The sequence below is a fragment of the Camellia sinensis genome, chromosome 5 (assembly GCF_055761805.1).
Source record: "Camellia sinensis isolate YWXY chromosome 5, ASM5576180v1, whole genome shotgun sequence".
Lineage (NCBI taxonomy): Eukaryota > Viridiplantae > Streptophyta > Magnoliopsida > Ericales > Theaceae > Camellia > Camellia sinensis.
In genome coordinates this window covers 186,397,080-186,469,168 of record NC_138965.1, presented here as the reverse complement: position 1 = coordinate 186,469,168, position 72,089 = coordinate 186,397,080, and the positions used below count along the sequence as shown (strand labels likewise).

Sequence of the window (72,089 nt, the reverse complement as noted above, 5' to 3'; positions counted from 1 at the left end):
AACATTTGTGAAGAGTAAACACAAATTCATAAACATGCAAGACTAATTCAAACAACGGAAAATATTTAAACACGTAAGAAGAAAAATCAGTAACTAAACCATCTAATCCATACTTGCAAGAATGATAGAAATCATATAATCATAAGATTATCATTCTATCAAAATGTAGATATGCATTGAGCCTTTGTGTATTATTAGAGCACACTCTTGCATTTTTTTTTTATTTTTTATAGATTTAGTTAAGAAAAAATATCTAAGGAATGATAGAAGTTGAGTATTCTTACTTCAATGAAGTTTTAAAAAAAAATCTCAAATGTTGAGCCATTTTTCTACACTCTTCTCTCCTTTCCCGCTTGCTTTCTCTCCCTCTCTTTCTCTTTTGTTCCAGCCGAAATTTGCAAGTTCTGTGCTGGAGGATTTTGTGTTTCTTATATAGACTAAAATGGGAGGGAAAACTTGGACAGGGGATTGGTAAGAGAAAGCATGCATGCATGGTCATTGGTGGGTTGCCAATCCCATATGGCACACTTATGATAACCCACCCCTACACTCAAAGGTGAGAAAAATTCTGATCGAGCATGCAACATCTCCATATAAGACAAAATTTATCCTTTCCCATAAGGGTTGGCTCATGGCCGGCCTCCTCCTTTATTTTTTTTGCTAGTCTATGTGTGTGTGTAAAGAATAAAATCAATGAATATATACAATCTAGTCGCTAGATATTTTGCTCCCTACTATCTTTTGATTAATTCAGTTACTATTTATTTAACTCATTTAGTTTCCACAACTGTATTTAGATATTGAAATTTCATAACAGCGAGATAAATAATTTTATTTAAAAGAATTTAATATTGCTATTAATTATGGTGCTATTAACATTATAATTTAATAGTTTAATAATCACTATCGATTGACTTAATATTATTATTAACAAACTAATTAATTGTCTAAAAAGTCAGGTTCTTACATTTGACTTTTGGAAAAATAGAAACTAATTTAATGAAAAAAAAAAATCACCCATTACACGATCATCATCCAAACACATAATAAAAATTAATTTGGTAAAATAAATAAATAAATAAATATGTAAAAGATTTGTCAATTTTACATAATTTTATTTTTAATGAGTAAAAATAATTTTTTTAAATTTAAAAATATATTTTTGACATTTATTTTTATCAAATTAATTTATATTTTATCAAATTGATGATTTTACCATTGAAATTGATTAATAGTATCTTCAATTATCCTTATTTGGAATAAGATTCAAAATTTAAGGTCAAATGTGTTACAATTAAAAAGTTAGGAATCAAAATAACACGATTTCAAACTATAGAGAGTGTTAGTATAATTCACTTTAAAAAATTTCAAAATGAGTTAAATCTGACCAAGTTGCACTGCAAGCTCAAATCCTGAATTTTGTGTGTAATTGTCCCAATCTTAAATTTCTTAAGTGATAAAAATGAAAGAAAAATAAATATACTTAACAGTCATTTTTTTTCTTTAAATAAAAAAATCGTTTTTATAACACTAGCCTTTAGAGACGACCATTAGAGTGGTGGAAAAAGAGTTTTTACTCTTTAGTCTATTTTTTACTTTTTTACTCTTTTTTTTTTTTCATATCCTTTTAGGGGAAAGCAAGACTTGTTTTTGCCATTAAAAATGTTATAAAAAAGAGGCTCTACAAAATGTCATGTAAAGAAATTTTCTTCAAGAGCAACTGTGCACAATGTACACATATTACAAAGAAATTTCACTAATAAACTTCTTTTTCCCTGGGATAATTCTGCCCAGACCCAAAAACAACAAAAACACTGCTAGTGCTCTCTCTCTACACTTCTCCGCAACAATTATCTTCCTTTTTCTTTATTAATCAACAGACACTATGCTTGTAAAAACTTGAAGAATGTAATGATTGATGCATTAGTAGTTCATCATCTACCATGACCATTGATCAGGTACTGTAAGAAAATAGGATGTCATTGCTTTCCGGAATCTTTTCTTGTATTGTTTGGGAGAAATAATGGTTGGGGAAGCATTCCTGGGGCCTCCAAGTATGCCAGATGCCTTAACCCATGTCTCCAAATGCTTGTCCCATGTATATTGTCTGATGAAATCAATGATCCCTACAACCAGCTCCTTCCGCTCCTCATCCACCCCAACCAGCAAAGAATAGTCCATCACATCAACAGACTGAACCAAAAAAATTTAGAAAAAAATAATCAATGGCAATCATCAAAATTCAATGGACTTCAACTATCAACTTTAGAAGATGAAGGTGAAAATGGCCAACAGCTGATAGAAATATTCCACGATAATTTTACCCTCAACAACTTTTGAATGAAGTTAACGAAGATGTTAAAATTGATCAAAATGAGGTTAGCAATGATTATTTCGGTCGACTAATAAAAGACTAATTTTCAGCAAAATTATAATAGCACGTTATTATACACGTCTAGTTTATTAATATCAAACGTTATTAATGTTGGACTCTGTGTTATATACATAAATGTACAGAGGGAGAACTAGAAGATAAAATGTTTCCATACTTGGAAGTTAAACAAAAGGAACCATCAGCCTAAAGGACAAGTTGTACCCTGGATTCTAGACTCAAGTCCCCACCTTGTATGGCAAATTCAGAAAGTCAAAAGAGAGGCACTTTAAGAAGTACGAACACAGACATGGACATGGACATGGACATGGACATGGAACACACCAACACGTAAATTTGCAAAATGCAGAAGACAACAAGTGGGGGACATGAGCAAAATATTTAGCTTTATATATTAAATATATGAAATATTTCATTAAAAGAGAATACAAAAATGAAACATAACACTTATTCCTAAAATTTTAAAGAGATTAATAGATACAAATCTATATTGCTTTTAATTTATCATCGTATCCTATCCTCTAAGTTATCTTGTTCAAACTTATAATATGTTTTATGTATGTCTAAGCTATAAACATGTGTGTTCTCAAGTATCTAAAGCATGTCTGGTTCTAAAAATGTTTAAAAATAAGACACATGTTAGGAAGTGTACAAAGAGTGTCGGTGTCCCATAGAGACACACCACTCTCTTAGAAGTGTCCATGCTTCTTAGGAGGCACTTTTACTAAAAACTAATGAGACATTCATCAATGGAAAAGAGCCAATGGTTCTTAGTACCCTATGGTCCTGGGACATCTCTACCTCAATCTGGTCTTATCCGGTGTATGGTGCCTTTATATGGCAACAAAAGATGAGATGATTGGGACATAAATTTGAAAGGCCTGTAAGAATATTACAGCCAACAAATGCTTCAAAGTATGAGTTCAAATTTCAACAACACTTCAAATTTATGTCAAAAACACCTTGAAATCAAAGTCAGGACCATGATGCAATCATGACAATGTGATGCTAAAACCACTTGCTTACCGCTAGAAAAGATGTATCATTCCAAATAGCTCGCTCTAAGATTCTTTTGGCCTTGCTCTCAAGAAAAATGGGTTGTGTACGAAGTGTTTCTAGAAGATTCATATCTAGCAGTACTTTGTTTGTCCCTGTTGTATCCGCATTGTAACGAGACCGCTCAGAGCCCTTAAGATCATAGACCCTCGAGATACTTCTTTTGAAAAATACGTTTTCCATAACCATCAGATCCATTTTTGTTTCCTTGCCACCTTTTGAGTGTTTGACAGTGACCTGCAATTTATACTACCATTTAGAATCATAACAACTGAACCAAGAACAAAAGAACACACACATAACCACACTGGCCTGCCAGAAAAGGAATGATGAACTAACCCGATAAATACCAAGAATTTTAGCAAGGCAGGTAGGACTTCTCGAGCTGAGAGAACCTGTCAAATACTTAAAGTACTCCGGTGCAAATTCCTCGAAAGAATCCAACTCAGTCTTCTGGACTTGTTTAATTATAAATCTTTCATCCAAAGACTTCGCAAAGTACACATAGCTCTTTCCCCCTTGAGCACTCCATCTCTTGCAGCGGCTCAAGGAACGTATAAAATCCACTTCACTGGGGCAGCATTGCTTTCTAAGAGCATCAAACTGCTTTGCAAAATAACAGGTGATTGAAAACTTCACTTTGCCCCCACCAATTAAAGACTCGTCTTTGAAAGAAATTTTCAGATGGGAAGAATTCTTAGGATCTGTAGATGAGACAGTAATTATCAATGAAGCATCTTCAGATCCATAACTTCCATTGATGTCACTGGCATTCCTGCTTCTTTCATGCCCACTCGGCCTGTCAGCAATCCAATCCTCATATTTGTTGGAACTGAGGGCATAGGATATTATGCTAGTAGGTTCATCATCATAAACAACAACTAGATTATTTTGGCCAGTTTGTGGAAGCAGCAATCGTTCCCCATCAGACATAAGGGATGCAGAAGAGATAAATGTGGATGTGGAATTGAGTGAGAGATTTAACTTCTGGGCCTCCATGGGTAAAACTTGAGAGTAAGTCCTCTGTACATTAGAAACTGGATCTCTAACCATACACCTGTACTCTCCAGAAGCATGAAAAGATCCAAGTGTTGACAAATGCAATGAAGATGGGGGAAATCCTTTCCTAATTCTTTCTTGAAGTCTCACAGCAGAGTCAAAAGAATACCCTCTTGCCGGAGTCGTTAGCTTTCTAAGAGTTGGATTGCCTGTTTGATTTATCACCTGAGGTCCATCTGCCCGTCGGGTATCTGTTCCCAACATAAGTTGATCATTTCCAGTCCATGCAGAATCTATTTTATGAGACAGATTGGTGGAAGGTGAGGGGATTGTATCTGAGGAGGTCGTACCAACCATAATTTCCCCATTAGAGTGTAATTCTTCATGTTTGTAATACTGACCTGAGGTTGACATGGATTCTTCTGGAACACCAGGCTCAGATGGCAAGTTAGGCTCACACTTCTGATTTGGCTGTATACCATTCTTGCAGAACTCTTGTGATTGTGAAGACTCCAGCACACTTTCTTCAAGACCACGTTCCGGACTGCCATCCTTAGAACACGACTCACTTCTCCAGTCTTTCAGCTCAGCATAAGATGTAGTATCCTTTGCATCCTTGGAACTAAAACTCCTTGTTGTAAGAAGGGAATCCAAAGAATAGAACCGGCGATCCCAAACATGTGAACTAATTACAAGGGAATGCCTCAAGCGATTAAGCTCAAGAATGTCCACAGATGTCTGATCAAATGGTGAAGTCTCTTCACCAGCTGGTAGAAGCAAATCCTGTTCATGAGAATGGAGATTAGGTCATGCACAGTTGGAAGCATTTCTTCTAAGAAAAGTTAAAAACTAAGATAGATAAATTTATACCTAAACCCACAAATAAATAAATAAATAAATTTAGTGTTCATATTGAGATATAGCCTCAATCACTAGTGGTATTTACCTTGTAATCATTCCTCTCTTTTATTAGAAGGCTTTTTAACTCCATGATGTGGTTATCTAGCTCACTTGCATCAGATTTTTCATGTTCCAAGGACATATTTTTCTGTTCAATGCTGTCAAGTACAACCGATAACTCTGCATACAGGGCTTCCATTTTACTCAGAAACTGTGAAGGACAAAAGAGAAAGGGTTATATTATCATTATTTCTTTGAAAGAAGAAAAAATTATTTATTAAATTATATATATTTATAAATATATATATATATATATATAAATTTAACATCAGATTCAAAGAAAACCAGAATATAGCAAAGTTAGGTTCAAAATGGCACCTCTGCTGCCTCTTTTCTTATCCAATTCTGTTGAACATGGCCATTGAACTCCAGCATTAATAGTGGCAAGCGGACAGAAAGAACATCAACAGGAGAATAACGAAAGAACGCAACCCTACTCCCAAACCTGTTGAAGCAAAACAAAACATGTCACTAGTTACAATCATCACACTCTGCAATTCAACAAATTTCTCAACCATCACCATTATCACACATAACAATTGACAATCCCAATTTGACAAATTTCTCAACAATCACCATTATCACACATAAAAGTTGCAAACTGAAGCAGATTCTGAAAAACGTACCCATAGTAACGGAGGCAGTCCTTTTGCAGAGAATGACCACAGCTTGCAACACGATTAGCAGTCGCATGGTTTGAAAAACTAAGTTCTAAAAACTTTCCGAAGGAAAGTCCCCAAGCAGCATGTGACATAATCACTCTCCGGGTTGCTGGTGGAACTCCATCTATCTGTGCGCACTTAAGGCATCGGTGCCACATCCATATCTTCCCGTCACGCTCCCCAGGTAGCTTCACAGAGGGAAGGCATCTAACATTTATTGTCAGGTTTCCCTGCTGCTGAGTATAGCATAAGACATGGGCTTCAGTTGGTTCTTTACAAGATCGGCAGCTAGATGTCTGGCAACACAGAGCAATTAATTTGTAATTTTTAGTTTATAACCAGGCATCACAAAGATTAGAAGAAATGAACCTAAACTTGTTACCTGACCAAACAGATCATCGCGAAGATACTTCCCAAGTGGCTTATCAAAACAGCCATAGAACTTGATGCGAAGGAGTCGAGAGCGCTCACACACAGTTCCATTTAGCACACAACGGCTAGAAAAGGATACCAATATGCTCTGGTGACTGTCTGTTGCTGAATAGTATTTACTCGAGGCTTCATTATCATCAACCCTGTCGGGCCGTTTAAGTTCATAAGCTTCCCTTGGTGGCCTCTCATCTTGACCTGTGATCTCCAATTCCTGACGGGTATAATTTACAATCCCAGAAGGAAGCACGCTGGGGTCCTTTATATCCTCCAAAGCCACATTAGATACTATATTATCATTGCATGTACCAGAAGGTACATATCCAACTCTACACTCCATCGAGGTGGTAAATGAATCATGACCAGGATTACAATGCTCATACGATAATTCCTGCAATCCAGAATCCGAATTGAGACCAACAAATTCTTCATTAATATCTTGGTCAGAATTAGGGATAACTGAAATGGCATTATTAGCTGTTGTCCTCCCTGGTATGGAAATTGAAGGCTTCGTTGTCATTATGGGAAGACTAGCACCCTCATCAGAAAGGAAGGAACTTTCCAAGGATAAATGATAAGCTGCAAAAATTGCATATTGAACAACATGCTTGACCTTCTTCAGTTCTTCATAACACGAGCCCTTCAGCAGTACCTGCAAGAAGTTATACATAAAAGGTTAAGCAAGAAACATCTTCTAGGTGTTACTCGGAGACAACAATAAGAACAGAAATTATGTTTAAAAGTACAAAGGCTACACCGTATCTGTTGGAGATAATAATATATTATTATCTCCAACAATATCCACAAATATGACAAGAAATAATATATATATATATATATATATATATATATATATATATGGAGAGAGAAGGAAAGAAAAAAGAGAGCAAATTTAAGTACAAAAATTGCTAATTTTTAGCCAGACGATACTATGTACTACTGATGAAGATGTTTTTAACTCTCAAATTCTCAAGTATCTAGCTTTTTGACAAGCTGTTCCCAGAATCTGGAAAACCATTCCCCTTGGTAAAGAGCACTAAATTCTGTAATAAAAAGAAAACGACAATCTTTTCAATTTAAAACAATTTGACTAAACAGAACGGACAGATACATAGGGAGGAGGACTAGAGATTCTTCACGGATAATAGTAACCGAACATAAAAGCCAACGAAGTGAGGAGAGAAGCAGAACAACAATATTTGCACAACCCAACACCATCAAATAAGAAGATAGAAATGCTTGAATGTTGGAGAACAGACTTTCTTTTCATTTACTTCTTGTGATAGCATTGCAAAACATGTAGGTACTAATCCTAACAAGACATAAAATTGCAAAAAAACAATAACATTGTGGGCCACTTCTAAATCCATGTGAAAGAACATGAAGATCATATTAACGAGTACAAAGGTATACTAGATGGGAGTGTACACACTATGCATGTGGACATCAGATCTTGAAAATGTAAAACAGAGGCACCATCATTGAAAAGAAACATGGGAGTGAATGGGATAGTAGACAGAGATGCGGGCTTAATCACTCGAGTAGTAAAGAGCAGGTGTGGGCACCACATCACACCACACATCGGATTTGACTTTCCGTGTTTGATTGTGAATCATTGGTCTATAATTTGGCAGTAAACCCTTTTTCCCACAAGTCATTGAATTCTATTTTATCTTTATTGAGGGACTATGGAAAATTTAAATGACCAAATCTGAATAACCCACATGTTGCCAAATATAGACCAATTCACTAAACTTGGAGCTGCCACCTAATTTTTAGGGAAAACTATAAAACCCTAACTCCATGTTAACTTAAGCCAATGATCCATCACAACCAAAAATCTTGGGAAAGATCATTGATTGAGCACCTCTTTTGCCCAATCTAACAGATTAGACTCTACTAGTTTCTTTTCATAAGATTTATTTCAATTTTTAATTCCACATACTCATTTTATTTCATCTAATCCTTTTAATCTAACCTACCATCTAAGTGAGATGCGCAATATAGACTATGTTACCTAAACTAGAGTGTTTCCATTGTTGCAAAACTCTTTTTGATTCTAAGATAAGAAGCTTTCCAAAGATGGGGTGGAAAGTTTCCTAACATATTTTTCTAAAATTAGGTAGAAGAACTCTGGTTAAGGATGAATTTCTAAATATCTATACATTGCAGTGTGACCTCTTTTCAGTAAGTTTTTTAAAAGAAAAATTGCAAGTGATCGCAGTATGATCCATTTCCTAGTAGCAGGAAACTCCTACTGGGGTGACGCATCTTGCTCAAAAACTTCATTTCACTCTCTTATGTAAGATGATTGTAAGAAACTTGAGCCTGTCGAAGAAAACTCACTCCCAACTAAGATAGAACCTCTCAAACATACAACTCGTAAAGAAACAAAAGAAAAACAACTCAAACTTATTCTAGTACTTTGTATTTACCTAACATTTATCTATACTTAACAAAGACAATTTGTAGTTGACATCAATCTCCACTAATAATTCATATTTTAACAAATATATTACAACTAATTCAGAAAAAATATTTGTTAAAATATATTTATATGTTCAATATATAAAATATATACACTATGCTCCCGGCCTTAGAAACTTATATATTCCCTCACTCCCCGGCTCTGGCCCCTCTTCGTGCAACTAAGCTCAGAACCTCCCCATGAAGAAGGCATGATCCCCAATTCATGATGCGTAAAGCCCCAACATCCCTTTCTAAGAGTCCTTCAAAAAGAATCTTTTAATCTCCTATGTCAAAAATGTAGGTCGTGAGGTTCCTAACGACCTCGTATACATATGACCAATATAATAATGACATCAGACTGGGTATAAACTGCATCTCCAAAGAATTTGAAGGCATCACTTCAAACAAAAAACTAGAATAGCTTTCATCCAACAAGTCCAGGGAAAGTGGTACGTAGTTAATCTATAATTTTAGCCCCAATATCATGGCAGACTGTAATGAAAATGTCAGCTTTATCAACATCCTGCTCTATGTCTGCAAGGGCTCCAAATGAATAAAATGTGCACTGACTCACCCATGTTTAAAATAAAATAAAGTGCAGTGCTAGAAAGAATCAGAGAACTTCATTTCACAAGAGGAATGCATACAAGCCACGTGCTTAGTTACATCATATGTAACGAAACAAACTCATACAGAACTTAATATCTTCCAAGTATCAAATGCAATTGAAATTAATAAGAAATATTACCGTGCAACCTAAACGCCTAGGACAACCTTCAAAAAACATCAAGGTTTTTGAGGGCTTCTTGAATTGATTGGCTTTCTCAAGCGCTTTAGATACCTTTTCCAACCGAAAGATTTCACAACGTCCCAACCGTGTCGCAGAAATAGCATCAATTGACGGAGTTATAAGAGCACCAGTGCACCTCGCTATGCGCTCCAATAATGGCCTTTTAACATTCAACACTAAAGAGATCTCCTTTTCCAACAGATACTGTTGGGCATATGAAGATACACTTTTTTCTACAAGCAGCACATTTGGACTGTGTGCCTCTATCTTTGACACAATCATCTTCAGATGATCAATTTCCTGCTTAAAGAACAGAGTTCAAATTCCATTATAATTGCTCCAATCTCACTAGAAAGATGAATAAACAAGCCAATGAAGAAAAAAAAGAAACCTGTTGCAGTAATGTATCAAAAGAAGAGAGCTGATTAGGAACCCTATGGTACTCGAGTGCTCCTCCTAAAAGAAGTAATCTGGGGTTTTTGTATTGTGAAGTCATGCGCTTGTGTTTAATATTCTTTGTACAAACTATTCCTTTAACAAGTGTGCTGCATGCACAAAAAATAAATAATTTCAATACTAGTGATGCACACTGGAGAAATACAAGTAGATAAAATATCTGAAACATGGTGATACAAAAACGATTAAATAAACAAAAGAAGATAAAAATAAAAATCTTACCTCTCATGAGGACTTCCTGATGCTATACACTTAACCTTTACATAATCTCCGGGATCCATACTGCCCCCTCTGCTAGTATCTGGTCTGACAAAATTTGCAGCTTGCCATGCTATTGCGGTAACAATGTCAAGCCAGTCTTCTGTGCTGCTTTCTTTGCCCACCTTGAAACCCTCCCCCTGTAACAATTGTAACACAAGAGCCCTAAAATGCCCCTGTACCACAGCTCTCAGAGATTCCTCATGGCCCCCATTTTGTCTATCCTTTGCCGCAATGCTAGCAAGGCTACTACTGGATGAAAACGCCACACCTGATTCTCCAATCTCATCATCCTCATCATCATAAGCAAATAAATTACTTTCTGATTCATCATTGTCGTCATCAGGTGGTGGAGGGAACCAAATTAGACCATTGTTTTTGAAATCCAATGGCTTTTGCAACGTGTCACATTCGTCCCGAAATATTGACAAATCATCAGTAATTTCTGTATCCTCAGTCCCTCTCATTGGCCTGCTTATAACAGCCATTTTGTCTTGATCAAAGGGAACATCATTATGAGACCTCGGAGTTCCCACTTCTTTCTGCTGTACAGAATGGCCAACTCTATTGGAAATCCTAGAGGGGCTGTCAGAAGGACTTGATCCCACTGACTTATAACTGTAAAATTCATGTCTAGCACTAATGCTACTTGCATCTATATCCGAAGTGTCATTATAGTATTCACTGGATGGGCTGCAAAAGTATCCTGCAGAATCCTCAGCCTTTTCTTCATCACTCCTACATTCATAAACACATTATTGACTAATCATTCACCCAATGAGAATCATATTCTAATCTGAGACTCGGAGAAAAACTAAAAGCTCTTATAAGAATTTGGAAGGCATCACTTGGCCAGCATGATATAATTTCTTCAAAAATAATCATAACTAGGGCCGATTGGTGCAACTTATATAAGCTGCTTATAGCTTTTTTTAATTTGAGAGTTAGTGCCCAACTATTTGGCACATCTTTTGCTTACAGCTTATTAGGTAGAGAAATAAGCTAAAAAAAGGGAATTATCTAAAAGCTAGAGGAGGGGCGTTTTGGCTTCTTCTCTGTGATTACCAGCTTTTAAATCAATAAGTTGTGCCACGCTGGATAATTGTAAAGAGCATGAAATTAGGTCACCCAATTAAATCACTAAGTCTTAACTTGAGTTTATTATACTCGCACCAAGAAATCAAAAAAATAAAAAATAAAACAACATAAACAGAATTCGATCCACATGTATGTAAAATAAAACCATTAAATTTTAAGCTTGCAGGTTCGTGAACTAAGAAAACATAAATTATTTAAGCATTTTGGCATAAGAACTAAGAAAACCGAAACTTCATACCATCGAATTTTCTAAAAAAATAAAGATAATCTGAAAAGGTATTTCTTTGTACCTGCTTGACGAGCGACGAACAGAGACTGAAGAGGAATGATCAGTAAATGAAGTAAAACTGCTTCTGGTCAAAGCATGGGGGGAATAACCATCCAACCTTTCACCACTAAAACTCGGCGATGGAGGTTCAGGGCTCTGTCTGGGAGACTCAGAAGGATAGATTTTATCACTATACTTTCGTTCCCCTTCATTCCTAATACTAATCTCTGAACAAAACTTGCAAGACTTAATAACAACCTGAGTACCCACGTTGCTTTTTGCATCACCTGACACAACATCCAAAGAACCATAGGCACGTACACAATCCACACACAACATCCTACCACATCCTTGGCAATGGAACTTATAGCAAGTGTCTGCAAAGTTCAATTCACACTTGCAACACATTCCGCAATTGTTATCAGGCATCTCAAATTCGCTGGATAAAGAAGTCAAATCACTTGTTCCCCAAGAAATCCTAGACCTAACGTTCTCTATCAAATCTAGTAGAGAACTATCAGGTATTCCCATAGAAAAAACCAACTCCTCCTCAATACAAAAACTGAATCCCTCTTCTTCTAATATAAAATTGAAATTAACAAAAAAAAAATTACAACTACTAAACCAAATTTATCTGATTCCTCTGGTATAAAAAACAACCCTGATTAACAGAATAGAAAATTATGAAACCCAACAAGAAAAAAAAGGTGGGTCATGATTACAAATGATTTTGATTTTTTTTTTTTTTTTGTGGCTATTTTAGGTAAGGACAGTGAAAGGATCTAAACTCCCCCTGGAATCACAAATTCTCAAAGGAGGGAATTGATGGGTACAATTAAATTCACAAAAGATTGGATTTTGCGTTTACACCAAAAAGTAATCCAAACAACAACAATGACCCGTTAATTTTTCTCTTATTTATTTGGTTTTATGATCTGCGTGAGACTACCAAACCCTAAACCCCACTACCCGATCCCAAAAACATCAAGACTACAGAAACAAGATCCTCTATAAGCGACATGATAGATAAAATTGCAACTATAATCCTCTAAAGTCGAGAATTTAATCGATATGACAGAAAATAAACCCTACCCACCAACACCAAGTACAACAACAACAACTACTACAACTAACTGCTGAATTCAGTGAATTTGAAATGGAAAAAGGGTCAGAAAAAAAAACCCTTGAAATCAAGTGAAAAAAGGGGAACAAATTGATGCGATTACTGATATTACATGTGTATAACAAGAGATTTAGCAAGTAGAATTCAATACAGAAAAGGGGTTAGAGCTATAGAGAGAGAGAGAGAGAGAGAGAGAGATTTATTAAAGGATGAATAGGATGAGAAGGAAAAGTAGGAGAAGGAAGAGTACGGAAGAGGAGGTTGCGTTTGTGGCTCTAATCTCGAAAAACAGGTCCTGTTCTCTCTTGTTCTGCTTCTTCTTCGAACCCAACAACACCACCATTTCACTTTTCATACCCAACCTTCCCGGCAAGGCTTTCATTTTCATTCCCCACAGACAAAACAACTATTATAAAACTCTCTCTCTCTTTCTCTCTCTCTCTCTGACTTTATCTTATGCTTTTTCCTTTCTCTCTCCATATCTCTTTCGCCCATGGAGGAGCAACCCCCGGTCCAAATTTGGACCGAAGGGCTGTTTGGGCCGTCAATTCATAATAATTTTAACGGTTTATTTTATTAGATATTTTAGATATTTTATTTATTTAAAAAAATTTATTAATAAATTAATTTGATAATTATAACTTATTTAATTTATTATATTTTTAATTAAAAAAATTGTATCTTTAAAAATAGATTATATATTTTTTTGGGTTAAAAATGTAATAAATTAAGTTATAAATCGAATCAATTTAATTTTTTGTGTAATAAAATATACAAAGTATTTAACAAAATGAACAATTTAAACTCGTAATAAGTTTCACAAGTTTAAATAACGTCATTCAATCCAAAATCTAAACTAGAGGGATCGTCCTCCTTCCTTTTGATGTTTTGATTTTGATTTTGATTCGATGATTTAAGAATAGTTTGCTCATTCACTTTTTAATTAAAAAAGTTAAAATTTATTAAAAAATTAGTATGTCATATTACACATGTCAATCAATTATTTATTTTTCCTATAACTACCTATAATCTATTTAATTAAAGAGTCATTTCAAAGACTATAACTTTTTTTCATTTTATAAAAAAGTTAAGCTGTGTTTGGAAAAACTCTCCAAATACATTTTCATCCCTTATTTTTAGTGTATTATTTGTTTAGAATTTTCAAAAATTAATTTCATACTTACTTTTGAAAACTTTTTCCAAAGCGAAAAAATTTAGGCTAACCGATCGTCCTCCCAGACATGCGGCGAGTTGACCAGAACAATACTATTTTTTTTTTTTTTTTTACAATTGGCTCTTGTTATTTTTTATATTTTAAATAAAAAAAATCAAAATATTTTAAAATTCTTTATGAGTTTTGAATAGAATTTTGAATTATGTGTTTGGTTATGAGTTATAAGTTTTTGTATCAAATATCATATATATATCACATCAAAAATTTCCCATTCAATTTAAAACTCATTTCAAAACTCATTCACTAAATAAATTTTCTACACTCAAATCATAATTCTAAAACTCACAAACTCAAAATACAACTCTATTCTCAAATCACATTTACAAAACTCTACCAAACACTACCTTAATAAGTCAAAAAATTATTGAAAGATAATTATTTGGAAATAAACTTATTTAGTAATTTTTTATTTTTTTTAATTAAAAAACGTGTTAAAAATTAGTTGGTTGATTTTTTATATTAAATTTTTAGTTATTTTATTATTTAATATGTGTTTAGTGATGCGGAATAAAACTAATTTTTTAGGTAGCTTATAAGATTAACGGTTCGAATTATCATTATAAATTCAAATGGAATTTAAAAAATAAAGGGTGAAACACCAATAAATCTCAAAATGTAATCTTGTGAATTGTTTAGTCTTTTTTTTTTTTTTATGAACCCAAAGGTCTCATTAAAGTAGAAATTACACAAAAGAATAGTTACTTACATATTTGGATTTAATTTTTTAAGGATAAAAGTGAGTTTCTCCAAATGTAAAATTACATATTTGGGCAATCCGCATTATAGAAGATTTGCATTTTCGCTTCTTTTGAAACAAATCTCACATTACGAACAAAAACGTAACAACTCCAATGTAACACATTAAAAAACTCTTCAGTATATTTTTCTCAAATGTAACAAATATTAATAAAAAAAAAATTCTTACTGTATTTTTTCTAAACATAACACTCCAATCAATGTAATCTTAAACGTAACACTCTAATGTAACATATTCCAATGTAACACATACAAAAACACTACAAACTTCTTAATGTACTTTTTTCAAACATAACACTCACAGTTGAAATTATATTTGCTCAAATTTATTAAGGAATTTTTGTACTTCTTTTGGAATGGTTTAAAGAATCCCTCATTATTTTGGAACAGTTTGAAGAATCTCACATCCTTATCTGGAGTGTTATATTAAAGTGTTACATTTTATAAAAGTACACTAAGAAGTTTTTTTTGTGTATTATATTAAAATGTTACACTAAGGAGTATTTTTTATAGTGTTATATTGGGGTGTTACATCAGAGAAAAGTACATTAAGAAATTTTTTTGGGTGTTACATTAGAGTGTTACACTAATGAGTTGTTTTGAAGTGTTATAATGAAGTGTTACGTTTGAAAAAGTACACTAAGGAGTTTTCGTGTGTTACTAGAGTGTTATACTAAGAAATTTTTTTGGAGTGTTATGTTTAAGAAAAATACATTAAGATTTTTTTTTTAGATTGTTATATTAGAGTGTTATATTGGAGTGTTGCAATTTAAAATTATACATTTGTCCAAAACTTATTAAGGAGTTTTTGTACACTTTTTGAAATGTTTGAAGAATCTTACATCCTTTTAAAATATTTGAAAAATCTCATACTTCAAGTCATTTTTGTATTTCTTTTGATAATTTTTTTATAATAAAAAAGATTCTCATACAAAAATTCATCTCAAATTTAATTATCATAAATTGTGTACCTTACCTTTCTAACACACACACACACACACACACACACACACACACACACACACACACAAAAAAAAAAGAAGAAGAAGAAAAAGAAGAAAAAGAAAAAGAGAGAGAAAGAAACATAATAGAAATAAGGGTATAACTGTAAATCCAATTTTCAAATAATATATTAAATTTATCTTTCCAAAATCAATGGAACTAATTGGTATATAAGAAAATTCTTGGCACTAAATAGATTACCATTGCTCAAAATAGAATTATAGGTAAATTTTCCAAAAATAAAATATGAGAAGCTATAGAAAATAATAATGTAGAGGGTAATGTTATATGATTAATGAACTATGTTATTTTTTGTCACGCCCCCAAAATAATACAAATAATTCAACTCATAAGAGAAATGAATATAATAGAATTAGTATACTTTCACATATCAGAGTCCATATTACAAAAGATGTTACATGCATTATATATTCATAAATGTTCATTCTGAATCTACAGTATGTAACATAAGTTAATAACAACAAAATGAATATTCTACGGGCTTACATCTTTCCAAGACATTACTTGGTTACAACAAAAGAGAGTCATAAGCTCTATACATATAAAGCCATCAGCTTAAATAAATATTTAAACACAAAATAACAAAATAGAGCCTCCAGCTCCTAAGTCCTTCCAAGTTACGTCATTGGAGGAAGCATGTTACCGGTACCTGAAAATGATTTCCCAAGTAGGGTGAGCCAAAACCCAGTAGAAACAGTCTATCACAATATATGAGGTTTAACTAAGATATAATTGTCAGCTAGACATCCAACATTTATGACCAACGCACAATTTCTCCCTGACCATTCAATACTGATGTTTACATCCTAATCCATTTCCATTGATTCATTCCAAGTTAATTCGTATCATTTCGATTCATATGCCTAAGTGTATAATTTTCAAAATAACCCAACCAAGATTATAACTCAGTGGTTCTCAATCAATACAACTATCACACAAGCACTTCAATCTTGCCATTTTACGAAAATTTCGTTCGCGGGATCGACACCCATGTACATACATAAATTTCGGGACTTTTACCTTGGACACTCTGGCCAACTTAATTTTCAATGGAGTCTATTCCCTATTTCCTCCCAAACAATGGAGTATATCCCCTTTCTCCTTCCAAAATGTTATACATATACAATGTATTTAAAAACGTCGTCATATTTAATGACCATCAACTATGCATATTCAATGCCTTATCATTCTGTCGTATTCAATGACATAATTTAAGTGATTAGTTTCATTTCACTTAATCCTCATGCAATTTCTACAACAATCATAGTTATCCTCCACTGATAGCCCAATATAAATATTTCTAAACAGATATACAATCTTTATAACAGATAATTCATCAAATTTCCATTGGTGAGTAATTTAAACAAATCCAACTACACCATTCATTTATACCTTTTCCCAATTTCACATTTCTCACGCCAATTTCATTATTTATACAAAAAATAATTATTCCAACATTTTAGGGCAAACTCCCTATTTTTCCAAATATTAATCCCAAGACTAAAATCAACTATTTTAACACAAGATAACTTCAAAACCAAACCCCATGATCAATTATACAACATCACATAAAAATCTCTCTTTTTAGACTTGAACCCAACCCTAGGTTTCTTCCAAAACACCCCAAATCTCACCATTTACCCATAACAACAAATAACTAGGTTAAACATCATAACAAAGTGTAAAATATCCCTACCTCAAAGAAAGAAGTCGAGCCAAGCAAGGATGGAACTTCAAAAGTGACGAAACCAACTTTTATTTGGATCAAAAGTGAAGAGCTTGAGGAGTTCTACCTTTTTCATTAAGGCACAAGGGTTGAGAAACCACGAAAACTAGGTGGAAATCTAGAGAGAGAGATTATTTTAGAGAGAGAGGGTCTCACTTTAGGGTTTTGAGATGAATAGATCTGAAAAAGTGATGTAAAAAGTGCTTTTCGCGATCTAATATACGTGCAGTCCGCTCAAGCGGAGAAGTTGATGCTCAAGTATCAGACACAAAGTTTTGTTCCGCTTTAGCGCAAAAGTGGCCCGCTCGAGCGTAGAATACACACATCCAATACCTTGGTAGACAACAGACAAACCGCTCAAGCGCAATAAAAGCCGCTCGAGCGCCCACCCACTCGAGCGTAGGAAATGCCACTCGAGCGTGGGAAACACCCCTCTAATATTTTGCAGACGTGTAAAATACTGAGTGATTGCAAACCCCGCTCGAGCGGAAGACCAAAATTCTGGGCAACAACAATCAAGACTAACTAGCAACCAATCTATTCCAAACACACCCAAGACATTCCAAAACTCAAATTCAAAGAAGAAAAGAAGGAAAAGACATCAATAACAATATTAAACCACAAGACCCAAGTCCAGAATATAACGAGTGACGGGTCAAAACCTGAATCGCTATATTTTTATTTATTTATTAAAAATTAAAAAGTAATCAATATAATTTAGAACTAAAACAACGTCATTGTCATGTCATTTGTATACTTTTTTGGGTGATTTATAGACTGTTTAGTCCTAAAAGTTTTCTTGTAGGCTAAAAGGTCCCATTATAGGGAAATTGACCATTGAGGGCATATACATTGCGTGCGGGAGTTGTAACATTAGTGGGCAACCTTCGTCATTTAACACTGTGTGAAATTAGTGAACTAGGACATCATTTCCCTATGGTGTTGCATTATTATTTCCTTCCTGGGCAGTGGTGAAGTTGCATAGAAGGAAAGATTTGGGGTGTCAATCTCAGGATGACTAACATTGGGGTAATTTCGAAAGGAAACCTATATTCGAAAGCAAAAAGGGCAGAAATATTTGGGGGAAGGTAACCCTAATTTATAGAAACCCTAATGTAAATGTTCCCCAATGTTGTCGTGGTACCGTTCATTTGTAAACACATTGTCGCTAAAGCGAAAAAGGATCGTTGACATTGACGTCGGACTGTGTATGAGTTAGGAATGGCAATGGGGCGGGGTGGGGCCGGGGATCACCCTCTCTATCCCCGATGGTGGAAACTCCCCCGTCCCCGGCCTCGATCCCCAACGGGGAACCCACTACCACCCCCACCCCCGCCCTTTAACGGGGATCGGGTTTCCCCAACCCCGAAAATCCCCGACCAAAAAAAAAAAAAAAACAGCTCCAAAAAATAAATTCATCAACAACAACAACAACATCAACATCAACAAATCTAACAGATCAAAAAACATTTTCATCATTTTCATCACCAACAGATCTTCATCAACATCTTCATCTTCATCTCCACCATTTTCCAGATCTGAAGAACAAAAGCAAAAAAGAAAGAGAGAGAGAGAGAAGTAAATCCGTGAGAGATAGAAAGAGAGAAGGAGATCCGTGAGAGAGAGAGAGAGAGAGAGAGAGAGAGAGAGAGAGACGGAGATACCTACTGTGAGAGGGAGATGAGTCAGCGGTGAGGGAGCTCTGTGGTTGTGTGTTAAGAGAGTGAGAGTGAGAGAGAAAGGGGCCAGACCAGATGATGCCTCTGTGTTGTTTGTTGTGCCAACTCACACACCACACACATATATATCATGTGTTATGTTTGTACCAAACGCGCACATCACACACACACGTATATATATATATATATATATAATAATATATATATAACCACACAACACACATATATATTTATACATACATGAACAGAATCGGGGGGCTGAACGGGGCAGAGGCGGGGGCGGGACCGGGCCGGGGTTAGAAAATGTATCCCCGTCCCCGGCCTGAACATCATCGGGGATTTATTTTTAAATACCATCCCCGGCCCGTCGGGGGTATTTTTCACAGAAAAACCGCTCAATTCGGGATCAGGGGGTCGGGTCCCCGTCGGGCTAGGTTCAAATTGCCATCCCCAGTATGCATTAAGGTTTCTTGTGGATTGAACGTCAGTATTACTTGTGGAAATGTCTAAATATGACCGTAAGGAATGGAGGTATGTACTGTGTTATAGTCATTTTTTGATTTGTAAAGTTGTTTGTTTGATAGTAATAACAATAGTGTGGGGATGTAATGTTGTTGTTTTTGAACTGAATGTCGAAAGGAAGAAAGGTTTCCGTGTAATGAGAATGATGTTACTATGTCTAAGTGGGCAATGGATTAGTGTTTGAGTTTGTTGTTGTTGTTGTTGAAAATTGATAGTGTGTTTGTGTTTGTGGAATGTTAAGATCTATGTTAAAACATTATTGGGTACGATATGGGGAATGATTAACGTATGTAAATTCGTGTTTTGAAATGTTTTGAAATCTGTGTTGGGCAATTTTATTTGAATAAAATTGTTGTTTAATGTACTAGTTAGCGTTCGTGGGGTTGAATCGTTGATGTTTAATATATTAATTAGCTAAACACTTAACTAACTAATTACAAAGCAATTATCCTAATTAATTACAACATGAATTAACTAGCTAATCAACTTGAATAATTACATCACTTGTAAGAATTAGCTACAACTATCTAAGCAAAACAACTAAATAGCCTCGGGAAACGAGGGATGCATGCGTGCTCGATTTCGCTACCCGAAAAAGCCACTGCCTTGCTGTTGCGAGCCTCTGTTTATACATTTGAACACTGAAAAGGCTACCCACTTCCAGAACACCTCCACTTCAACGTACCAACACACTGTGCAATTTTCATTGGTGGCCGATAGGGGGCAAGTCGGCTACCAATGGTGGCCGGTCGACTACCACTGGTGGGCGGTCAGCCACTGATGACATGAACTCCTCTTTTTGCTGCAACAGAGAGTAGACAGAGCAAAACAGTGTATTCACATAGGTTTGTGTGCACTGTTTACACTCCTTATCATCAAACAAGCTCAAACGAGAGAAACTCTTAGCCCTCAAACCATCAATCAAGAAATTTCCATGCATGATGGCTAAGGAACCAAGTTTGTACAAGTTCAATAAATGCACAAACAAGACCAAAATTACTACCACCCTATCATGCATGATCAAGGGTAATGGTGAACTAGGAAAATAACACATTTCATCACTATTGAGTATGAAATGTCCCATTTGCCTTGTGTTCAAATTAACGTCCGATTTGAATACATGCAATGCAACACAAAAAGATGCTTATCTTGCCTCTTTTACTTGTTCATTTTGTTTACTCATTTTACATTACCGATTCATTCTTTAATCGATTTGTCCAAAAGTGAGTGTCCTCTAATGGAAAGATGGCTCAAACCATGAGTTGTTCTGGACATGAAAGAGGCATTACACTGTTGGTAATGAACCCCCTAAGGGATTAAACCATTAGGTGCAACATCTCAATTTCACACTTAAGCAAACAAGTGGTTTGAAACCATTTTCAAAGCAAACAAAAGAGTGAAGAATGGAGGGAGATTGTAGAGATTTTAAGTGCTAGAATGAAGTACAAAACAATACTAAAACATGTTTTCAACTAAAAAAAAATGGTGATTAAAGCATTAAAATACTGAGCTAGTGAAGGAATGAACACTACAACTATACAATACAAGCCTCAACTAAATTTACCAGCCTAAAACAGAGCCAAAATAGATCAAAACAGAGGGCAAAACATGTTGGACTTAAGCTAAAGTAAGTTAGAAAAACATATTAACTCATGAAACTAACTAGGCATGCAAACAAGACACAAGAGGGGGAGGCTAACCCTCCAATTTTGGACTTCAAAACAAGGTTTTTACCACTAAAAAACCTCTGAGATTCAGTGGTTAAAAGGCTCAAAAAAGTTATTTTCAAAGTGATGAAAAGATGGCACAAAAGCTTAACAAGCTAAGAAGCAAAAAGGGTGGACAACCCCCTAACTCAAAAAGAGCTCAAACCACCACTTTTATGTCACCAAAACATAACTTTTTACATGAAAAAACCAGCCCCAAAAACAATTAAAAGGATGGCAAAACAAGTATTGAAAATAAGCTCAAATAACAAGTGTTATACCTCTTGAAGCTAAGACACGAAATAGGCAAGAAACCAAGCTCAAACCTCCTTCTAGAGCTCAAACAAGGCTCAAAGTAATCTCATCCAAAGGTGAGAGTATTTGGTTAAGGGTTGATATGCAAAAGCTAAGAGAAACTAAGTTATAAGACACATAATATCAAGAGAGAGAGAGAGAGAGAAATCTAGAGAGAGATATATATTTTTGGTCTAAATCTTTTAACCCTCCAAAATGGGGGAGGAACCCCCCTATTTATAGAAAAACACCCCTTGAGCTTAGATACATCCTACCATACACGTGTATGAATATACAGCTCAGTGTGCAACAGCTGGCACAACTGTCAATAAATATCTGGAAAAAGATATTGTGGCCGTCGGCCACCACTGATAGCCGACCGGCCACATCCATGGCCGACAGGCACAACCCATGGGCAACAGCTATGAGAGGTGGCCGACAGGTCACCAAGAGGTCCAAACACCAAGTTTTGGTCCAAAACAAGGTAGAGAAAGAACAAGGTTTAAAGGCTCAAAAACAGGGCATTCTGCCGAGGACTTCGGCCGCTTAAAACGAACACAAACACACAATCATCGAGTGCACAAACAATGACGTCCAAGCCTTGAGGACGGTAAAAAATGGGATGTCTACAGCATGTACATGGCACATAATGGTTTGGAATGGGAAAATAGTTGTTGGGTATTTTAAACGTGAATTAGTCGAATACGTATTCAGGATTCAGATGAATTGGAAATGTGTGTATGGTATTAGGGAACAATGTGATTATGATTATGTTGCTGTTGTTCTTGCTTGTAGAAGCATGACATTGCAAAATATATGTAGTTGTCGTGCAACACTGTATTTAGTTTGTGTACTAAGTGGTATTGGTTATTTATGCAGGTGTGACGCTGAGGCAGTCGCCATGTAAGAGGTGTAGTGGCGTGCCACGTGACGTGGGGGATTCCGATTTCATGTCGGACAGGATGGTAGTCAAAAGACAGGGCAAGTTACCATTCAAGGGGAAAAAGAAAGTTGTTCATGTAATGAAGAAACTGGTAGTTGACACTACGCGTTTGATGTATCGTTCTAATATCAACGGGGTTATCAAGACCGTGATAGAAATCAACTTGAGAGAATCCCACGAACGACACTTGTGAAGGACACCGTTCTGGCCAATGATTAATTTCATCCGCCAACATAACCTGACGCTGAATGCATATGAAAAATGTGACGACACGATATTTTGCATAATGCAGACCTATAATCGTAAGAACGAAAAATTCTACATCTAGGGGAAAGGTGTACCACTTCGACAAAGTGATATCCGACTAATTTTTGGCATCCAATGCAGCGTGGACTAGCTTGATTTGGCTCATGGGTCAAGGCCACCGTTTGATTTCATTCAGTGTCACTGCGACATTGTGGGGAGGATATCATGCAAAAAAATTAAGGAGCTGTTAGATGATACAGTACAAGGCAATATTCGTCATGACAAAGAAGATGTCGCAACACTACTGTCATCGTATATATGTGTGAAACTGTTTTTTACCACGACCGAAGAGTCAATTGGCTAGGCGTTTGTCCGAGTTATTGACAAACTAAGTACAATACAGTTATATGATTAGACGGCTGCAATACGAACCGTGTTAATCACGCTACTGAACAAGTTCCACGATCGGACGGAAAGGGTAACCGGATGTGTTATTGTTTTGCTCGTAAGTTAATGTGACATGTTTCAAGTAGTATGAATTTTCCAATTAGTGACATGTTTCAATTAGTTTAGTAGTACATAGTGTTCATGAATGTATTTACAATGTATTAGCAGTTTTTTTTTTATGTGAACACACCAACATCATCGAGTCGAAACGACACAATGTGCTACCATGGTTCTCCAAATGGAACATTGCAACTTTGACAACAAAAATGAAAGGGGTCGACTTGACTCGCGGAGGACAATTTCAGGTATGACATGGTAGGATGATTTGAATGTTATTATTGAAAAATACATGGTGGATTGGGTAAAATTGTGTGTGATGTTTGACAGGTGAGGTACGATAAGCTGGAGGGTGCAATTATTGAATGGTACAAACTTGGTACAACATTAGTTAGTGATAAATGTACGAGGACACAAGGCAAAGTCTTGGACGTAGAACTAGTGTCGGTGCATGCTGGAGTTGCACATAAGGATGTTGTTTATGATGTTGTAGAGTCTAGTTTTGACTGTTGGAGAGTGGATTCACCAGCAATGGGCCACGTTGAGAAGGGCAGAAGGATGGACGAGGTAGACACCCATGAGGGAGGCATCAAGTGTGTTACGAAGCATGGTTTGGGCGTGGTTGTTGGAGGCGAAGGGTGGCCAGTATTATTTCCAGATTTGTTGGATTTGTTAACCATGCAACCAACTGAGGATGAGGATTCAGAAGCAATCAGTGATAGTGATAAAATGAGGGAAGCGTTTAAAAGAATAGCAGAGTTGAAGGACGAACTGAGATAGAATCGGAATGTGTGCGTGAACTAGAAGGGAGAGTTACGAGCATGGAACGTGCACTTGGTTCGCAAGCTGCAAATTTGTGTATGGGGTTTGATAGTGTCATTAGTTAGAAGGACGCTGAAATTGCATGTTTAAATGCCCTCCTGTCCGAAATGAAAACAACAATTGCATGGTTAAAGGACCAGGTTGACAAGTACAAGGTGCATGAAGTAACGCAGTTGGCTAGGAACGCAGCTCAAGTCGGAGCACATCATTAGACCAAGGTGGTGGCTGTATGCCCATGCCACAGTGCCATAATGGAATCGGCAAGGAGGGTCCACCGAAACATGCAAACAATGTCGATGCTAACGGATGTGCAGTAAACGAGCCGTGTTATGACGATGTTGATTGAGTGAATCGAGTTATTATTTTGGAAAATATATTGAAACCAAAAATGGGTGAAGCTACAGATCGGTTTCCATCAGTACAAGAAGGTGTATTTAGTCCCAAAGAGGAACAAGGTCCACGCCGTTCAATGGCCACAAGTAACGCAGCCCCAACAGCAAACAATACAAACATTAAACACGTTCTAGATCGGCCAGGTAGCGACGTGGTAGATAGGGTAATAGACTTTGTGAATATTGAGACCCCAACTATCACATCGTTGGTACGGCTTGTGAAGAGCAAAGCTAGGCGGGAGTGGAGGTTAGACGATTACGAGTATCCTGGGATGGTAAAGCGTTCCAAACAGTCAAAAAATGAGGGCAACATCGAGGCAAATACAAATGAGACTGTAATTAACGTTGAGGACGACGACGGAGGGCGAAAAACATGGGCAGGATTTGGAATGAAAAATCGGCATGCGGTTTGGAAAATGTTAGCTGAAGATGAACAAAAGCTGTTAGAGGTGGTGTACACCTTCGAAGGGGACAAGTAATGTATACGTTTAACAGTATTGTTGTTGTGGTTTTTGTGAAATTGTTTATACCATTTCAATTGTACTTATGTGATTATAATTTGGTGTAAAGCTGTGATATGGAGTGCACTAGATCATGGTGTGCATGTTAATTTCAAAGACATCTAGGCGCTTGTACAAGGGGGTGCAACCGCCGGGAACGTTAGTATGTTATGTTAGTGTCGGTAACGCAATATCACCAGTCCCACAATGGTTGTGAGATACGTAACGTTGCCATATATGCGCATCATCGTGTAAGACGAATATACTTGGAAATGTGTGTAATTTGTGTTGTTAGGTTATTGATGCATATGCTAAAATTCTAATAAGTGCACAAAACCTGTTAGCTTCTAATATTGTTAATTTCAGCAAATCTTACTTCCACGGCAGTGTGTGTTCGATGTGTATATATTATTATCAGTAGGGTTTCATAGTTTCTTAATTTGTTTAATTTATTTTTAATAATGGGGCAGTAATGGTGTGGATTTTGGTTGGTTTGTCAATGTTTGTAGGACATGATACAGAACCCAAGCGTAACGTCCAAGAACCGTTACCTTACGTAACAAAGACATTTTGTTGGTTGTGTAGTTGTTAATGCAGTCATAGGGTACTTAGTATTGAATGAGCAGTTGTTTCAATCTCAGTGTTTGAAGTGAATGAGATGGGTAGGGGTGTTGCTGAAAGTAGCGTAATTCATATTGTGTTAATTAATTTTATATGTGGATAACATAATGTAGGATCATTCAATCGTACCGTATTTTGTGTTTTTGAGGTTTGCATTATGGTAAGAATGTGGATATTAATCTAAAATTGTGAAGTTCGTGTTTTGAAATGTGTTGAAACCTGTGTTGGCAAAATTTATTTGAATAACATTGAAATTGTGCATGGGTATGTATAATTGCATACAAATATTGTACGTAGTAAGGCGGTAAACATGTTGACGATGAGTGTTGTTGAACGTACTAGTTAGCATGCGTGGGGTTGAACCGTTGATGTTTTATATTTTTTGTTTATGGCTTGTACATGGCACGTTATGGTTTGTAATGGATGTATATTTGCTTGGGTCTTTTAACAGTGCATGAGTCAAATCCATATTGAGAAGTATATAAATTGATACTTTGTTGATGGTGTTATCAGTTGTGGGAGTATTACATTGCATAATACATGTACATACCACGTGACATTACACGCACAACACACATCTAAAGTATTTGTACACCATATTAATATATTAAAATTTCATGTAACATCACAAGCACAACACACATCCAAACTCTTTGTTAAGCAACACAATTGTGTGGTTAATGTGGGTTATGTTACTTCCTTCACTGTTGGGTAACAAAATTACGAATACTTGTATTTGTGAAACTGAGCCAATTTTTTGTGAAAGGTTAGTGCAACTGTGAAACGTAATAGGAGGTGGTAGGACACAATGCATTTGAGACAATGCGATAAATGTAAAAACAAACCCACATTTCACATCATATTTATTTGCGAAAGTAAAAGCATTACGATGTGCATGCTCAAATTAACGGTAAAAAATGTTTGGAAAACAAAAATGTCCGACGTTACAATGAATTGGGAACAGACCCAAAATTCGAACAGAAAATAAGCATGGTGTAACACAACTAAATCGGCTCCTTGCATGTCTTCCTATTGTGGTTGCCAATTTGTCCACACCGACCACAACGAATCCGTTGCACAACCTCACCCTTTGATGGAATTCTCTTACGTTTAGGCCTGCCAGGCGAACGGTTCACCTTTGGTGGCGCAATCATATAATTATTGGGCATAAATGCCGATTTCTCAATAGTTGGAATCGGATATATTGTTCCTCTATACGAAGCTTGGAATTCGTCAATATGAGAGTACCTTTCAATCGAATCGTATATATTCCATCCATTGTTACGAAAAGCGACAACAGCATGGGACTGAGGGAATCCATTCAGCTGCCACTAGAAACATGAACATGATTGCCTTGTCACATCAACCAAAACAAATGGGTGAGAGTGCACCTCGTAAACATTGTCATTAGCCTGACTGACATTTCAAGCCCTACTGTTATTGTATGTCATGACCTATTTTGTCTCTATTTTCGGGCATAATACACTGGCCTATTTCCTTGACTTGACTCTACGCTCTACCATTTATTCCATTATTTGACCTCTAACCATATCAACTAACCTAGTAATTGGAAGATGACGGGCCTCCCGTATCCAATTGTTAAATGATTCAACTGCGCTCGACCACATCTCACCACAACGTTGCCCCCCGAAAGGTATAAGACAATCAAATAAAATTCAACCTGAATTCCAAAAAAAACCCAATCAGGTACCATGTCACTATACAAAATGAATTGAAAAAAATGAACCCATTAAACTACTATGCGAACCGGGTACAATCAAACTCACATGAAGTACGCGTTATCCCAGTGGGTTAGATGCAAGTCTTTCAAAAAAAATTCAATCACAACCGGGCTGGACTCCTTTAACACCTTTAATTTCTAATTAAAACAAGCTATAATAGGCGTGTAAGCACATTCTTGGAGCTTGCGCTTCAACCCAACTTCGTGTGATGCGTTAACATATTTCATTCGGTCTCTCAAATTCATTTGAAGATGTAGCAAGCAAAATGCGTGATGTGCCGAAGGGAAAATAATTGGCATAGATTGTTAAGGACCCACGTGACAATCAGATATGAACGTCAACAAACGCTTGTCACCCACGACTTCTTTAAGATTACATGGAAACCACTCCCAATTTTGTTGATTTTCAGAGTAAACAATTGCAAAAGCCACCGGAGACAACCCTGCAAAAAACAGTGGACCAACCATATTTGAAGCACACACCATGGAAATGCAAAATGTTAGTGTATCTGTAATCCTGCATGCAATACATATATGTATGAAGGATTCATAAAAGAATCAGATCGAAAATGTTAAATTATTTTACAATTACAAAATAAGGAAAAAAATGTTGATACCTCCTTACCTTTATTGTCATCCTTCGCAGTAGCAGCTAACAAATTCCCTTTGAATATACCTTTCAAAAACGTCCCATCCAAAAAAATTAACGGCTGACAATGATTGAACCCATCTATACATGCACGGAATGATATGAAATACCGATCAAACCTCCTAGTTTGTTGGTGAAATTCAAGGTTAATGTAACTGTTTGGGTTCTTTTCCCTAACGGAATCGCTATACCACCTAAGTTGGTCGAACGACATAGCGTAATCCTCATACACTTCACCCATCGCTTTCTCAACCCATAGTTTGTCGCACCTAAGTTGGTACTGGTGTGTGATCACCTAAGTTTGTCAACCTTAAAATTCTTATACCCGGGGATATCTCACAACATATACATCGCATCCTGTACCAAGTCGTCAAACTTCCCATAAATAGCATCGACCAGTTGTGCAAATGTCATCGCGTGATGCAATCAAACAACAACATTGCACTACAAGAATTTACACAATTGCCGACCACTTTTGCCGACCAAAAAAATTTTGGTCGCAAAAAAATGACATTTGGCGACCAAATATTAATTAGTCGCGAATGATCATTATTTTTGGCGACCAAATATTATTGGTCGCAGAATGTTATATTTTGGCGACCAAAAAATGAGTTGGTCGCAGAAAGTGGTATGCTTTTGCCGACCAACTACAAATTTGGTCGCGGAAGGTCACATTTTTTTTGGCGACCAAAAATTTGGTCGCCAAAAACTTATTTTCAGCAACCAAAAAAAATTAGTCGCCAAATTAGTACTTTTAGCGACTAATATTTTAGTCGCCGTTGATTGAGATTTGGCGATTAAAAATATTTGTCGGCGAAGGTATTTTTTTTTGCGACTACTATGGTCTTTTGGTCGCCAAAAATTATTTTTTTCTTTGGCGACCAAAAATTTGGTCGCCAAAAACATATTTTCAGCGACCAAAAAAATTAGTCGCCAAATTAATACATTTAGCGACAAATATTTTAGTCGCCGTTGATTGAGATTTGGCGACTAAAAAGATTTGTCGGCGAAGGTTCCTTTTCTGCGACTAATATTTTCGTCGCCAAATATTAATGAAATTTTTTTACTTTGATCTTTGCCGACCAAAAATGTGGTCGGCAAAATACTTATTTTTAGGGACCAAAAAATATTTTGTCGGCAATAAAGTTAAACAATTTCAAAAACACAGATTCATGTTTTTGGTGGGAATACACTCTTACATTACCGCCCAATTTATTTTCTATCAATATGTACATAGACCCAAATAAGTTCAGTCTCTTGCTCTCTCTGTTTCTCCACTACTACAAAAATAGTTAAAGATCACACTTTGACAAAAAAAAAAAGATCTCATTTTTATTGAAAGTGTGATAAAAAAAATTAGATTGATATTTTAATCACACTTAATTTGATTGAGTGTGATAATATTTATTTTTTATGTCACTTTTCAATTAAGTTTGATTATATATATATATATATATATATATATTTTTAATCACACATTCTAATTAAAGTGTGATTATATATACACTACTACTTTTTAATCACAATTTTTAAACAAGTGTGATTATATATATATTTTTTAATCACACATTCTAATTAAAGTGTGATTATTTATATATTTTTTAATCACACCTTCTAATTAAAGTGTGATTATATATACACTACTACTTTTTAATCATACTTTTTAAATAGGTGTGATTATATATATATTTTTTACCCACTCATTCTAATTAAAGTGTGATTATTTATATATTTTTTAATCACATATTCTAATTAAAGTGTGATTATATATACACTACTACTTTTTAATCACACTTTTTAAATAAGTGTGATTATATATATATTTTTTAATCACACATTTTAATTAAAGTGTGAATATATATACATTACTACTTTTTCATCACACTTTTTAAATAAGTGTAATTATATATATATATATATATATATATATATATATATATATTTAATCACACTCCCTAAATAGGTGTGATTGTATAAAATATTTCAATTTGATTTTTATATAAAATATACAATTCCCAAATTCGCGCCTCTATTCTACCCATGAATGATAGAGACAACTTACAACTAGAAAAGGAGACTTTAGACACGGAACTTTTTCACCAATTTTTTCATCTTCCTATCTCTCTGTCTCTGTCTCTCTTCTCTCTCTGTCTGTCTGTCTGTCTCTCTCTCATCACTCTTTTCTGTCTGTCTGTCTGTCTGTCTCTTTCTCTCTGTGTCTCTGTCTTTCTTATTTTTCTCTCTCTCACTCATCACTCTTCTCTGTCTGTCTGTCTGTCAATCTATCTCTCTCTCTATTTTTCTCTTTGTGTTTCTCGTCCATCTCTCTTCTGTCTATTTCTCTCATCTCTCTTCTCTCTTTGTCTCTCTTCTCTATCTCTCTCGCTCATCTCTCTCTGTCTCTCTCTCGTTTATCTCTTTTCGCTCTTTTTTTCTCTCCTCTCTTTGTCTATATCTTTTCACCCGTTTTTTCATCTTCCTCTCTCTCTCTTCTCTTTCTCTCTCTTACTCATCACTCTTTTCTTTCTGTCTATCTATTTCTCTCTCTCTGTGTCTCTCACTCATCTATCTCTTCTCTCATCTCTTTTCTCTCCCTGTCTCTTCACTCATCTCTCTCCTTTCTATCTCTCTCATCTCTCTTTGTCTCTCTCGCTCATCTCTCTTCTCTCTATCTCTCTCTCTCCCTCTCGTTTATCCCTCTTCTCTCTATGTCTCTCTCGCTCATCTCTCTTCTCTCTATCTCTCTTCTCTCTATCTCTCTTTCTGTCTCTTTCGTTCATCTCTCTTCTCTCTTTGTCTCTTTTTTTGTCTCTCACTCTCTATCTCTTTATCTTTTTGTCCCTCTCTCTCTCTCTCTTCTCTTTCTCTCTCTCTCTTTCTCTCTCTCTCCCACTATGTTGGCGTTGCTCACTCTTTCCATTCCGTCTTCTCTATTTACTGAGCTCCCTCTCGATTTATCTATCCACTACAAGAAAATGCACTTTTAGCGACCACTTTGTCTCTCTCTCGTTCATCACTCTGTCTTTGTCTCTCTCTCTCTCTCTTTCTCTTCTCTATCTGTCTCTCACTCATCTCTCTCTCTTTCACCACCCATCTCCTTTACCACCTTCACTACTACTGCAAACGCCATTCTACTACCACCATTCACTACAACAAAAATAGTCTTTAGAGACGAAAACTAATGACGAAAATAAATTTTGTCACGAAATACGTATCTTTTAATGACAAAAATAATATTTCGTCTCCAAATGTACCATTTTTAGAGACAAAAATAAAATTTTGTCACCTATCTAAATACATAATAAAAAAATTAGGTTACGAAATTAATTTTCATGATTATTTATATTTTTTTGTCACCAAAGATTTTCCCGTTAATTTTTTCGGAGGGTACCAAAATTTTGAGATTTTTGGTGAGGAAAAAATTGGTCACCAATTATAAAATTATTAATGACAAATATATTTTTATTACCAATAATTTTTAATATTTTAATATCATTTAGTGACAAAACTATATTTGTGGCCAATATTTTTATCTTTAGTGAAAAAATAATGTTGTCACCAATAAATAATTTAGTTACTAAATATTTTAAAGGGAAATAAAAATATATTGGCGCCTGTAGAAGCAGATACAACAATCGATTCTTCTTCTCACATATACGACCACCAAACCTCACCCTACCTCACCTCACCTCAGCGCAGTGCAGACCGTAACGCTGCTCGCCATCGCAACTGTCGCTTGCCGCCGCCACCGTCACATCCTCACAGGTACTCTCTCACTCGAGGTCTGTATTTCTCTCTATTTCTCACTCTGTATACCTCGATCACTCTCTTTCCTTCTCTGTCAATCTGGATCTTCTCCCTCTCGGGTCATCTCTCTCTCTCTCTCTCCCTTCCCATATTTCCCTATCTCTCACACTTCATCTAGGGTTTATTCTTGTGTTGATTTCGTAAATGGGTTTGGTTGAAGTGTTTGATTTGTACGAAATTAATTAAATCTTGATGTCCAAAATGGGTTTGATTTTAGTTTTGTGGGTTTGATTTTAGTTTTGTGAAATTATGGGTTTATTGTGTTTGAATTGAAATTATGGATTTTAATTTTATGGGTTCATTGGGTTTTTTGTGGGTTTGATGTTGTGACTACACACACTCTCTCTCACTCTCTTACAGTTGCATTACTTTTTCCATGTCCACTGCTTTGCCAGTCAAATGAAGACTCTGTTTCTCAACCTCTCCTTGATCTGGTAGATTCATTCAAAGAATGATATATGTATACTAAATACTCTCACACAAAGCATCTTGGAACAGATTTCCAGAGTCTACGGGAACCAGGTGATTTTCCCTCTAAGTTGTACTTGTTTCTTCATGATATGCATTCCCTTTGCTGCTGGTAAAGTTTGAAGGTCAATTGGCCTCATAAGCACTAAAAACAGAGTGAGATAAATAAAGCACAAGATGTTTAATTTGTTTCTACATTCATAATTTTTAGGCGTATCTAAACCTATATATGAATTATGTGTATTTTGATAACTATGGATAGATTTTGGGTTATTTTAAGGACATAAAAAATTTTAAAAATAATAAAAATAAACATATTCTGAATTTTCTGTAAATTTTGATTGATGTTTTGTGAAACTATTGTGTTACATTTTAATATGTATAAGAAGTTTGAACCCATTAGCTTCAATAAGTTTTAATGGGGTATGTGGCTCCACCCTTTGTGTGTGTCGGTGTGAGTATATATGGTTTCTCTATGTATGGAATTGTTTGCCATCTCAAAGTTTAGCTGCAAAGATTTATGGTAATAATTTCCAGAAAATCGAAAAATTGATTCCAGCTTGTGAAAATAAATTCATGACAGAAATGGAGAAGAAGAGGAGGACCAAAATTTATTTTGAAAATAGTTTCTAGAATAGTTCTCAAATTTGTAACATGTGAACTTGTACAAGCTTAATTTTAGCTTTATTTGCTTTACTAAGAGGTGGATCTTTCAAGCGTATTATTCAAGAAATTGTCAAAAGGCTCAAAAGCGTATTATCATTTGTTGTTGCTAGGTGATAAAGAACTTGAACTCTTGCCATTAAGTGAGAAACTAAACTCTAGTTTGTTATCATTGGTCATTTATATTCATATTCTTAGTTGCTTTCGGTTCCAAACCCAAAAATGACTTCATTACTAAAGAATGTGTGTACACAATTCCTTAGCCTTAGGCCTGTCCTTTGTTTTATTTTTTTAAATTTCACCTCAAATTGGTCTGAAGTTTATAAAATCAGGAGTAATCTAAATTCATTGAATAAAGATAACATCGAGAATCGAGTCAATGGCTATTGGTATTGGAATTGGATAAATTTTTCAATATCAGTAATGCGTTTTAAACCTTGCAAAATGAGGCAAGCTAAAAGTTTTTAGTGGAGATCCAAATAGCAGGGTTTTGTCATCTCAATATATATATATATATATATATATATATATTCTTGGTGAAAAAATGTGAAAATTTGAGTTTAGGTGAGTCGATTCGGTTGATAGGTTCCCTTTTGAAGGTTAGCTTTATAAACTGTACTGATGCATTTCATTTGTAATCTTGAATTTCAAGTTTAGAGATAATTTGATTTGCATGCTTTGGTCATAGTTGGGACAATGTTTGTTGAGTTAATTCAAGTAGAGTTTGTGCCATGGCTTTGGTAATGATGCAGGCAGTTGAATAATGTGATAAGATCACTCTAATCTGACAGTTAAGAATGGTGCTTCTTGGACTTCTGTTGCAACTTGGTATTTTAATTGATTTATGGCATGCAATATATCTTATGACTTTATTATTTCTTCCTCTTTAGACCAGATGCTGGAAGTGTCTATCATGAAAATTCTTGTTCTTTTGTTGCTGATGTAGGTAAGCTTGTTTAAGTCTATTCTTGATTTTAGAGTGAAAACTTTTGTCAATCAATTGATACCAAATGCCCTTCTTAATGGTTTTGGTACTACAGCATTTTTCTCACTGTTGTCATTGTTTTTCATGATGTTGCTTTATTACTAAGCTAAATTTAGGCAGGTTTATTTTTTCATTATACTTCTCCTATGGTTTTAAAACAGTTGCAGATTCTTATATTGCAAATCTTGTTGTGAATAAGGGGGACCCTATTTATGATTTCTGCTGGTACCCATATATGTCTGCGTCAGGTTCATCTCTTACCTTTCTTGTTAAGGGAGTTCTATAAAAAAGTACTCTGTAGTCCATTAATGTGAGATGGATTTACAGTAAGTAATGATACTATAATGAAAGTTTAACTGCTATAATGGTTAAGATTTCAGATCCAGTTACATGTGTGTTTGCAAGTACCACTCGTGATCATCCTATTAATCTTTGGGATGCTACTTCAGGCGAGGTTCTGTATCATTATTTCTAACATTTTTCTTAAGAGAAGAAAATATGTTTTGTTTACCTGAATAAAGATTTAAATTCTGATCTTGTAATATGTTGGAAGTTGATGGCCATCCCATGGCTACACCTATCCTTTGCTAAGCTATGAATGTCAGCTGAGTCTGATTTGTTAACGTGAATTTTTATGCTCAGTGGCAACTCATGAAAAAAATTCTATCATGCTACTGTAATAGGTATTAGTTTTTTCAACAAGTTTATAACTTGCCTTGTGTATTAGTTTCAAAGTCAAATCGAAGACAATGCTGGTTTCTCAAGTTTTCTCTGTATAAATTCATTCTGAATCAGCCTAAGTCCTTTGATTAAAGGTGTTTTCTGTCATATTGTATCATAATTCAGTCTTCATTTTGTTATTTGAGATCGGTAGTAATTGACAATTACACAATTTGAACAATCGTTTAGAGGTTAGTTTTTCTACTTTTTTTAGGTCTTATCATCTTTTTTGTTGCTATTTCTAGATATATCTATAAAAAAATATCAATGTTGTCCTCCCTGTGGAATAACAGATAAAAAAGGAATAAAAAGGACAATTATAACATTTAAAAGAAAAAAAGGAAAAAAAAGATGAGATTGGGCACTTTTTTTCATCTTGATAGTAAGGATACACTGTTGTCCTCCCTGTGGAATGCCATAATTGGTTCCAAAGGATTGCCAGTTCAAAGAATCATCAAATATTGTCTTGGATTGGATGATGATGATGGTGATGCTTGTGTTAATGATCTCCATGTTAAAAGCCTATGTGCTAGGCTGCAAGTATTTAGATTTGTTCACTTGTGATTTGTTTAAACTAAGTACAAATGTATATTCTTTCTTTCTTTTTTTTTAAATTTAATTTTTAATAATAAATTTATCTTATATTTTTTTGTTTGCAATAGTTTTTGATTTTGTGTCACCTATATGTTTTACTTTTTAGTCGAAGTTTTGGGACCATTTCAGTTTTTATGGTCTACATGTTTGTTATATTTTATCTTTTGTGTTTAGTCCTAGAGGGTTATCTCTTATGCATTGAAGTAAAAGAAAGAAAAAAACAATAACTAATACTGCTATAGTATCTCAATTTTCCCTGTTCAAAATTTTTTTGCAGGTCATTTAACTTGGAAAATGGTTTGGCATCTCACACAAAGGCCAATCACAGTGCCGGACAATACATGGATTTAAAGAGAGAGCTTCTGAGTTCTAATTAGAAAATCTATGCTCAGTCTATTAGGTAATTTTTATAACCCTAAATATATTAGACGGCTCGGGGAACGCCCCAAACACCTTGGGAGGGACCAATGTAAGTTGTGAAGTGTGTATTGAATGTGTTTTCTAATTAAATTTTTTATTTGCAGGAAGCATTTTGTTTTAATTACTGTAATATATTTTTGCACGTGGAGGGCTATATATAAATGTATAATTTGACCTACCCATCATTTTTCATCTTCCTGCTAAATAGACTTTTTAATTTATTGTTTACATTTTTTATTTGCTGTAGTTTCTGCCTCTATGCTCCTTTTATGATATAAAATTTGTTTGAAACTGTCTGTGACAGGTCAAGAATGAGGAAGAGGAATTCAGCATTGGGCATCTTTCTGTTCTGATGATGAGTGTTAAAAACAACACATAGGTAATGCATACTTTTCTTTCCTGTAAATTGAGGATAATGTTGTACCAGTGAAATTTTGATAGAAGGGTCATAGTCTTTAAATGGTTAAAAGCGGTTGTCCTTGTGGCATGTAGATTCAGCTATATTGTTTTAGGAATGTAAACTGCAATTACACAACAGATGTTTTGCAACATATGTAGCTCTACATCAAAATCCATGAAAATCCCCTCTGTATATCTATAAAAAGAAATCCTTTTGCTGAATGAAATGACCAATTTTTCTCCTGTAGTTAAAATTTTTCTCAGTAGTTGTTGGGTTTACCACTGTATTGAATTAGTAAATTTTTTTCGCAAAACATGACAATTGCCGACCAAGAGTTTTGGTCGCAAAAAATACATGTATTGCCGACCAAAATAGTACTTGGTCGTGGAATCTCACTTTTGCCGACCAAAAGTTTTGGTCGTGAAAAGTAACAAATGGCGACCAAAATTTTTTAGTCGCGGAATGTCACGATTGGTGACCAAAATTTTTTGGGTCGGAATGTCACGATTGGCGACCAAAATTTTTGGTCGTTGAATGTGATAATTGGCGACCAAATTTTTTGGTCGCGAAATGTGTCAATTGGCGACTAAGATATTTGGTCAGGAAAATATCACTTTTCGCGACCAAAGTGTTTTCACGACTAAATGAATTAGTCGCGGTCATGATATATTTTGCGACCAAAAATTTGGTCGGCAAATCCGACTTTTCCCAACCAACCAAAATTTTGGTCGCGAATTACTTTTGCCGACCCTCAATTGGCGACCAAAGTAGCGGCCAAAAAAATTGGTCGCGGATAACTTTTACCGACCAAAAATAGGCTTTTAGCGACCAATTTTTTGGTCGGCAAAAGTGTTAATTCTTGTGGTGTTTGTTTGCCCGTAAGTGCACAACAACAACAACACATCATCCATACCTGTCACGCAAACCATAATCGAACCGTTAGACCACTAACATATACGACAATGAATGAATAAAAAAAATGACATTTGACATTTCACACCAACTGTTCGTTGCTGATGTTACATACTGTGAACAAAATCAGACCGTAAAATCCATGAGAAAAAAAGCACACCCATACTTCACCCCCCTTAAAAATTACCTTACATATTACAAAAATTCAAATCCAAATAACATCAATAACATTGGCAATAAAACTAACCAATTAAAAGCAACTGTGCATTTGTGGATGTTATGAGTACCCATAATGAAACCATATGAACAAACGCAAAACATTAAAAAAATAGGGGAAAATAATCCCACAAAAACACTAATCACAATGATAATGGCATGCCAATAACATCACAAATCACCACACTGTCAACCACAACGTCATGGGCAATAACATATACAAATGCAAAACACACAACACCGCGACTCACCTGTTGCAGTCCTGACCGGTCCAGAAAGCAATGCACAATGACGACGATTGAAAAAATCACCCAAGACTATGAACCAATGGAACAACCCAATCAACATCCACCACCCCCCTCCCAAAGTCAAACCAAACCCTTGCACACATTAACATTACCAAATCCCCAGCCAACACATCGAATCCTCTATTTAGGAAAAAAAATCCCACAAAGGGTATTAATGTAAACTGTAAAAGGCCCAAAATTAACTAAGGACCAAACAAAAAGGGACTAAATGGTGTATAAGAAAACTCTTAGGACTAAATGGTTAAACTTTTCACAAAATAGGATTTATGGGTAAATTTTCCTAATTTTTTATATAAAAAATTATATGTTCAACAGGCTTCGTAATGTTTTAAAAACTTTGTGAGAATGTGATTTCTTCTTAGAAAATGATATAGATTAAAAGTTTGCATATTTAATATTTTCATTTTTTATTATTATTGGTGTTTTTGTTGGAACAATCTTCTGTGTAAAATAAATAATTTGAAACAAATCAAACAAATAAAAATAAATTACTTACAGAATTTTTTTACCGAACCGAATAAATATTTAAAAGATCAAATCGAGTGTGTGACATTATATCCTTAAGGCAAATTTGCCTCACTTCAGTGCTTACGGATGAATAGCGTCTATCTCCCAAGATATAATGATCTACACAAATTGTAGTAGCACTCCAAACAATTTGTACGGCGAACCAAACCTGTGTTCTATACTCTCAGAATTTTTTTCTAAAATAATATGAAGAATATATCTATGCAAGAGAGCAAAAGAATGCAAGAAGATGATTTTTGAAATGTTCAAGATACCCCAAACTGTTGGAATGTACTGGTATTTATAGGGCCGAACAGGTCTAAAAATCAAACCGAACAGATGTAGTTTGAAATGAATAGGTGCAGAAACTGTTTTGAACAGATAACTGCTGGCAGTTTGAATATATCCAAAAACTGTTGATAGTTTTCAACCTGTTAGAACAGTCTAATCTGTTGGGAATTTTGGACTGGAAGAGACATAAATTTGGACAGAAAATTTGAATTCAAATAGGTGCAAAATTCAAATTTTTCCTGCAAGAATTTTTGAAAAAATTCAAAATAAATTTTGTCCAAAAAAATAATATTAGAACTGACCCGACCCACTATCCACACCTGGCATGGCTCAGCTCGGCTCAGCCGGCCGGTCGGACAGACGGACGGCGATGGCACGCGTGCGTGTGTGTGGTGGTGGTTTGGACTAAGGTTTACTTTGTCCATAATTCTTCCTTTTTACAAACTTGGGGTGTCCCTTGGTGCTCAACCCAAGTGTTGCCACCTATAACTTGTATACACACATAAGTTCTCTTAAGTTTCCAATGTGAGATAACCATTTCAAAGAAACCCATATTTTACTTCTTGAATTGTCCATTCCACGAACCTAAAAACAGTATCAACTTCCCATTCACTCATAAATGGTTTTGACGAACCGTCTTCACCGTGTGACTTGCTATGCGACAAGTAACACGCCACCTCTTTAGACCCACCCCAAAAGATGTGTGGGCCCCACTCAAATTTGGGCTCAAAGTTGGCCCAAAAGAAGCTTATAAAATCATAAATTCCAACAATCCCCACATGAATGGAATTTGACGGAGAGAAAATGCAACAACATGATCTAATTACAGAGAGTACAGAAATTGAAAATATTCTGCAAAGGATAAGTAGATTTTGGCTTTGAACTTTCCCTTGTGAGACACTATCGGATTTACAAGTTAACCAGTGAACATGGTATCTTGAACTGTTCAACCATTTGTGTAAACCAAGACAATAGAACTCACACAGTATATTACCAAACACAGTTTAGTTCTCATTATTGTGTTCATTTTGAACAACCTGGTCTTTCATGAGTACTCTAGAGAATTGTAGCCCTTCACAAATTCTCATAGAAACAGCCCAGTTCATACTCATATAGGTGATTCTTATGAAGAGTATCCTGCCATACTCCACTAGGTTTTCCTAGATATAAGAATCATTAAAAGTATTACTTAATCTAAAACGCTGTAGATATTACTATTTCATTATAAAAATGGGTAGGAGTTTGACTCCCCAGTGATCCTTATGAGTTATACACAACTCGGTTGTCCTTTTGAACTTAGATCTTGGGATCTCTATTTAACTAGGTTGGGTTGCCGTTGTGGTAACTCTTATTTAATAGGCTTAAGTCCCATTTCCCTCGACGAATCCTTAACTAACTCTCTTGCTAACCCTTTGGTTAGTGGATCTGTTATGTTATCTTTAGACTTCACATATTCAATGGAAATAATTCCATTTGAGAGTAGTTGTCTCACGGTGTTATGTCAACGACGAATGTATCGTGACTTACCGTTATACATATGACTCTATGCTCTACCTATTACTGATTGACTATCGCAATGTACGCATATAGCAGGCACCAGTTTTGGTCACATTGAAATATCTTCAAGGAAGTGACAAAGCCATTCTATTTCTTCATCAGCTTTATCTAAAGCTATAAGCTCTGATTCCATAGTAGACCTAGCAATGCAAGTCTGTTTAGAAGATTTCCAAGATACAGCCGCCCCACCAAGAGTAAAGACATACTCACTGGTGGATTTTGAGTCTCTAATATCTGATATTCAATTTACATCACAGTATCCTTCAAGTACTACTGGATATCTAGTATAATTTAGCCCATTGTTACGAGTAAATTAGAGATATCTTTAAACCCTTATAATTGCTTTCCAGTGTTCTACTCCTACTTAATTTACTTACTACATAAGCTATATCCGAGGCGAGTGCAGTACATTAAGCTTCCAATAATTTGAGCATACTCTAATTGAGAAATACTTTTCTATAAATTCTTAGAAATGAACAAATTAGCATCCATAGGTGTTCTAACAAGATGATTATCATCTTTGCTTAATTTATCCAGTATTTTCCAATGTAATGTGATTGTGACAAAGCATAACCATCTAATGTTTTGGTAATTTTCATACCAAGTATTACATCAACAATCCCCGTGTCTTTCATGTCAAAATGTTTATTTAACATTTTCTTGGTAGTTTTAATTATATTATTATTATTACCTATGATGAGCATATCATCCACATAAAGACATATTATCATATAACCATTGTTTGTGTTTTTAATATAAACACATTTGTCATATTCATTAATTTTAAATCTATTTGACTTCATTGCCTCTGTTAAATTTTTCATGCCATTGTTTTGGCGCTTGTTTTATACTATATAGTGATTTAACCAATTTACACACTTTCTTTTCTTTTCCTAGAACAGAAAATCCTTCTAGTTGTTCCATGTAAATTTCTTCATCTAACTCACCATTTAAGAAAGCGGTTTTCACATCCATTTGATGAATTTCTAGATTGTACAAAGATGCAATGGCAATTAGCATTCTAATGGATGTTATCCTAGTAACTGGTGAGTATGTGTCAAAGTAGTCAAGGCTTTCTTTTTGTCTATATCCTTTGACCACAAGTTTTGCCTTGTATTTGTCGATTGATCAATCTGCTTTCATTTTTCTTCTGAAAATCCACTTGTACCCAAGAGGTTTACAACCTGGTGGCAAATCCACCAATTCCCAAGTGTGATTTTGCAAGATGGATTCAATTTTGTTGTTTACAACTTCTTTCCATAAAGGAGCCTCAGGATTGGACATAACTTCTTTAAAAGTTAAAGGCTCATTTTCTAACAAAAATATTAGAAAATCTGGACCAAAAGATTTTGAAGTTCTAGCACGTTTACTACGCCTAGGTTCCTCTTCCTCATTTTGATCTATCTCTTGCTCTTGTTCTTGATCATGATTAGTAATAGCATCGTAATATCTTTTATTGGTACTAGTCTCTTGTCCAGTTTTATTCAAAAATACATGTTCAAAGAATGATGCATTCCAAGATTCAATAATATTATTTACATGTATTTCAGAATGTTCTGATTTATGAATCAAAAACCGATATGCACTACTATTCTTGGCATAACCAATGAAAATGCCATCAACAGTTGTAGGACCTATCTCAGTCTTTTAGGACTAGAAATAGCCACTTTAGCCAAACACCTCCACACTTTTAAGTATTTATAGGATGGTATTCTCTCATGTCACATTTCATAAGGTATTTGATTCACTTTCTTTTGGGATACTTTATTTAGAATATAATTAGCAGAAAGTATTGCTTCCCTCCACAAGTTCTAAAGTAATCTAGAACTGATTAACGTGGCATTCATCATTTCTTTTAAAATCTTATTTTTTCTTTCAATAATTCCATTTTGCTGAGGCGAGTAAGGAGCGGTGGTTTGATTAATTATTCCATGTTCTTTACAAAACTCACCAAAAGGTGATTCATATTTACCACCTCTATCGCTTCTAAGTTTTTTATTTTTCATACGAAATTGATTTTCAAATTCATTCTTATATTGAATGAAAGTTTCCAAAACTTCATCATTGGTTCGAATTAAATAAATATAACTATATTTATATAGTTATCTATGAAAGTGATAAAATATTTTTTCACATCTCTAGTTTGAATTGATTTAAAATCACAAATGTCACTATGAATTAATTCAAGTGGCTCCATACTTCGTTCAATTGGATAAAAATGAGTTTTAGTTAATTTTGTCTCAACACAAATTTCACATTTATGATTTAAATCAATGTCAAATTTAGGTAAACATTCCATATTAATTAATCTACGCAAAGATTCATAATTAACATGTCATAGTCTACTATGCCATAAATTTGAAGACTCAAGCAAGTAAGAATAAGATATATTATTATTAATAACAGAAGGGACAACAGTCATTACATTTAGTTTGAAAAGGCCATTAAACATGTAACATTTTCTTACATACATCTCATTCTAAGTAAGTACAAATTTATCACTCTCAAACACTAGCCTAAATCCATTTTTACTTAATAGAGATCTGAAACTAGATTCTTGCGAATGTCCAGTACATGCAGCACATTGTTGAGAGTGAGTTCCTTTCCAGATATCATCTTCAGAATAATCTTTCCTTGTCCTTCAACTGTAGAAGTTAAGGAGTTGCCTATAAAAAGTTGTTCGCCGTTGTCCACCACAGAATAGGATGTGAACATCTTTTTGTCGGCACAGATGTGGCGAGTAGCACTAGTGTCCACCCACAATTGCTTAAGATTTTTGACAAGGTTTTCCTCGGAAACAACTGCAGAAAAATTTATGTTTTTAACACCATTGTAAATTTTATCCACTTCAGTCATATTGGCTTGAGTAGGCTTCTTACTTGATCTTTATTTGCCTTTGCGTTTGCTAGGGCAATCTTTGGCCCAATGTCCCTCTTTGTCACAGATGTAACATCTGTCATTGAACTTATACTTTTTAGTTTCCCCTCCTTTAGAGCCTTGTGTGGAACTTTCTCCAGAAAACTTTCATTTCTTTGTTTTTGGAGCATGATCCACCATATTTGCCTTAGACTCCATTGGATGTTTATCAGCCTACTTCTCAGAGTTACGGTTGTCCTTCTCAATCCTCAAATGCACAATCAATTCCTCTAAAGTCATTTCTTCACGCTTGTGTTTAAGGTAGTTCTTAAATTCTTTCCAGCCTTGTGGTAATTTTTCAATTAATGCAGCAACTTTGAAGTATTCACTGAGAGACATGCCTTCTATATGGATGTCATGCAGAATAAGTTGGAGATCTTGAACTTGGCTGATCACAGTCTTAGAATCAACCATCACAAAATTCAGGAATTTGCCAATCACAAATTTCTTTGAGCCAGCATCTTCAGTTTAGTACTTTTTCTCCAAAGACTCCCAAAGTTCCTTTGCCGTCTTGATAGGGCTATAGACGTTGTACAATGTGTTATCAAGTCCATTCAAGATGTAATTTCGGCAAAGGAAATCAGCATGTTTCCAAGTATCGACCGCAGCAACCACTTGCCGGTCGGTTTCATCCTCTTTTAGAGTAGAAGTATCCTTACGGAGAAAATGTGTCAGATTGAGAGTAGTAAGATAGAACAACATTTTCTGCTGTCATCTTTTAAAATCAGTTCCTAAGAACTTCTCTAGCTTTTTACCGTGATTGATTGACACAGTCACAATAGTACTAGTTTGAGCAATTGCACCGTGATTTTCACTGGTATGGTGGAGCAATTGCAGCCACCATACCAGTACTAGTTTGAGCATTAGTTTCAATAGCCATGGATTCTAAATTATAAAACAAATTATAATTAGAATTTTATACTACACAGAAAATTTAAACCATAAAAGAAACGAGAATTGTAACTTTTATTTTCAATTAATTTGAAAATAAAATAAAATTTTATTTAAATAAATTAATTCCACACGAAAAATTAAATTTCTGTAACACTTCAATAATTAAAATACTGAAACAGAATTTTAATTAATGAAAACTTAGAAATTATTTCTGAAAATCAAAATTAATTTTTGACCAACTTCACAAATAAATATTTTGAATTGTTAATAACTATCAGTATATTACTACTAGTTGTCAAAGAAAATAAATAATATATTACTACTATTTTTCAAACAGTATATTACTACTATTTGTTTTTTCAACCAGAATATTATTTGTAAAACCACAGAAAATAATGTCTGTAAGAAGAAGAAATGAAGAAAAAGAAACAAACGAAAAATTCTGTATAAACAGAATAATTCGAGTCTGTCTTAAGATTGTTCGAACAATCTTTTGTGTAAAGTAAATAACTTGAAACAAATCAAACAAATAAAAATAAATTACTTACAGAATTTATTTACCGAATCGAATAAATATTTAAAAGATCAAGTCGAGTGTGTGACACTCTATCTTTAAGACAGATTCGCCCCGTTTCGGTGCTTATGGATAAATGACGTCTATCTCCCAAGATACAATAATCTACATAAATTGTAGTAGCACTCCAAACAATTTGTACGGCAAACCAAACCTGTGTTCTATACTGTTAGAATTTTTTCCTAAAATAATATGAAGAATATATCTATGCAACAGAGCAAAAGAAAGGAAATAAGATGATTTTTGAAATTTTTAAGATGCCCCAAATTGCTGGAATGTGCTGGTATTTATAGGGTCAAACAGGCCTGAAAATCAAACCAAACCAAACAAATGCAGTTTGAAATGAACAGGTGCAGAAACTGTTTTGAACTGATAACTACTGGCAGTTTGAATTTGTCCAGAAACTGCTGGCAGTTTTCAACTTGTTAGAACAGTCTAATCTGTTGGGAATTTCGAACTAGAAGAGGCACAAATTTGGACAGAAAATTTGAATTCAAATTAGTGCAAAATCTAAAATTTTCCTGCAAGAATTTTTGAAAAAATTCAAAATAAATTTTGTTCAAAAAATTAATATTAGAATTGACCCGACCCACACCTGCGCCCGGCATGATCAGACGGCGGTGGCATGTGCGCGCATGTGTGGTGGTTTGGGCTAAGGTTCACTTTGTCCATAACTCCTCCATTCTACAAACTTGGGGTGCCTCTTGGGGCCCAACCCAAGTGTTGCCACCTAGAACTTATATACACACATAAGTTCTCTTAAGTTTCCAATGTGGGATAACCATTTCAAGGAAACCCACATTTTACTTCTTGAATTGTCCATTCCACGAACTTAAAAACGACGTCAACTTCATATTCACTCATAAATGGTTTTGACGAACCGTCTTCACCGTATGACTTGCCATGCGGTAAGGAACACATCACCTCTTTGGACCCACCCTAAAAGACGTGTGGGCCTCACTTAAATTTGGGCTCAAAGTTGGCCTAAAATAAGCCTATAAAACCATAAATTCCAACAGTTTTTTGGTATGAGAATGAGATTTCTTCTCAGAAAATTGTATAGATTCTAAATAATCTATCAAATCTCTTATATGGGTATGAAACCCACACAAACCTACATGTGTATGGGTCTTACATCCATTTGAGAGGTTTGGTAAAAAAATTAGTAGATTATTTAAGGTCCCTAGCATAACTCTTGTTCTCAGCCACAACTATTGGTTTAAGATATTCAAAATGGGATTAACGTATTGAAGAATGACATATAAGTCTACTTTTTAGATTCATTTTATAGACGTAATGATGTGTAATTGATAATGATTAATTGATGATTAGAGAATATATGAAAGTGAATGTTACTCTTAATATCCTAAATAATTTTGAATCTAATTTTTGGTCTTGAATAACAATACTCTACTGCTCAAGCAAGGTCCAATTCAACGGTTTTGAATATTAGGACTATTGGTGCAATTTATATGAATAATTAATAGTTTATTTTAAAATAAGTTATATATATTTTTATTGAAAATACGCAAGCGTATGTGTCATGAATTTAAGAAAAAAAATTATAAACTTAATTTATTAAGTGATTTACTCAATCAATTTAGTGAAAAATTTTCATTGAACCAAATTTATGCAAAATAAAATGTTAAAATTGAGCGAATTGAAATTGTATGAATTACAATGACACAAGTAACAACATGTAAAGACTATTGTTATAATTTGTCTTACATATATTTATTTGCTATGTTTAAATTTTAAATTTATCAAAGGATTTGTGAATAATAAAAATAAAAATTCTGAATCTATTTTATTTACTTTTTCATTCATTTTTCCTCTCTACAAATTTAATATTTAAACATATTTATCATTATCCATTTCTTTCCACTTATTTGGATAATAAAGTTCAGTCAATAATAAAGTTTTTTTTTTAATTTTTTTAATGGAATAGTCAATCATAAAGTTTAGCCCTATTTTGAGTAGTTAAAAGTTAGTTTTTTAGTTTTTTTTTTTAAATCATATAAAAAAAATACAGAGGTGATGTGACTAAAAAAAACTAAAAAAATATATTTTTTGGCTTTTAACCCAATTGTCAAAATAAGCTTTTCAGAGAGTATTGTTTTGAGAAATAGGATAAAAACTGATTTTTTAGAATTATTTTTTAAAAAATATGCAAAAAAGTAGAGAGAAGATGTGATAAAAAAAAAAAATTCAAAAAATTACTCTTAACCATGTTCTCAAAAGTGAATTTGCTGTCAACCGAATAGTCTAAATTTGTTCTAGCTGGATGACTGCCTGAGTAACTTGTCAGACGACCAACTTCACCCTCATCTACTATAATCATCACCGTATCATTTGGCCGATCGACTTGCCGAATGACCGACATGAACAAATTTAGACTATTCAAGCAACGCCAAATTTGGTGAATGTATTATTAGAAGAAAAAAAAATGTATATTTCATTCTAATGATGATTTGTACCATTTTTTTTTCTATAAGGTGATGGTTATTTGGGAAAATATCAAATTAGTACAAATTTGAAAAAATAATTATAAATCAATAATAAATTTTTAAAATTTCATAATTAAAATTATACAGTGTGTTTGGTTTCAGTTTTTTGAATTTGATTTTTTAAAAATTGAGGTTTTTATTTTTTGTTTTTTTTTTTTGTTTTTAGTGAATATGTTTAAAATTTTAAGCAATTTTTTTACTTTTTTAGATGCACCTTACTTAGATGTATCTAAATAGTAAAACATTTGTAAAAAAATATTTTAAAAAATTAATAATTACACAAAAAAAATGAAAAATGTACTGAATTTTCATATTTTTTGTATTTTTGGTATTTAGTGAATTTTTTAAAGATTTTTTTTTTTCACAAACATTATACTTTTAAGTGTATTTATGCTATGTGTGTCTAAAAATTAAAAAATTACTTAAAATATCAAAAAAAATTAGTAAAAATATTAAACAAAATGAAAAACTAAAAGATAGAATTTTCTAAAAAATGAATTTTGAAAACTAAAACCAAACAGAGTGATAATTTTTTTCATGAACCTGCATTTTTTTGTTTTTTTGAATAGTTCACTGAATTATAATTTTTCCTTTAAATGTGGTCCCAAGATTTGACATTGTAATTTCTATGGAATCCCATTCGCATATACTGTCTAGTAATTGCTTTTGTAAAGTTTTCTCCAATTAGTCAAAGAAAATTTTCAATCTTTGTGATGGGAAAATGTGTGAGAGCTCGAATGCGTAAAGCCTGAATGGTCCGAATGATACAGAAAACATTATTTTACCGGTAAGAGAATAAAAAAAAATCCTAAAACGACGTCGTTTTGAAATTTCGAGCCATTCGAGCCGTTAATATTTCAAACTACGTAGCGGAGTTGGTTGTGATGATGGAAGTGAAGTGACGACATGCAGGTTTGCATATATCTTATTTTAAAAGTTGTTTTGAGCAGTTAATCCTTTAATCAAAAAGTTATTGAAAAAAAAGTAAAAGACAAAATGTTGAGTAAAAAAAATTTAACGCTCCGTTTGGTTTAGTTTCTTAAAATAAGTTTTGAGTTTTACGTTGTATTTTGAAAAATAAATTATTAAAAAGAGTTTTGAAAGTTGAAAATTTATTTGGTTATAAATTTTGAAAATAATTTTGGGATGATTTGTAGTTTTTTTTAGTTGAATAAATGGGTGTAAGAAAAAATTTGATTGATTGATGTGTAAAATATAAGAGAATGAGAGAGAGAAAAAGTGATTGATTCATTTATTAATAATAATAAAAAGAGAAGGAGAGAGGAGAGAGGAGAGAGAGAATTGATTTTTGAGTTTTGTTTTAAAAATTCGTTAGCCAAATAATTTTTTTTACGACAATGCTACGTAGTTCAAATTTTGTGGCTCAAAAGTGGCTCAAGTAGCCAAAACGACGTCGTTTTGAGTACAGAATAACATAAAAATGGTCAAAACGACGTCGTTTTGGCTATTTGAGCCACTTTTGAGCCACAAAATTTGAGCTACGAGACATTTTTCTTTTTTTTATTTTTTATTTTTATCCTAATCATATTTTAAAAATTAAACCAAACATTACCTAGATTTCTTTTCTTCTCTTTATTTATTTATTTAATGCATTTTGATATAAAAAGACATTCTCAAACACTTCTTGTGCTTTCAGTAGGGATAGATCTATGATTTGATCTTTGGTGAGACAAAAACACAAGTAATTTTTAATCCAAAAACAATTCAAATTTTGATTTTATCCACACAAAAAAGTGAATAATAATTGGGCATTTTTTATCAACATAATTGAGTACAAAAATATGATTAAACATTATTTTTTATCTACGTTAATTTAACAAAAATAGTAGCTTTTATTATATGTTTTTGTCTACTAAAATTACTATTTCAAAATGTTGTGATCGTCAACTTTTATAATAAATATAAAAAAAAATACGATAGGAAATTAAACTCAAAACTTCAAATAATATCTTCTCAATAAAAATGATTAAATAAATTGTTACAAAAAAAAAAACAAATTCTATCCTATTACGTAGTTTAGTTAAAAAAAATTCACAATTAAAAATGCATATTTCTATGAATAAAATGATAATTATTTTTAATAAGTGGAATTAAATTTTATGAATTCATTTTTAAGAATATAATGTTGAACGCAAATAATATTTCATTTCTAAACAATATTCTCCTTTCTAGAAAATGAACTCATTAATTGTGATTTATAGAAGGAAAAAAAAACATAAATAACATATGAATTGAAAATAAGAATAGTAATAAATAAGAATAAATTAAAGAATATAAACAATTCTAAACAAAATAAAAATATAATAAATAACAGATCAATATTGTGGTGGCCGAATAAATACGGTCCTAAGCTTCATGAACTGGCTGGGTACAAGTCGACCCATGCCAAGCCCATCAACTGGCTGTATATAAGTTGGCCCACGCCACAGGGCCCATATCAGGCCTATCAACTGGCTGCATATAAGTCAGCCCATGCCAGGTCCAGTGGAGGGCCGTAGCCAAGTACAACCAAGTTGAAGGGCTATGAGAGTTGTGTAACTCGTGGGTTGTGTAAAAGGCCCAAGAACAAGGTCAAAGCCCAGGGGAGGTAGTGGGCCCTGAGAGGGTCCATAGGGAGCAATATAAAAGGGATAAGAGAGAAGAGATGAGAGGAGAGTTCTGTTTGAATGAGAGAGTATTTCTAAATCCATTTCACCACAATTGGCGCTGTCTGTGGGAATACTCTAGCGCGTTCATGGCAGACTTAACAAATGATCCCCCGTTCGTTGTTGACGATGTTACACCAAGAAACTTGGTTGGTCCGGAGAATATCACTGCATGTAGAGTTTTGAATTTCGATCCAATCGATCTAGTCACTCAGTCTTCAACTTCGACTTTAGTGTAAGAAACCATCCAGACGATAATGGACCAAACAAAGCGAAATGAACAACGACTAGAAGAGATGGCGGTGGACAATGAATGTTTACATAAAGAGGTAGCTTTGGAGTTAGCCAAATCTCAGCAGACCGCATTGCATCACGAACGGGATCAGTTGCTAGAACAGAGGAAGGATAATCCACGACGCCGAGATCGGAGACATGATAGTAACACCTCATCCGACTCGTCAGCTTAAGAACCCAAAAAAAATAGGTGCGTTGGCACGACCAGTTCATCTAAGGGAAGTCCATATGTGCAACACAGACAAAGAAAATGTGATGGTTCAGATGGGGAAGACAAACATAATGCTTTCGCACGACGGATTGCAAGGGTCGTCCTGCCTAAAAAATTTAAGGCAGTGACGTTTACTCTGTATGATGGTAAATCAGATCCTACGGATCACATTCGCCATTATAAGCAAGCAATGACATTGCACGCTGATGACGAGGCACTTATGTGTCGCATGTTTCCAAGTAGCTTGGGTCCGTTGGCAATCCAGTGGCATTATAAACGCAAACTAGCCTCGGTGACTAGTTTTCATCAACTCCAAAAGTCTTTCTAAGAAAGATTTATTACTAATGAGATTCAGCCTAAGAAAGCCAACTCGCTTTGGCAATGCAAATCAAGCCAGAAGAGACCCTCCATGAATATTTGGCACTATTGAGAATGTTTCAACCTAGTTGACGATGCTTGCAATGACTCCATGGCCATCACTGCCTTCAAGATGGGCTTGCATCTTGATAGTCCACTCTGGAGCTCATTGACAAGGCGACCTCCAAAAACCCAGTGGGCCTTAATGAAGAAGGTTGAAGAGTATTGCAAGGTGGAGAATGACGCCCTCTACGTCAAGGCAGGTCAGAAGGTGTCACAACCCAAACCCGCCCCTATGGGTTTAGCACCGTAACCAGCCAGTAATACGTGATTACCGAAGGCCTGCTTAACAGTAATAACAATAATACAGAGTACTGGGGCTGGCGGAAGCCAAAACAGTAAATGAAAGATATCCAATGAGCTGTAACAGTCTGTATGCAAAAAGACTTTTCACACATATTCACCTTCAGAAACAAAACAATATATACATACATATACAATCATTCGGGTTAGGGACCAAATCCCTAACATAACAGTACAGTACAAGTCTATACAGTCTATACAATACGGAGACAAAAAGGAGGGGATCTAAAACTCCCCGAAGCAGCCTTGGCTTGGACACACATGGAACCTCGTAGTGAGGCACGTTGGTTGGCTTGACAAAAATGGGGTTTAACCCAACGCTCCTAGCTCCGGTCCGGTGCCTGGACACCTACATATATATATAAACAGTAAGCTAAAGCCCAGTGAATAACATATGCGTAAAGAGGTTAAGAATGAATGTCCTTTCAATATTTAAAACAGTCATTTGAACAGTATATCAGTTATTCGATTATAGCAGTCATAAGTGGTACATCCAATAGTAAACAGTATAGTAAGTCTTATCAGACCGCACAGTCAATTGATAACCATCATATCAGTAAACAGTAGTGGTTCCAAACATGGGAACCGACAGAGATCTCTGTGATAGTAGCAGTACAGTACAGTAACAGTAAATTGCTATGGATGCCACGAATACAGTTCGCAAATAGGACAAGCATTCATTCAGTAAGAAATATCATTTCAGAAAGCAGTACAATTGATCATTCAAAAAATATTCATGATTGAATATATCTTTACAACATTGTTACTCATAAAGCACTAGGCTACAAATAGGCTAGAGCGTCCTCGGATGCCAACCTACACAGCTAACAGGATGAACACACACTAAGTTGCACGTTTGGGAAACAATAACTTAGTCCCTAACTTGACTCGGTGTGGTTCTACATCAATATCCTCATTAAGATGCCTTAAACTAGGCCTAGGAATGCTTAGGATGGAATGAGGATGCAAAAATGTACTTTAAAACACTTTTCAAATTTTTTAGAAAACAGGGGTCTCGCTCAAGCGTGGCTTTCTACGCTCGAGCGGACATGCAGACAAAGGAGCTTCGCTCAAGCGTGACTTTCCTCGCTCGAGCGGACTGCAAAAGTACTAGATGCATGAAATTCACGCTCGACGGGCGCTCGACCCCCACTCGAGCGTGAGACAAGTCCTCGCTCGAGCGTGCATTCCCTCGCTCGAGCAGACTGTAAACATATGCAAAGTACAGGTTACACACATTTCACGCTTAAGCGTCACTTTGCTTGCTCGAGCGAACTGCATGAACTCAGAATGTACGCTCGAGCGTGAAGTTCCTCGCTCGAGCGTGAGTCCAAATTCTGGAAATTCCAGATTCAACCTTCAAGCTCAAAATCAACTTTTAAAGCATCAAATCCGATCCTCTTGGGCTAATTTTCTGGAAAACACTTTAAAACTCATAATATGACATGTTTCAAAGATCAATTTTAGAAATCAAAGCCCAAATGTAGTTCCATTTGAACACAATTTCAACAAACTTCAAGAACAAGGCTCAAATGTAACATGCATGAGCTTACATGAACTTAAAGCTTCAAACACAAGATCAAATGAGCCAATCCTTCCAAAAACGTGGTGAATTCATGGATTATAACAATAATATGGACATGTATGCAATAATTTCCATGAAAACAACTCTAAACTTCAAGATATGCACATGCATGCATGATTTAAGCCTCAATTTAACTCATTAAGCCAATTCTAGACTCAACCCACTAAACTTCCATGAATCATACAAGATATAACTCAAATACAAGCTCAAGAAGATGGTTCTCCTACCTTTGACCTTGAATTCCAAGTGTAGAAGCTCAATTATGCAAGACTCCTTCAATTTCTCATAAGTCTCTAAGCAATTTGATGAACTCAAGTTTTCTCCTAACTCTCTCTCTCTCTAGTCGGTTTAGGCTCAGAAAATAGAGAACAATTGATGCATCAAATATGTAATAGGCTTCAAACATGAATTGATAAGTGGCCCACTATCATGGCACTAAGGTAAATAAGTCCAACTATTGTAATTTATCATTATTTAACCTAATTTAGTCATACCAAATCAATTTTCAATTAAATATACCATAAAATCACATTAATTCTAATTAACACAAAGCATTAATCAATTTCAGATTCAGCCGCCGATAAGGCCTTCAATTTGCAGTTTAAAACATAAAACATGAACAGATCATTTAACGGGCAACAGATAGAAATGCATTTAAACTAATACACTAAATCAATCAGTTCAGAATTTTAGTCAATCAGTCAGTTAACATGCTTCATCATAGATTAGCATGAATCAGTGGTGAGGGTTGTCACAGAAGGTCATGAAACGGTGGCACCTGCCCTGGTACAGCCGATAAGTGTAGCCCCGCCGAAAAGAAGCCCCGAGCCACGAAGTAGGCCAAAACGAGAAAGTCGTCGAAACCAACGCCAATCGAGGGATTAGAATTTATGCCGATTGAATGAGCAACACCAAGCAGAAAGTAGACGCCCCAGGCGATCTGACAAGAAATATACCGAGTTAACTGAGTCGATTAGTAACATACTCCCCAAAGTCCAACATCTACCCTTCGTTGAGTGGTCGGCCAAGATGATTGGGCCTCCCGACACAAGACGAAGGGATCAACGATGTGAATACCATAAGGATCATGGGCATGAAACCGACAGGTGCTACGCCTTGAATGACCATCTTAAGGAGTTGGTACAGGATGACTGACTGGTTCAATACCTCCCCCAAAAAGATGACACACCCAATGCGGTAGCTCTGTGCTTGGACTCACCTCCACTAGGTGTAATTCATATGATATATAGTCTGTCGTTAGGAAATAGCATCCATGCGATTCCATCTCGAGGGTCTCAACCATGCCCATCCAAGTCATCCACACCAGCCAAATGGCCTCATCAGACCAGCAAGATTAGCTTCGATGATAAAGATCTCGTGGGATTGATCCTTCCCCACGACGACCCTCTCATCATCAAGCTACACGTGAACAAGTACGTTGTTGAACGCATATTGATTGATCAGGGGAGCACATCATAGATAATGTATTACAAGACATTTCTTAAGCTCGACTTTAGAGAGTCAGACCTCTTGCCAATAAAATACCCCTTGTTTGGCTTCAATGCCAATCCCGAATACCCTCTAGGTAAGGTCAGGGTTGTGGTGCATGCAGGCACTAGGACACTTGATGTGGAGTTTCTAGTCGTAAAGCTTCCATCGCCATACAACTTAATCATGGGTAGAAGCTAGTTGCACGCGATGCAGGCCATACCAAGTACTTATCATCAACTACTCTGTTTCCCAACGCAACACGATATTGAGCAGATTCACGGCTCTCATAAGTCAGCAAAGGAATGCTACCTTATTGTATCAACAAAAAAGCCAAGGGAGATGGAAGTAACCTCCATTGAAATTCTGGATCGAGAAACCCTCGAGAATGTTGAAAAACTCCCCACCAATAAGGCAATTGAGGATCTCGAGTGGATTGGACTTGCGAATGAACCAAATAAATTCTTTTTGATCGACACTTTGTTCACTACCGATGACCGTCAAGAGTTGATTTCCTTCCTACTTGGCAAGATTGATGTATTCTCCTGGATGCCTTATGAGATGCCAAGAGTGGACCTTAGCGTGGCACAACATCGTTTGAATGTTAACCCAAAGGCCAAACCTGTCATTCAGAAGAGTCATTGATCTGCAGTCGAACATACTTCGGCCATTGTTGCCAAAGTCGATAAACTTCTGGAGATCGGAGCAATTCGTGAGGTGAATGACCCCACCTGGCTATCCAACACTGCTGTGGTTAAGAAGAAAAACGAGTCCTAGCATATATGCGTAGACTTCACGGACCTGAATAAGGCATGTCCCAAAGATTGTTTCTTTCTCCCCAAAATTGATCAACTAGTTAACGCAATTGCATACCATCAACGAATAAGCTTCTTAGATACGTACAGGGGCTATTATCAAATCGCCATGCGTTCTGATGACCAGGACAAAACAGCTCACCCCAAGAGGCACTTATTGTTATAAAGTCATGCCCTTCTATCATGACCCGAACCCGCCCCTATGGGTTAAGGACATAACCAGCCAGTAATCAAAGGATTACCTACAGCCTCAAACCAAACAAGACATATCTCATCAGAGTAAAGGGGCCAAACGGAAGCAAATTTAAAACTTTTGTCCATTGAGCTATGCTTACATGACACATCATAACAGTCCATATATATACCTGTTAATAACTCACATTAAGGGATAATAACACAAAGTTCTGTACATACACAGGATCAATCAAGTCTTAGTCAACCTAACCAAAACTTATATACAAAGGTAATCCAACATTTCGCCAACACAACGAGATTATAACAAGAGATCAAAAGAGGCGAAAGTAAGTCTCATGCATAAGACATTTAGGGCTGACTCTCCAAAACTTGACCTTTCTCACAGACTTCACCGGGGCTGGGTTTGGACATCTCTTTGTTTACCTACATACACATGAATGAGTGTGAGCGAAAATCCAGTGAATAATATCAAATAAAGAAGGTATGCAAATGAGATTCACATATATCAAACGGCCTTGGGCCCATGTAGAATTCTATCTAGTGCATTATTTTGGTACATTAGGCGATTCAAGCCCGAACATATCAAACAGCCTCTGGCCCACTTCGTTCCTTAGCAAACGGCCTCGAGCCCAATTCATTCATATATATCAAACGGCCTTTGGCCCAATTATTCATGTCAAACGGCCTTTGGCCCATTCATTCATGTCCAACGGCCTTTGGCCCATTCATTCATGTCCAACAGCCTTTGGCCCATTCATTCATATCCAACGGCCTTTGGCTTATTCATTCATCTCCAACTGCCTTTGGCCCATTTATTCATGTCCAACGGCCTTTGGCCCATTCATTCATATCCAACGGCCTTTGGCCTATTCATTCATCTCCAACGGCCTTCGGCCCATTCATTTATGTCCAACGGCCTTTGGCCCATTCATTCTTATCCAACAGCCTTTGGCCCATTCATTCATCTCCAACGGCCTTTAGCCTATTCATTCATATCCAACGGCCTTTGGCCCATTCATTTATCAAACGGCCTTCGGCCCATTCATTCATTCATATCAAACAGCCTTTGGCCTATTTATTCATCAAGCTGCCTTTAGCCCATTCATTCATTCATAACAAACGGCCTTCGGCCCATTCAACTGTATCCAACGGCCTTTGGCCCATTCATTCATTCATTCATATCAAATAGCCTTCGGCCCATTCAACTGTATCCAACGGCCTTTGGCCCAACCATAGGGCATAGCAAACATTTGTCCACAATTCAAATTAACAAGCTTACAGGAATTGTATGAAAATAAGCAATTAGACAAATAATATACTTCAAAATATCTTTATTAAGATATTACTCACAATGATCGGCTAGATGATTTGCCCTCGTACTTGACCCTACACATTTCATAAACATAACGGGTCACAACGATTTAATTCGTTCTTAATTCATACATCCCTCTTAGGCTTCTTTCTTATCCTTTTAACTCATTTATGATGTTCAATACATGCCTAAGAGTGCTTAGAAATGAAAGAGAACAGAAAATAAAACACAGAACACCTTTACAAAATTTCTGAAACAGGGGTCCCCGCTCGAGCGTAGGTTCCGCCGCTCGAGCGGATCCTCAAGGTCTGCAAAAATACTGGTTACCTCACTTCTACGCTCGAGCGTGAATTCGGACGCTCGAGCTGAATGTCACACTATATGGCTCCCCGCTCGAGCGTAAATATCCCCGCTCGAGCAGACATCCATGTCTGCAAAAGTGCTGGGAACCAGCATTTCATGCTTGAGCGGCTACTCCCCCGCTCGAGCGGACATGCCGGATTCTGGGTTTTCCAGAACTGTTCTTGAAGCTCAAACTCGACCACCAAATGTCCAAAACTCATGATTTTGGTTCAAAACATGCAAATACATTATACCACATGAGAATATAAGTGTATGGGACCGAATTATTCAAAATCACAATCTAATTCTCAAATAAATCCTCATTTCTTTTGCATGATCAAACCCATGCATTCAAACTTCATCCAAAATTCATATCTCTACCAATTCAACATGCATGTTAGCCTTTGACCCCAATTCCATTTCAAATAGCACCAATGATGCTCATAACCATGAAAATCAACAAAACTATGCTTGCATGTATGCTTTAATACTCATATTCTCATATTCAACTTTATACATGCTTGATTATGCAAAATTATGGTAATTCTATACATGCATGTGCATATTAACTTCAAATTCATCAATTATAACACAATTCTTGTTCTTGGTTAGCTATTCTTTATGAAATCATATGGTTACAAACTTAAACCCATGAATTAAGGGTTGGTTACTCACCTAGGAGCTTCAATTCTTGAGTATAGCTTCCATATTTACAAATCTTGAGCCAAAATGCACAAAGATGTCTTCTCTCTCTCTCAAAGTCGGTTCTCTCTCTCTCTAGAGAGTTAATCTCAGCCAAAATGAATTCAAGATAAGGAATTAAGTGTAATAAGGCCCTTATACATATGTGCCTAATTAAATTTGATTAAGGCCAAGCAATTGAGCTTAATTTAATTGTTCTGAATTTAATTATTTGATCCGAATAAATTTGCAATTAAATTTCACCGTAGGCTCTAAAAATTATGCCAATCACAATGGCGTAGTCAATTTTGGCTTCTGTGGCCGATAAGGCCTTCAATTTAAATTCTAGAGCAGCGAATCGAACAGATTTTCCTACAGTGAACAGATAGAAATTCAAAACCACATATATTCATAAAAATGGCAGTCAAAATCATATCAAACACATAATTACATTCATAATAAAGATCAATTAGCATAATACGGAACATGGTTATCACACCTTCGGCCTGAAGAATGCCAAGGCAACTTACCAAAGACTGGTCATTACAATGTTTAAAGAGCAACTTGGCCATACCATGGAAGTATATATCAACGACATAGTGATAAAATCCAAAGAGAAGCATGCCCACCTGGCCGACTTGTCCACAACCTTCGACATTCTTCGAAAGTATAAGATGAAACTTAACGCCTCAAAATGAACGTTCGACATCGAATTTGGCACATTCCTTGGTTATATTATGAACCATCGTGGAATAGAAGCCAACCCGAAGCAACTTACGGCAATCCTGGAACTCGGCTCACCTCAATCAGCCAAAGAAGTACAGAAGCTAATGGGGATGGTCGCAGCTCTCAATAGATTCATCAGCCGTTCTTCGGATCGTTGTCGACTGTTTTTCACACCCTTTGGCATGGAAAGTCATTTCATTGGACCCCCGAGTGCCAGTCCGCCTTAGATGCACTGAAAGCTTATCTCCGTTCAATACAGCTTTTGATAACTCCATCCCTGAACGACCCACTCATCTTGTATCTTGCGGTATCAGATCTCACGGTCAGTGCTGTGTTGCTAAAAGAAGAGTTAGGAGAGCAAAAGCCCTATCTTTTATGTTAACAAGGCAATGGTCGACGCCAAGACTCAATACTTACCGTTGGAAAAGCTGATTCTAGCCCTTGTGGTGGCTGCCGAGACTCCGTGAATGTATTTACATAGTTCATAAATAAATATTTAAGGCTCATATTTGCTTGGATTTTATTATGATGATCAACGAGTAAGCCTCTTGATTCAGAGCACCCTTTGTGCTTGGCACAATGGGCCATTATAAAAGACTTTGAATTCGGAGCGCCCTTTGTGTTAGCCACGATCGGCCGAATAAGCCTCCGGCTTCTAAGCGCCCTTTATGCTTAGCACAATTGACCATTACAGAAGACTCCGAATTCGGAGCACCCTTCGTGCTAGTCACAATCGGCCGACTAAGCCTCTGGATTCGAAGCGCCTTTTGTGCTTCGCACAATTGGCCATTACAAAAGACTCCGAATTCGGAGCGCCCTTCGTGCTAGCCACGATCAGCCGAATAAGCCTCTGAATTCGGAGCGCCCTTTGTGTTTCACACAATTGGCCATTACAGAAAACTCCGAAGTCGAAGCGCCCTTCGTGCTAGCCATGATCGGCCAAATAAGCCTCCAGATTCGGAGCACCTTTTGTGCTTCGCATAATTGGCCATTACAGAAGACTCCAAATTTAGAGCATCCTTTGCGCTTGGCACAAGCAGCCATAGGAGTGCCCTCTGTTTACATAATGGACTTTTCCAAATTAAGTCTAAAATTCCTGTCAGTGGCATACATCATTTTGCATAAAAAAAACAAGCACAATAGGCATTAAAGTAGACTGCAGAGTTTATTACAACTAACGACAACATTTACAAATTATTAAATTAGAAATCTACTCCGGCTCCTCTTCGTCGTCCGTTTTCTCGTCGTCATAGGCTTCAAATGAAAATTTATAATTTTGGTACAGGGGCGATGCCGGGTCAATGCCTACAACCTGAAGAGCCTTAAACCATCCATGTTTGAAACCATGATTCTCGCATCGGCAAACATCATTGGCCAGTTTCTCACTGGTTTTCTCGATGCCGACTTTTTGCCTGTCAAAGAAGCCTTGCTCATAAGCCTAGGATCGTATGGCCTTTTTGGCAAATACTACAGTCGTATCCCAATTGGCTATAGCATGGTCGATCAGCCGCTAGTTTACTCTATCGGTAACGGCTGTATTCGTCAACCCCAAGGGCTGTTTGTTGGCAGCCCTGGCTCTACGTAGTTCGTTCTTCGCCTTCTTTGCGCAGCGTTCCAAATCTCGAATCTGCCCATCCTTTTGAACGATTTTTTTCTTAGCGCCCCGAAGCCACATGCTGATCTCATATGCACAGTAGAGTCCTTTGATAGACCCATGCACACCATCTCTGAAAACTTCGTAGTCGCCCCGCCTAATCATTGATTGTTGTACCTCGGGTGGAAATATTTGCCGCGTAAAGTCCACCGCCACTTTCGGATCATGAATAATTAAGTTTGTTTCGGTCATGGGCTTGTTGCCAATAAAGACAACAAAACTTAGAGGGCGAGGCGGTCTACTTGGCTCATGTCGCACAGACCCCTGTGCGGTTACAGCCTTGGCGCTACCTTTTTGCTGCACCCCACCTCTTGGTGATCTCTCCATCTCACTCCTTCTTGGAGACCTGCTTCGTCGAAAGGGTGAACGTCATCTTTCCTGTTTCTTCGACGCTACAGTGCTCGCTCGGGAAGCTGGACCACTTGCTCCACGATTCATCTCCTTGTCCAGTTCTGCCAAACTTTTTCCTTCACTTCTACTGGTCAAAAATAATTTGCTAGACATACGCTCACACTGATTATTGTGCAAATGCTTTCGCCTCTTCCATTTTGTTCACTGCCCACTATGGCTGGATAACCCCTTTCGTAGGTTGCACAAGGGCTATTTAACGACTCCCCTTTCATTAATTACGAAATGCACCACTAATGATGCGCCTGCCGCCGCCACCGTTCCCACCTATATTCGGCACTAGACTCATGCTCAAATGGTGCAAGGGCAGATATGTCAATCTATTTGGCTTATCCATTATTGGCCAAATTACTCCACTGCCCCATTTGACCATTGAGGTTATTTTGTGTATTTGGCAGCGGACTCATGCTCAAATGGGGCAAGGACAGATATGTAAATCTATTAAGCTTATCCATCTTTGGTTGAATTACTCCGCTGCCACACTTGACTATTGAGGTTATTTTGTATATTCGACAGCAGACTCATGCTCAAATGGGACAAGGGTAGATATATGAATTTATTCGGCTTATCTATCTTTGGCTGAATCACTCCACTGCCACACTTGACTATTAAGGTTATTTTGTGTATTCAGGGCGAACTCATGCTCAAATGGGACAAGGGAAGATATGTGAATCTATTCAGCTTATCTATCTTTGGCAGAATTACTCCACTGCCCCACTTAACCATTGAGGTTATTTTGTGTATTCGGTGGTGGACTCATGCTCAAATAGGGCAAGAGCAGATATGTAAATCTATTCGGCTTATCTATCTTTGGCCAAATCACTCCACTGCCCCACTTGACCACTGAGGTTATTTTGTGTAATCGGTGGCGGACTCATGTTCGAATAGGGCAAGGGCAGATATGTGAATCTATTCAACTTATCCATCTTTGGCCGAATTACTCTATTGCCCCACTTGACCATTTTCTGACGTTTGTTTCTTGCCTTGTGCTTAGTTTGGTGCTTTGGACAACATACAAAACTTTAATAATTTCATTGACACACACAACTTTCATTGCAACTTTCGTTGACATACATAAGTTATTTCTCAAAACAGGTTTCATTGACATATATAAGTTATTTCTCAAACTAGGCGTTTTTCATTCATAAACTATATACAAACAAGTATCACTTTATCAATGAAAACCGCCCTAATACAAAAACTTTACTAATACTAAAACAACTAGATAAATAAACAAACTATAAACAGACTATCTTCAAACATCTACAAAGTCCTCTAGGTCTGACTCCAGAGGTTTAATTTCCAGCTGCTCGTCTAGAATTGGCAGGTCAAAAGTCACTTTGGCAGCCGCCAAAGCCTTGAGCCATCCATGCTTGAAACCTCGATTTTCAAACTTCAACGCTTCGTCTGTAAATAACTCCTTAGCTTTAAGCTCGCCAGCATCAAATGCCTTGGCTGCATCTGCCTCCACGCGCTCCAGGGCTATTTTTGACTCCGCTAATTCAGCCATTAATTTCGCATTCTCTGCTTTGGCCAACTTCAACTCGCCGTCTATCAAGGTAGCCCTCTCCTCGGCGGTCTACCAAAGTAGATCGGTATGCCCTTCTTTCTCCTCTTCCGCAACAGCCTTCGCCCGCTCATCTTCTACCTTCTTGGCTTCTGCCTCCGCCTTTGCCATCGCCGTCGTCAATTAGGCCATTGCAGTTGTAGCCTTATTTCTTTCATCCTCAAGTTGGCTTTCTATCACGCCAAGTCTTTCCGTAACGTCGTAGTGACAACGGTCGATTTTTGCTATCCTGTTCGCCGCCTAACAAGCATGACATAACAGTCACATTAGTCAGCAACAAAATGACACAAAAAGATCAAAATACATGTTACTTACCAATATAGTTGACTGAGCCGCCAGGGCAATAGAGACGACATTCGATTTGGCACGGAACGCTGCTTTGTCCGACAGAAGCAAAAGTGCCGACGCTACATTTAAAGCCACAGTCGGATCCCTAATGACCGATTCACTAGAGAAAACTGGCTCGCTTTTCATCATTGGCTGGATGACGAACGGCTAGGCCGAATCCAGGGAAAGCGCCTCCAACCTTTGCCATTTATCAATTGGTTCTTCAGATGATTAGGTAATATATTTGACAGGGAGCTTCTTGCCCTTTTGATCGGTTTGATCAGAGGCAGAGGTTTCTATTGGTTGTTGATTAGAGACTTTATCAGCCACAACCAATTCCTGAATTATTTCTAGGACGGCCGCTGGAGGGGGAGTTTCTAGATCCCCCTCAGTATCACTGGCTCTCCTCTTTGTCGCCATTTTCTCGACATTTCTTCATCTGGAAAACTGCGCAAATGACTCTTTGCCCATCTCCTCAGACTCAGCCCTAGAGAAATAATCGCTACTCAGCCAGAAGTAGAGGGCTGGTCGTTGCTTTTAGGGTTGAGTTGCTCAATGGTGTAGACATCCCCAAACGTCCCGGGAGGGAATCCCGTTTTGTTCATTGGGGTTTACTACAGTTTGGACTCAATGTCATAGTCCTATATCTAATCTTGCAGAGTGCAATGCAAGACCGATGAATCATCAAAGAGTCCAAATTCGGCAAATCATTTTAAAAAACTGATTTTTAGAAAGAAATGCCAAACATGGGCTGCTTTGCCAGATACAAAGTCGCCACCTAAATATTTTATTTTGGGGGAATTTAGGAAACCTTGACTCGTGCCTAAGGCCACGTGTCCGCCATCACCAAAGTTGCCTTGGCTCGGGAACTTGGGTACGATTGGGGAAGGTCACTTCGTGAGCACCCCCGCTCGCCCGATCAAAGATCGGCCTCTACTAACCATGATATCGAGTTTTGAAAACATTATGTACTCTTATTCCAGTTATTAGCCTAGAATTACTATGTGATGCGCACAGCATACAAGTATAGACTGAATTACCTAAGTTAGAACAAAGCATCGCATATCCGTTTGTTTTGAAAATGGATTGAAGTTTGCTACTCGCAAGTAGGCTAAAACACAGGTTTCGACGAATTATTCCAACTCAAACAACCCAACCTTCACCTACAGGCATTCAGGCAGTTATATCACATAAGCACATAGCCTCATGGTAAGCATGCTATCATGGCAGTCACTCACATGCATGCAAGGATGCTAAAGCATAAATACTTACCGAGTACTCCAAGCCAAAGAAAGAAGCTAATTAGAAATCATGCATGAATCCTAACTATGCTGAAATGCCTAATGTAACACATGCAAAAATGCAACTAAGATAGGCTCAGCTATTCTAAAATGGCATATGAAATACAACAGCTGATACACGTATTCAACTCGGAATTGAAATACAATGCAGTTAGTATGATGCGCCGAGCTCGGTGCATGCAATACAGATGGATGATGCAAACATGCGAGCATAAGTATGCTAATTGAAACATGCCCTAAACTAACCATCAAAAGCTAGTAAATAAAAGGGAGAAAGACATGGGGTTGGAAGACATACATCACACGCATGCACACTTATTACAACATTACCCTCCTCGGAGGGTCCGAATGAATAATACACAATAAAATGAATAACTAACTATAGCTAATTATTACATAATGCTGACTAATTAACAAATTTAACTAAGCAAGCAATAAGACTATCATGCAAGCTACATGAAATAGACTACCTCAGCTCTGCCTTGGATGGCAATGAATGCATGCATGCTTGAATCGTTTTGTCGGGAAATCCATCGCAATGCTCCGACTTGCCTTTGTTTGCAATTGACTTCAGAACACTGCACAAGGCTCCAGAAGGCTGAAACTCCACCTTGGGAAGTTGTGGGAAGGCTGCCGACCAGCCCTTGGCCTTGGAGACCACCTGCCGACCACCTTTTGTGGTGGAGACCAAAAGAGGTGGTCGGCTTGCCAGAAAAGCTGGTCTGCCGACCAGTTTCTGCCTCATGTTCTTGGTTTTCTGCAACACAAAGCAAGAGAGAGGCATAGCAAGGTATTTTCAACAAATGTGTGCACGACCACTCTCTCATCATTGCACAAGCTCAAGGGAGTGTAGTCCTCGACCCTCGGGCCACCAATTACGTATCTCGATGCATGATGGCCGAAGAGTCAGATTGCACGACTCGATGTAAAATGAATGCACATATAAGCACAACAAGGCCTAAACTCCATCATGGGTAATCCGGAGTGTTGGCGACTGAGAATCGAGGCACGTTTCGTCACTTGGAGTACGAAATGTCTCCCGTTTCCCGTGCCTGGACTAAACCCTACTCGAAACACAATGCAATACACATGGCATGCATAAATGCAACTCTAGCATGCAACCTAAACATAATGCCACTAAATGATGCAAGCATGCAAATGATGATATGCAAACATGCTACTAGCATACACAATGTTATGAAATAATCAATGGTATACTCAATGCACATGAAAACTATATGGCATACGCAATGCACACATGGAGACTAACAATGAAGTGATCAAGGAATACACCATGCAATGGTCAATCATGCAACAACATGGACTATATGGCATACACAATGCAAGATGGACTTAAACTAAAATGAATGGGCCTCAGCCACACTCAAATTAGTGGCCAAACATTATGAAATTAGGCAACGAAAACACATGCGAATATGCATAAATGCAAGGGACCAAACCTAAGGCACCAAATGCAACTCTATCAAAGCATGGCAAGGGATGAAATATGGCATACAAACACACATTTTTCAGCTCTGAAATGACATGCAAGATGGACCCGAATCATGCAAACACGTCACACAATGCATGCTAGATGGCCCGAATACCGAAACTAATGAAGCACATTACATTAGAGGTACATAAAGCAATGCACAAATGGAAAAACCAACCCCAAACAGACCCTAGGCAGGTCCAAGACAGTGGGAAAATGGTCTAAAATGATGGTTCGAAAGGCACGGAAATGAAGCTCATTTAATGGTCCAAAAACGAGGCATACGAGCACGACTCTCAAACGCATTTAAAGAGTGGAAAACATGGGAATATGGCATACATGTAAGCTCTAAAATATGATGCACAATGGCCCCAAAACATGGAAACACTTCAACATAAGCATGCAATAGGCTCCAAAACTCAAAACTAGGCAAGGGTATTGAACTACAACCATGCATAGAAAGCATCATTCGACAATGAGGCATAAAAATAGAGCTAAGGAAGTCCAAAACATACACAAAATTAGTTTAAAGCATGGCCAAAAAGTGCTAGAATCAAAGGCCAAAATAGCATGCAATGTAAGCTAGTAAAGAGGATTTGCACTACAAGCATGTGAGGCAATCAAAAGGCCATCAAACCATCAAAATTCAGAGGTATGATATGCCAAATAAATCCTAAAAAACCACTGAAACATGGTCTATTCATGCAATAATGATAGGCTCCTTTGATAGGAAATAAAGAGGGTTGTTCTACACATGCAAGATGGACACCCAAAATGGAAAAATGGGCTCTAGACAGAGCCTATGCAGGTCCTAAAACCCACCAAAATGGCTTGAAAGTATGCAAATAAGGGCTCCTCTGTTAGGTCAAAAAGAGGGTTGTTCTACACATGCAAGATGGACACCCAAAATGGCAAAATGGGCTCTTGACAGAGCCTATGCAGGTCCTAAAACCCACCAAAAATGGCCTGAAACATGGCTTGGAAGCATGCAAATAAGGGCTCCTTTGTTAGGCCAAATATGCTAGTAAACAAGACAAGGGGTGAGAGGGTCACCCCTCTCTGATTTTGGTGCTCAAAACAGCATGCTAGCCACTGAAAATCCACTAGATTTCAGTGACTAAGAGACCAAACAAAGATCAATGCAAAGGCCCAAAGGTATGGCTCAAAACAAGATGAAATGAAGCATGCAAAGGGGGTAGATGACTCCCAATAGAAAAATGGTCTTAAATAAACATGTTAAGGACATCAAAAAAAGACTTTTTTCAGTTTATGACAAAGCCCAAATATGCTTGGAAATATAGCTAAGATATGAAGCAAAATAAAACTAAAAGGGGGGAAAAGGTGTGTTACCCTTGTAGCCAAGAACTCCAGCAGCTTCTGGACCAAAACAGCAAACCTTCAACCTCTGAAAATGGCCTCCAAGATGCTTAGAGTGATGGTGAAGGGGTTAGGATAGGAGGTGGTATGCAATGGGCCAAGAACAAGAGACTTTGGAGCTTGAAATAGAGAGATAGAGAGGGGTGTATGTATATGCCTTAACCAAATTTTTTTGAACCTTTGCAAATGAGGGAGAGGGTCTCTCTTATAGGGGAACAAAGGTCCAAACTTCTTCAAGAAGCTTGTGCAAAGGTCCAAGCTTCTTGAGGAAGCTATAGCAAAAAGGGTCAAGCTTCTTGAGGAAGCTAGAGCCAAAGGGTCAAGCTTCTTCAAGAAGCTAAAAAGGGTTCAAGCTTCTCTTAGAAGCTAAAAAAGGTTCAAGTTTCTCTTAGAAGCTTAGAGCAAAGGGCCAAGCTTCTTTAAGAAGCCAAAACAAGGTTGCCAATCCTCCATACACGTGTATGGAGAATGCAGTCTGTGCCTTCCAGTTGGCACAGCTGGCACACACTCACTGAGACAGAAAAGGGAGAAGTTGGTCGACCAGTTCAAGTGGTCGACCGACCACCTAGCCTAGTCGACTGACCAGTTCAAAAGGGTCAAGTTGATGAATGGTGGTCGGCAGCCTCATTTGGTGGTCTCCCATCTGAATTCAAGCTAGTGGTGTGGTGGGAGACCAGCAATTGTGGCCCAAAAGTGAGGGAGACCAGCTACCTGACAAGAAAACTGACTAGCGAGAGAAAAGTGGTCTCCAAGAAGAAAAGGTGGTCTCCCACCCTTGTACCACCATCCAAACAATGAAAATAGGGTCCATGCCAAAAATGAACCAAGACGGATGTAAAACGAGGGTTCGGGGGCCAAAACGCGCAGCCGGGTGCCCCAAAAACTGACTGTTAAGCATCGAAAGTGGCGTGCGACCACAAAGGTGGTCTCCCGGGCCACAGTGTCCCTCTAGAGAGAGGAAACAAGGTGTGTGCCAAAAATCGAAGCAAACGAAGAAAGTTAGGCGGTCCCGAACTGAGGCGCACGGCCGACGGCTCCGAAAACTGAAAACTGGTCTCCAAACGGGAACAGTGGTCTACGACCACGAAAAGTAGCCTACGGCCCTTGAGAGATAGTCTACGAGACCTCTCCCTCTCTTTGGGAAGAGAAAACAGAACCTGGTTCACAAATCGAGGCAAAACACAAAAGAGTCCCGAAGTCCAGAGGCAAGGCTCTCAGCCGAGACGCCGTAACCTCAGAACGAGCACAACATGCGCAATCACCGAGCGCTCCATCGATGACGTCTGAGTCTTGAAGTCGGTCAAAATAGGTGTCTATAAAAGGCCAACTCAATTTCCCTATTTAATTGTTGTTCCTCCGAACGGCCCCCCTATCCAGCGTCTTTGGTATCTGAAGTTTCTTCTTCTAAACGGCCCTCAGGTCTAGCCTCTTCGATGTTTGAATCTTTAAGGCCAATGCTCCTTAGGCTCTTGAAGTTGGGGAATATGAGTGTCGTAAGTTGTTATTCCCCCCTCGGCACAGGGATATGGTTAGCCACCGAAAATGTTGAGTAGGTTGGGTCGCATCTTAACAGCAGGTGCGCAGCACGCCCCTGCCCTTGTTGATTGGCATGCCCTTTGTACTTAAGGATCGCCTTCACCTGATTAAGAACGACCTCATCTGCCGACGGGAGGACTCTCTTTAAGTCGTTACCTGCGCACAACAAAACTGGTCAGTAATCTTTTAGAGCTGAATAGAACGCTAAACTTAGAATTATGTTCAGCCACCTGGCTTGCCCTTCTATCTCGGCACAGGGTCTTGGCTATCTCCTCCTTCACTGAATTCCCAATTGCCTCGAATGACAACCATTACATTGTCGACTCTTTTTCCAAAGCTGGCAAATATAGTCACAAAGTGGTGATCTATGTCCTTGGCTCTAAGAAAATAACGGCCTTGCCGACCAGTCAATTTCGCCATGACATAGCTGTGCCGAATGGCTGGGATTCCCAGGTTAAGCCCAAGTTGGCAGTTCAGTTCCACTAAACTCATGATTATACAGTAAAAATTCACATTGGGCTGAGAGAGAATGAGACCCCAGTAATGCAGAACAGTCCTGAGGAAAAAGTGTAAGGCGAAACGGACCCCACTCTCAGTAATTGACAGAAGAGGGAAGACGATGGTGTTTGTATCATCCCTCTCCATATCAACCACACTGTCTACAACAAGAGACAGGTGGACATCGTCTGGGATTGAAAAGTGACAACGAAAAGCGGCGACTCACTTCGCAGAAATGAGAGCTTTCAAATGAGTCGCCATTCTAGAAGGAATAGAAGAAATACAAATAAAAACATACAAAGGGACTGGAATACGAACAAAAGAGGAAGAAAGTGAGGGACTTACAGGTCAGAACGAGGGAGCAAAGCGATGAAACAATATGAAGCAAAGTTGAAAACGTAGGAATCTTGTGAGGAAGGAAGAACAGTGTGAAGAATGCCAAAGAACCAAGGTTCAACACATACAAATTTCAAACCGCAATAAATGAGCGTCAAATTACGAAGAGGCAGGAAGTAATGATGATTCCATATTGCGTCTGATCTGACGTATCAGTACTAAAAGGCATGTGTCATGACCCGAACCTGCCCCTATGGGTTAAGGACATAACTGGCCAGTAATCTAGGGATTACCTACGGCCTTAAACCAAACCAGACGTAACTTATCAGAGTAAAGGGGGCAAGTGGAAGCAAACTTACAAATTGTCCATAGTGCTGTGCTTACATGGCACATCACAACAAATCATATACGTACATATCAATAACTCACGTCAAAATAGGTAATAACACAAAGTTTTGTACATGCACAGGATCATTCAAGTCATAGTCAGCCTAACCAAAACTTATATACAAATGTAATCCAACATTCTCGCCAACCTAACAAAATAGCAAAAAGGGCGAAAACGAGTCTCATTCGTGAGACGTATGGGCTGACTCTTCAAAACCTTGACTGTTTCTCACATATTTCATCGAGGCTGGGTTTGGACGTCCCTTGGCTCACCTACATAGACATGAATGAGCGTAAGCGAAAGCCCAATGAATAATATCAAATAAGGAAGATGCGCGAACCATTTTTGAAACAATTACATCAGACGGCCTTGGGTCCTGGCCCATCAATTCGTGTCTAACGGCCTTTTGGCCCAATCGTTTCGATCCGACGGCCTTTAGCCCAATCGTTCATACCAAACTATCATTCATGTCAAATGGCATTTGGCCCAATCATTCATATGTCAGACTATCATTCATGTCAGACTATCATTCGTTCATGTCATATAGCCTCTAGCCCATTCATTCGTGTCATGCGGCCTCTAGCCCATTCATTCATGTCATATGGCCTCTGGCTCATTCATTCATGTCATACGACCTCTGGCCCATTCATTCATGTCATACGGCCTCTGGCCCACTCATTGGTGTCATACGGCCTCTGGCCCATTCCTTCGTGTCATACGGCCTCTAGCCCATTCATTCATGTCATACAAATATTTGTCCCCTGATTCAATATAACAAACTTATAAGACTTATATAGGAATAAGCAATTGGAAAAATAACATATTTCAGATATCTTTATTAAGATATTACTCACAGTGATCTACCGGTGGATTCACCTTGGAGCTCGACCTTACATATTACATAACACATATAGGTCACAATCAATTCAGTCCGTTCTTAATTCATACATCTGTCTTAGGTTTCTTTCTTATTCTTTTAATTTATTCATAATGCTCAATGCATGCCTAAGAGTACTTAGAAGTGAAAGAGAACGGAAAATGAAACACATAACACTTTTACAAAATTTCTGAAACAGGAGTCTCCGCTCGAGCGTGGATTCCGACGCTCGAGCGGACCCTCATGGTCTACAAAAGTACTGGTTGCCTCATTTTTACGCTCGAGCATGAAGTCGGGCGCTCGAGCTGAGAGTCCCACTACATGGCTCCCCGCTCGAGCGTGAATATACCTGCTCAAGTAGACACCCATGTCTGCAAAACTTTTGGGAGCTCGCATTTCCCGCTCGAGTAGCGCTTTCCCTGCTCGAGCGGACATGCCAAATTCCGGAAAGTCCAGAATTGTTCTTGAGGCTCAAACTCGACCTTCAAAGGTCCAAAACTCATAATTTCGGTCCAAAACATGCAAATACATCATATAGCATATGGATGTAAGCAACATGAGGCCAATCATTCAAAATCATGGTCCAATTCTTCAAAATTAAACAACATTCCTTTGTATAATCATGGCTCATGCATTCAAACCTCATATAAGCTCCATATCTTTATTAATCAAACATGCATGCTAATTTTGACTTCATTTCTATTTCAAATGATGTAAATAGTGTTCATTCTCATGAAACTCAACAAAACAATGCTTGCATGAATGATCCAACTCTCAATCTTTTATAATTGACATGCTACATGTTAGATTATGCAAATTTATGGCAATTCATAGCAATTCTATGCATGCATGTGCATATCTCATCAAAATCAACACAACTCATGTTCTTGATTACCATTCAATCTTTAATTCACAAAATCACAACTCAAACTCATGAATTAGGGGTTGATTACTCACCTAGGAGCTTCAAACACTCAAGTTCTTTGAGTTTAACTTCAAATTTTCAAGCCTTGAGCCAAAATTGCACAATTCTCTCCATTTTTCTCTCTAAAGCCAGCCTCTCTCTCTCTCTCACTAAAGTATAAACTCAGATTTTGAACTCAAAACAAATGAGTGTGAGTGCAAGTTGGCCTATTTATAGGCTCCCTTAATCAAATCACTTAAAATTAAGTAATGGTGCTTTAATTAGTCATTCTGAATCTGATCATTTTGATCCGAATCAATTTTCAATTAAATTTCACCGTAGGCTCTAAAAATTAAGCCAATCACAATGGCGTAATCAATTTCGGTTTTTGTGGTCGATAGGGCCTTCAATTTAAATTCCAAAGCAGAAAGCCAAACAGATTTTCCTACAGTGAACAGATAGAAGTTCAAAACCACATATATTCATATAAATGGTACTTAAAATCATATCAAACACATAATCATATTCATAACAAGGATCAATTAGCATAATACGGAACGGGGTTATCACAGCGCGCGTGTGCCGTATTTCCAACTTTCGAGGCCTGAGAAATCTATCAACCAAAAAGTACACACAAAAGCCGACCACGCCAAATAACTGATGTTAATCGGGTGTTCGGAGGAGGGCAATTATGGTGGCCGAATAAATACGGTCCTGAGCTTCATGAACTGGCTGGGGTATAAGTCAGCCCATGCCAGGCCCATTAGTTGACCGTATATAAGTCGGCCCATGACACAGGGCCCATATCTGGCCGCATATAAGTCGGCCCATGCTAGGTCCAGTGGAGGGCCGTAGCCGAGTACAACCGAGTTAAAGGGCTATGAGAGCTGTGTAACCCTTGGGCTGTGTAAAAGGCCCAAGAATGAGGTCAAAGCCTAGGAGGGGGTAGTGGGCCCTGAAAGGGTCAATGGGGAGCAATAAAAAAGGGGTGAGAGAAAATAGATAAGGGGAGAGTTCTGTTTAAACGAGAGAATATTTCTAAGAATAATGCTTGGGACCCCCTTTTGGGGGTCACCCCCTCACCCCCCTTTGCCACGTGGCGGGTGGTGATTGGAGGAGCAGGAAAAAAAAGAAAAAGAAAATGTAACCAATGAGAGAGAGGGGGGTCAAAGGGGATAGGAGGAAAAGGGGGATGAATCATTGTTGTATTTCTAAATCCATTTCACTACAAATATTTTATTAAATTCAATTTAAAATTAATTTTTAAAATTTTGTTATGTAAATAATTTTTAAAATTTTGTTATGTAAATAATTTAAAGGTGGGAATCTTTT

General features: G+C 36.8%; 1 protein-coding gene and 1 long non-coding RNA gene across 4 annotated transcripts; one reads left to right on the top strand and one right to left on the bottom strand.

Moving 5' to 3' along the window:
- Positions 1 to 1,689: 1,689 nt before the first annotated feature.
- LOC114313716 (putative 1-phosphatidylinositol-3-phosphate 5-kinase FAB1C) lies at positions 1,690 to 13,453 on the bottom strand. 2 transcript variants are annotated; one of them, XM_082870786.1, is made up of 12 exons: positions 11,860 to 13,453; positions 10,436 to 11,209; positions 10,149 to 10,302; positions 9,716 to 10,057; positions 6,452 to 7,150; positions 6,034 to 6,365; positions 5,726 to 5,852; positions 5,394 to 5,558; positions 4,849 to 5,230; positions 3,788 to 4,740; positions 3,419 to 3,685; positions 1,690 to 2,193 (listed from the first exon to the last, which is right to left on the bottom strand). In XM_082870786.1, exons 1-12 carry the CDS (start codon positions 12,366 to 12,368, stop codon positions 1,939 to 1,941), a joined length of 4,959 nt encoding a protein of 1,652 aa, XP_082726912.1. In that variant the 5' UTR covers positions 12,369 to 13,453; the 3' UTR covers positions 1,690 to 1,938. The 2 variants fall into 2 exon arrangements, with proteins under 2 accessions (XP_082726912.1, XP_082726913.1); XM_082870787.1 differs by having other exon boundaries at positions 3,788 to 4,698.
- An 18,484-nt stretch (positions 13,454 to 31,937) lies between these two features.
- LOC145790298 (uncharacterized) lies at positions 31,938 to 36,554 on the top strand. 2 transcript variants are annotated; one of them, XR_014328982.1, is made up of 5 exons: positions 31,938 to 32,083; positions 32,521 to 32,647; positions 34,147 to 34,202; positions 35,833 to 35,955; positions 36,280 to 36,554. It is a non-coding gene; the product is annotated as an uncharacterized LOC145790298 (long non-coding RNA). The 2 variants fall into 2 exon arrangements; XR_014328981.1 differs by lacking the exon at positions 34,147 to 34,202.
- Positions 36,555 to 72,089: the final 35,535 nt, after the last annotated feature.

What these genes read in the sequence shown, in the direction of transcription:
- LOC114313716 (XM_082870786.1), bottom strand. Translation starts at nt 12,368, where the DNA reads ATGGGAATACCTGATAGTTCTCTACTAGATTTGATAGAGAACGTTAGG. An exon ending in GCGATGATCTGTTTGGTCAG is followed by an intron (nt 6,366 to 6,451) that starts GTAACAAGTTTA and finishes CTGTGTTGCCAG; the next exon opens with ACATCTAGCTGCCGATCTTG. An exon ending in AAATTCTTGGTATTTATCGG is followed by an intron (nt 3,686 to 3,787) that starts GTTAGTTCATCA and finishes TATAAATTGCAG; the next exon opens with GTCACTGTCAAACACTCAAA.